The sequence below is a fragment of the Amia ocellicauda genome, chromosome 9 (assembly GCF_036373705.1).
Source record: "Amia ocellicauda isolate fAmiCal2 chromosome 9, fAmiCal2.hap1, whole genome shotgun sequence".
Lineage (NCBI taxonomy): Eukaryota > Metazoa > Chordata > Actinopteri > Amiiformes > Amiidae > Amia > Amia ocellicauda.
In genome coordinates this window covers 19,383,232-19,455,320 of record NC_089858.1, presented here as the reverse complement: position 1 = coordinate 19,455,320, position 72,089 = coordinate 19,383,232, and the positions used below count along the sequence as shown (strand labels likewise).

The 72,089-nt window shown below is 37.0% G+C and overlaps 3 protein-coding genes across 6 annotated transcripts; 2 read left to right on the top strand and 1 right to left on the bottom strand.

Moving 5' to 3' along the window:
• Positions 1-27,783: 27,783 nt before the first annotated feature.
• znf507 (zinc finger protein 507) lies at positions 27,784-38,289 on the top strand. Its single transcript, XM_066713672.1, has 7 exons — positions 27,784-27,898; positions 29,574-31,735; positions 32,077-32,197; positions 32,429-32,540; positions 33,503-33,607; positions 33,856-33,990; positions 34,337-38,289. Exons 2-7 carry the CDS (start codon positions 29,576-29,578, stop codon positions 34,713-34,715), a joined length of 3,012 nt encoding a protein of 1,003 aa, XP_066569769.1. The 5' UTR covers positions 27,784-27,898; positions 29,574-29,575; the 3' UTR covers positions 34,716-38,289.
• A 166-nt stretch (positions 38,290-38,455) lies between these two features.
• Positions 38,456-43,583, bottom strand: LOC136758917 (uncharacterized). The gene is made up of 7 exons (XM_066713677.1): positions 43,453-43,583; positions 42,849-43,028; positions 41,586-41,784; positions 40,871-40,949; positions 40,479-40,561; positions 39,506-39,556; positions 38,456-39,183 (listed from the first exon to the last, which is right to left on the bottom strand). The coding sequence occupies exons 1-7, from the start codon at positions 43,544-43,546 to the stop codon at positions 38,943-38,945; spliced, it is 927 nt and encodes a 308-aa protein (XP_066569774.1). The 5' UTR covers positions 43,547-43,583; the 3' UTR covers positions 38,456-38,942.
• On the top strand, positions 43,567-70,637 carry dpy19l3 (dpy-19 like C-mannosyltransferase 3). 4 transcript variants are annotated; one of them, XM_066713674.1, is made up of 19 exons: positions 43,567-43,654; positions 45,775-45,892; positions 46,071-46,195; positions 49,026-49,116; positions 49,652-49,773; positions 50,049-50,194; positions 50,394-50,517; positions 51,008-51,142; positions 57,014-57,145; positions 58,207-58,308; positions 58,570-58,643; positions 59,236-59,394; positions 59,692-59,814; positions 59,899-60,010; positions 60,545-60,601; positions 61,179-61,261; positions 64,939-65,071; positions 65,971-66,129; positions 68,453-70,637. In XM_066713674.1, exons 2-19 carry the CDS (start codon positions 45,790-45,792, stop codon positions 68,651-68,653), a joined length of 2,181 nt encoding a protein of 726 aa, XP_066569771.1. In that variant the 5' UTR covers positions 43,567-43,654; positions 45,775-45,789; the 3' UTR covers positions 68,654-70,637. The 4 variants fall into 4 exon arrangements, with proteins under 4 accessions (XP_066569771.1, XP_066569772.1, XP_066569770.1 ...); XM_066713675.1 differs by lacking the exon at positions 43,567-43,654 and adding an exon at positions 43,868-43,896; XM_066713673.1 differs by lacking the exon at positions 43,567-43,654 and adding an exon at positions 44,562-44,674.
• The last annotated feature ends 1,452 nt before the right edge of the window (positions 70,638-72,089 follow it).

The window sequence follows — 72,089 nt, the reverse complement described above, 5'->3', positions numbered from 1 at the left end:
TTAGTAAGGCACAAAAATTAAAAAATTGCCCTTGGGCTATAGGATTTTACAGTAATGATTAAAAACAGGAAATTGTGATACACGAGCTATTTGACAATGGCGTAATCAAATTCATTAATATTGTTCAATCTTTCAGTGACATATTTTTTAAAGTGAAATAAACCATATGCAAGAACAAAAGCTCTTCGTGTGCATAGGAATTAATGGACTTTTCTGCTTTTCTCCCTTAAAAACAGGCACTGGTTACATTTGCATTTTATTGCAGAAAAAACAGATATTGTGGTTAATTGTGGAGGTGATTGAATAATCTATATTCTGCATTTACCATTCTTTCGTGCCTTTTTTCTTAGCACTTTATGGAAATGTAATATTAAAGTAGTGCAGGATCAGGTTTGAAATTATTTTTTATGAAGATGGACAGGAACAAACAGAAGAAATCCACCATGACCTTTGTTGCATAAACAAATCTGCCATTTAGTAATAGCATGGAAAGCCCACTACACACACACACACACACACACACACACGCACACACGCACACACACACACACATTTGGACTGCATCAGTTTATGAATAAAAAGGAAGGGGGGGGGAGCCCTTGAAACGGATGAAAAATTAGAAATAGAAATGACCACAATCAATTCTGAAACACTGCACAAAATTAATTACAGTTTTGCATCAGAAGCATGGATGTAGATTTCGGCAGTCAGCACCATTTATCTCAAGCCCTGCGATATACAACACGATTAAAAACCCAAATCTGTTCTCACCCACAAGTCTTAGGCCTATCAGGGGCCGTGAAGTACAAATGATTAACTCCAAATTATTCAAATGATCTTACAACAGCTTCAACATGAAGGAAATTTGCAGCAACTCACAGCAGTTACAGGGGGGCAGATTTACAGCTATTTATCAAAATCAGCGCTGATGGGTGATGACAGACTGCACATAAGATCCACAGCAATAACACAGCAACAATGGGACCAAGCTCCAAAGCAAACTCAGCCTTTTTGTTTTTCTTATTGTTCAGTTTTCTTCTGTTTGTTTGTTTGTTTATATGCTTCTTTTCATTGTTTTAACATTTTCTAATTTGGTGTCTTTATTTGCATTAATGTAGGATTAGCAGGGGGAGAAAATTTTTATTTCTGCAGGCCACTTCAATAAATTGCGACCCAAGACTAAACAGCCGTCGGCCCCCGACAGCCTTTTTGTAAATTTCAAATTACAAAAGGATTGTTTGTTGAATAAAATGCAGCATTTTACAGTCAGGCAATGAGAAAATAAAGGAAAATAAATAAATATGCAATTATATATAAAACATACACGTATTTATACAAATGAAATTACTCGTTCAGTTTATACAGCACAGAAAACAGAAGAAAGGTTGCTTAAAAACCTGGTAGGTTTTATAATCTAAATCACCTTTACTTTATGTATCTGAGAAGTAAAAGATAATAACTAAGGTATGGATACATTTACATGAAGATGTATGCATATAATATCTCACTCAGATAAACTTGACAGTCGGGTTCCACTGGGTTGACACATGGTCAGAAACAGATCCCCTTGCTCGATATAAAGCCCTCATGACGAGATGTGTACGACAGGTGGATGTTTCCATATAATGTGGCCTTTAGACGTTCATTTTTATAGCATAATTCCCACAACAGAAGTGGCCTATAGCATCATCGAGACCCAATACATAAAAAAGAGAGAGGGATTTACATATTTGTTGTCCATGACAAACTCTCAATACAATCTGTAATGTAACTTCCTGGAGAAGAATACTGTTGAATAGTTATAATATTATTATTATTATTATTATTATTATTATTATTGTTTATTTCTTAGCAGACGCCCTTGACCAGGGTGACTTACAAAATAAAAGAGCAATACAAAGTGTATATAACTATAAGTAGACATTCTCCTGAAGCTCCTTTTGGTTGCAAGAACACTAATGTGAATGCAGGCCAGCCAACCCAAAGAAAAGCACACCACTAAAAGGCCTTCTCTTGGTGAAAAAGACTGTCTCTAAAATCCAACCTTAAAACAAACTCAGAAGTCATTCACTACTAAATAAGAGTGATAGACTGATAACTGATAGAACATATTTAAAACTTTTTTTTTTCACATCTTGTGTGGTTCTGGTTGACATGAAATCCACCCTCCCCATTATCTGTTGATAACGTAACCTGAAACCACAGAGTATGTCTGTCATGGCCTTCATGGTGATGAATGTACAGAAACCGCAAGAACCTCTGACATTCTGTCTTCACATGAAATGAAGGAAAAGCAAAGGAGAAACAAATTAAGTTTCAAAAGGATGTTGAACTGAAAACCATGCAAACTAAAGTTCAGTCCCTCCGTTGCTAGCCTTCATGCTCTGGTTTCTCTGCCGTTGAGAGCAGGTTTGAGCTTACATATGGGGAAGGTGTCTTGGAGGGAGGCACGTTCTAAGGATGAGTCTGACAGCCATGCCTTTTGACCTATGATGATTCTCACCCAACTGTGAGCCAAAGACCAACTACATGAGTAATCTCCAACTTGTCTTCAACTTGCTGCCAGTCGCTTCGAAACTGAGAAACTTTTCTGTAATTTCTGTAACGCAGTAGATTTGAGGAGCCATTTTTATTTTTCTGACACTTCTCTTCTTACACAGCAATTCCTTTAGCCATTTTTGTGTGCTCGCAGTGACCCCACGTTGCATGACAAATGAGCATCCTGGACATTTCCAGCCCTTCGCCACATCACAGTTCTGCAGTTTATCATCGAGGATTGGGCTTCTCCAGGAGAGCTTAGCTTCTTGGTATTCTCAATTAATGCGTTCACCTCATGCAGGTTATCTTTCTTCACGGTGTTCTTATGAATATGCAAACTGAATTCATCTAAAGTGCAGCTTAAGATGCCAGTTACAGGGCTAAACTCGGATCATTAAAATTCAGAAAGTTAAAAGGGTTTTTATTTGAATCATTTTCAGCTATTGAATATATGTGGCTCACACCTGATTGATGCCTCCGTATGATTTACGTTATCTCCCAGTTCAGTAAGTGTTGGTGAGGAATGTCTTAAGAGCATGTACACATCCAATATTAATTTAGTTGGATCTCTGGGGGTCACCAGAAGAATCATTATTTTATTGTTAATATTTAGGAGCCCCCGCATGAGGGTGATTAGATATTTAAATATACATATTCATCTGCATTTCCCTTTCGATCATTCTTTATTAATATTCTTTATAGAACCTTAAAACTATTTTTTAAATCCTAACAAACAATACAAATACGTGCAGCAAAACAATATAATGCAATGACACAAGGAACATGTCAGAAATAGCTATTTTTGCTGACATGTAGAATGTGTCGGATGTATTAACTTAGAACTCACAGGGACCTGACTTTCACAGTCACTATAGCACTTGATTAGCCATAGATTCAACCTGAAATGACTGGTAGGTTATCATGTATAATGATTCAAGCTTTTCAGGTGTTACAATTCTCTGTCACTGTCACCTTTCCAAAATGAAGAAATAGCATATGCTGCTGGCATACTGTCAGTCACCTGTTGCTTTCAAACTCACTTAGACTGATCAGTAGCTGTCATCTTGGCCAACTGCAGTTCCTTATAGATATATCATACAGCAGTCTGTTGTGACTAGGATTCAGTATCTGCCTATATATTTCACATCTGATTGATGCAATTCAACATAATGTGGCAAGTATGGAAAACAAGGTTAGGAATTTTCATTTAAAAGGTTCAGGAGAGGAGAATCTAGGCTTCCAGCTTTGCCTATCTACCACAGCACTGAAAACTAACACTTCGGGTGTCTGTTATCATTTGATACCATTGTTTCCTTTACTTTACTTTAAGAAACTACAGACTATGTTTACACAGAAGAAAAAAAATCTAAAAATCCCCCCATTCCCCACCAGCCTACCCACTGTTTACACAGGCATGATGGAGACAGATTGAACCGAATACAAGATATTACAGGCAAATTTCAGTGTGCAACTTAAAGCTGATTTGTGACATACAAGGGGACATTGGGAAAGGAATGTGAAAATGTACTAAACCAGTTATTTATTAAGTAACACTATTTTCTACAAGAGCCTTACTGCAGGTAATGGGAGCTCTGGAAGTAATACAGAACATTGCACGAAGGGGATGTAATCTGCATAATATAATAGAAAAATGTAAGAAAGCAAAAACACTAAAAAATAAACATTTTATGATCCCCTTTAAGGTGTCTAGGGTATTGCTGAATTACACATTCAGCAGCACAATATTTTCAGTATGTGCAAAGGAATGATGCAGAAAATCACTAACTTCGCTGATACTTTACCCACGACAAAATGAAGCAGATATTCTGTACTAATTCATATACTACAAAAATACATGTATAAGATAAATATACCAAAGCTTATTTTGTTTAAAAAATGAATTTAGATTATTTAAAGATTGAAGTTGCAGGAGTTACACTACTACTACTACTACTACTACTACTACTACTACTACTACTACTACTACTACTACTGATAATAATAATAATAATAATAATAATAATAATAATAATAATAATATATTTAACTATATAATTACTATTATACCCATTTGGAATGCAGTTCATGAATGAGTAGGTTTAATGTTAATGTAATTACTGTGAATATACTGCCACAGCATGGACAGAAACACAACCAGTGTTTGGCAGATAAAATTCAGAAGTATCTTTCTGTAAATCGAAAAATTAGACACTGATCAAAGTGATAAATATCTGTCCTTTTCAAAACATGTCCATATTGCTGGAAAAGACTTACCAGCATCCTGTTGAATACATTTAGTAGAATGGCTTGGTGTAACAGCATTGGTTTTTAAAGCTTTTTTCTTGCTGTTGTTGTTTTTATAACAAACAGACACAAATAGAAAATAACAAGAATAACACATTATTCTTCAATAAAAGCTGTTTTGAAACTTGCAGGCTCAAGAGGCATCTGCTTGAAGATCTACATTATAGATACATAAGTCCAGCACTTAGTGACAATTAGCAAACCTATGAATACTAAGGATCTCTGTTCTATATTTTTCTATATATTATTATTATTATTATTATTATTATTATTATTATTATTATTATTATTAACCAATGCAATACATTCCAGTGGACCCAGGGCCTGTAATTTGATTATGGCAGTTTTGCAGTGAGAACAAATGTCATCATCTAAAAAATCACATCACACTGTGTGAGTAACAGCTACTGGCATCACACATTGTAGCTTTGAAATCCAGACTCCGAGGAGTGTATTTACTATTCAAATGCTAGCGAGCATGTACCGCACTGAAACTTCACTCCCCCCAATAATTTTCTGACATTTTCTCGTCACCCACCCATCTCAAGCAAACAGCAACTGAATGATTACCCCAAAGTGTGCCTGATGAACTGGAAAAAGTCTATTCAAACAAAGCTCATTAGTTCTGATACCTCCGGGGCGATGACAAATTAAGAGGCTGGTAAATATGCTTAGAGACAAAAGGATGATGCAAAAACTGCGCTCCTCTATATGCTGCCACAACAGAATGCATTAGGAAGAAGGTAAGGGAAGGGATAAAAGATGATCGACAGGGAGGCCTGAATTAGAATTCCAAATAGATAATGCATGAGACTTTAACCATTTATCATCCCCCAAGACATCAAGGCAAACCTTTATTGACAGCAAAAATGCAGCATGTCAAATGTTTACCATAGCTTTCAAGTGCAGCATCTGAAGACTTCTTTTTTTTTTCTCTCTCTTTTAGCCAACCTTTTTTTTTCCCTCAGCTACGTTGGCCCCATATCCTTCAATCTAGCCATGGTTACATTATGACACGTGTCACCGATATACCAGGATTACTACTGCTTAAACAACAACAGAATTAATCTCTGTAAGCAGACATTTCAATTGATCCTGAGTGTATTTTCTGACTGTAAGTATACATTGTAATAAACTAGTTTCTTTACATATTGTACAATGTATATATTCATAATAACAGGTTGCTAATTTCTAAGCCAAAGCTCAGTGTGTAGGCGATAAGCTAGCCATTTTGCTCATAGCTCTACTTTATATATGTTATTTAGAGTGTTAAGAGGATGTTTAGTGTAAAGAACACATGCCAATGTTGCCTATCTATACACTTCAGTATATCAACCTTCCTTTCATGATTGGATCAAATATCCATGTATGATTTAATCAAAGCAGCCTATGACACAGAAGAAGGCGCATTCTATAAATTCAGTTATGCTTTGTGAACCTTGTTTTCTATACTATATAACATTTTGTTGTTAAAGAATATTATTCTTAGAATTTCCAAAATGGCACAATGAGATAAAGTGAGACTAATTCTATAGAGTGCAAGGAAGTGATTATTATTATTATTATTATTATTATTATTATTATTATTATTATTAACTATTGATTTGTATTGGTTTGTTCAGTTGGATCAAATCCATTAAAGATTTTGCAAGTTATTTTCTGTTGTATTTTATTCTTTGAAAACTAAAAAAATCCTAAGGTCCATGTTATTTTCAAGTCCACTGTGTATGACTGATAATTGTTTGTAATGTGTTTCACTTATGGGTAATGGGGACCTCTGTAGGTGAAAAGAAGTAAAAGACTATGAAATATAGAATTCTACCATAACATTGGGTTACATTATGAAAGGAAAAAAGGTATATTTATGTACAAAGCAAACTGCTGTTAATATACATTTGCGGTATATATTAGGTGAAGACAAGAGGAATTCCTGAGCACTTACTGATCCGGCAGTGTGTTTGTAAGATTACAGCAGGTCCTACAGGACCTCGGAGGATGAACGGATCAAGATTTGATCTGAAGAGATGTTTGTTGGCGTTTCCCTCTATAGCTGATGTTTATACATTTTTCAGCTAAAGTTACAGTTGTTTACAGAGTGTTTTTAGAGAGTCTCTCAAGCAAAAGCTTTTGAGCCTCTCTTACAAGCACCACATCGTAAACGTTCACATAAACATAAATCTCGGCTGCACCAGGCATACCCCACGGTTGCGTGCCTCTTTCCCTGTGTAGAATGATGCCACAAATGCCCACTGCACTGAAACTAGGTGTGTGAAATCCCAAACCCATATAGATCACTCTGATATATCATCCAGTGTAGTTATCTGGTTCAGTAAATTTTTTCTTATACAATTCCATTATATACCAGTTAAACAGAAATGTTGCAATGGAATAGATTGTAAGGAATGGTATCAATCAATTAATGAATTAATTGAATCAAGTATTGGCCTGGAAAGTTACTATTCATTCCAGGTATTTAGTCCTTGGTAATTTAGAGATGGCAAACAAATAATTAAACATTCTTGATCTCCAGGAACATATTTGGTCACCCCTGTTTTGGTGATGGCCAGCACTAGGGTCTCTCAATTTGCTCCCCCATGCAAGCTCTCTGTTACTCTACACTTCACTGAATAGGTTATTTGCACAATTAATTACAATTATCATTGTTTATCGGTATTTAATCACTGTAGGTATGAACAGTTCCAGAAGACTGTGGTTGTCAGTTGGTCCCCATTACCAAGTATCTCAATCCCTAGTCTTCTGGTTTTCATTTGAACTGATCTTTTGAATTGCTTAATGGAACCAATTATTGGTTTAATTAGTCAAGATGAAGGTGTTTAAGTCATTAGCCACTAATTGAAGATACATTTAAATTCTGAAGTGCATGAAAGCATAACTTGTTATACCAATCCTCAAGAGGTTTTTTATTTTTTTATCTGGTGCACTTATTGTTTTTGTTTATCATTACTATATATATATACACACATATACATACATATACAACTTTAAATATGTCTCAATGCAGAATTGCGTATTTTATGACATTTAAACCATTTCTGGTAGCTTGGTCAATGAAAACATGAAATCCTAGGACAAATCCACACTTAGCCATAGCTGAAATGAAATAAATACTAAAATGTTTATGATAATGTCATTACCTGTGAAAGGCAGCTGAAATACAATGTCCATTTATTAACAGCCAGTACTGTGGAAAAACTCCACAGGTGGGGTGGTTTTATTTTCTGCTTTAGCAGGCTGTGAATGTATTAGAAGCCTACAGAGTGCCTGTAATCACGAGTGAGCGGATAAACGAGGCCCGAGGTGATAATAATATTCATCGCCTTACATTGTTCAGGTGTGATGTAATTGAAGAAGCATATCTTGACTTTGTATTTTATAACCTTAAATTAGATTAGAAAAGGAGTGTCAGTGCTGTGTTAATGTAAAGCTCCTTTTCACAATTTCTTTCAGGTGTGATGCTAGCCTTTGATTTGTATTGTTTGCTTGTTTTTAATTTAACTGCTAAATACGTTAAACAAACATTACTAACACGTAACATGTATTTTTACAAAACACATGTGTATATATAAAAAATCAAGGTATTTCATGTATAAGCAGTGGCTTTTTTGACTGTTTTAAATAAATGATTGTGAATCTTCATTGTATTGATTAGATACAAATAATACAATTCGGCATGTACACCTTTTTTCATAACATAAACCATGTTTGATAACACTTTGAACTTGAAGTTGGCACTCATGTATGTATTTTATGTAAATGTAAAATTTGTCAGGCATGAACACAATCAGCACAAACTCAAATGGACTTTTTATTCTTATGCATGTCAATATTTTCATCCATGTTTTGCTGCCCCTGTTAACGTTTGTTTCAATATTAACGTCCTTCTCTTTAATAAGTGCTTTACAGCAGATATCAAGGAAGGCAGATTTGGGGACATATCAATAAAGCTGACACAAATGCCACTTTGCTGTGCAAGTGACGGGAGACAAGCTCCGATGTCATGTTCTCGGATCAGTAGCCCCAGGCAGGAAACGTCCCCCAGTGGTGACAGTGGTAAACTCAAGGCCTAAGCGGTGACTGGGCCTGCAATGTCAGCCTTCATTCTTGCAATCTTCCCCAGCCACGTCAAGAGTTCTCCTGACTCCGGTGACAGTTTTTGTCTCGTTCCCTTTAACTGTTTTGAAGGTTTCATCGTACTGATAGACCATGAAGACGTTTAACAACACAACAACGACGACACAACAACAACAACAACAACAACAAGCAAATGTTTAGAGAATCATAAGGTGACATTTTCTGTTGTCATTAAAAATGGCAAGCGGAAATTTCAGATAATAAATTATGATATGGGTCCCTGATTGTGTGTTGCTGGTCAGGCAGCTGGGAAAACCTAACATGGTTAATGGGTAAACCCTAGCGTCAGCAACACAGTGCAAATTCAATATCAATGAAATCCCCATAATGGTTAATGGCCTTTCAGCTCACCCCAATTAAAACAAAGGTTTAGCTGCCCTTTAAAATTCCCTTTCTCATGACAAATTAAATATTACCAAAAAAAAAAGTTTTTGATTTAAGTCAGCAATAATCCAAAACTAATTACAAGTAAAGCAGATTTACCATACTGATTTGCTCCAGCCAATTAATTTATATTTTTAAGATGGCATACAGTACCTTTTAATTCTTATCTTTTCACGCAAGTTTTGCGAGTGCACAAAATGCATGCAGTTTAAAGAAATGTATATCATTTAATCAACTAGTACAAACTTTTACCTTCAAAAAGATTTTAAAACACAACCTTTACACACAAACAGCTGGTATGTATCCTCTGAGCTTTGCAGTGACTCAGATTTTCAATGTCAGTACATGTTCACTATTTTTAATAGTGGGTTAAATTAATTAATACACTGGCATCTGCTTCTATATCCTGGACTCACTTATTTGTGTTTAATATATGTAAGCATAAATATTACACCATTGAGTTTAGCAGTGCTGTAATACTGGCAAAAGCTGACTGCTAATTGCTTAATCTTTTAATAATACTTAACAAAGGGTAATAACACACGCCCACTGTAATTAAACACTAATTAAACTTAAACCCATAGCTAAATCGTGACCTATATATAGTAGCTCCTGAAGTGTCATTTTAAGCTGCTGGTTTGAGACAGTCACAGTCATTCCAGGCATATCTTTAAAGAAATGGAAACATTAAACTAAACAATGGCAACTTGTCTTGAAAAGTCAGTAATGCAAGGAATCAGTTGTGGTGTATGTCTTGTTTTTCCACTCAGTTTTCTCCTAATGTGCATAGCCAGTCCTTCTCAGCTGATGCCAAAAACTGTGTTGATCATCTGTATTTTCTTTTTTCAGCATTTTATAAAAAGATTTAGAATAGGCTTGGTGTCTCAATTGCTGCTAATTACCGCTGATCCTAAAATGTTACGCAGGTTAGTACCAATTGCAATTAACTTAACTGCAACAGCTTGTCCTCAGGTGGGTATTAAAATATTCTCAGCTGCCACAAAACATTTTTTTTTTCCTTCTGGAAAGTATAATGTAAATATACTTTCAAATGAAAATGTAAGGGTGAGGTAATGTTTATTCTGTCTATGCACCCATTACTGTGTGTATACTCGATTTCCTTTCTTGTTTGAAAAGTTTATTTAGTGTGATGCATAATGGATCCTTGTTGATTTTGCACTAAACATTGATCAATCAGTCCAACCTGGAATCATTTTACTGTTATGTAATTTTTTTGTATTGAGCCTTTCTTTTAAGGAACCTAAAAAAAACATGGTAAGAATAGTCCCTTCTATGAAAATATTTATAAAGAAAGTGAGTGGCACCATTTTTAAATTAATTAAGACATTAAGTGTGACTTGAGTGAACAGAATGGGTGCCTTTCTTTAAGGAGTTGTGAGTATTGATGTAATGACAGGAATTTGTTTTGCTTTTTCAAAAACCAAAAGACATTACTGCAAGGGGGGGGGCGGGGGACTGCAGAAATGGATTGTTTTTCTCTGCCAGTGGATAAAAGAATTACAATGTGACAAACCTGAAACTCAACTTAACACCTAAGGGTGAGTTAATTGCGTTAATTTTTCTTGACAACCCTCGTAAGAGGCTTCAGAAAAAAAAAAACACAATGCTTTGTGTTCTGTGCAGAAATACCTCTGTCATTTTTCAGCAATGATGAAATTAGTACAAAGTGTTCTCTGTAGCTATAATCAATCATTACTTTTATTTGGTGCCACAAAATATTGCTGAAACTATATTTTTCTTACTTGAGGACAAATATTTCTTGATTGTATACTGCACTTGTCTATAAATATATCTCAGTAGGCTCCCTAAAGTATTAAGTTCAGTTTTCTAGAATAAACATCTGTTTTTGCTCGCCCTGAGATAGACAAACTGCTATTTTTCCTGACCTAAAAACAACAAAAGAGGTTTAGAAACAGAAGCTTCAGGCTCACACAGAATTCTAGTTGAAAGTCCAGAAATGATACATATATGGAATATAAAAATAACACAGTGGTAAACTCAAGGCCTGTAGTGACTGACTAAATTATGTGACTCTTATATGCAGAGAAAACATGCAAATATGGTATCAAGTAAGTATGTATGTTAGTGCAACATGAACTTATATGTAAATCTATGTGCAAGCTGAATATGTGTTTGTATGAAAACCCACAAAGTCATAGGGACTTGATGAGTTCTCAATATATCCCTTAACCCCCTGCTCACCTAAAATAAATGAGTTTGAATTTCCATCACTGCTGTGGCTTATTCCAAGGGCAGCGTATGTTGAATACTACAGACCAAACAGAAATTAAATATTAATATTATTACATTAACCCTGCAAAGCCTACATCCTCCCCCACCCTGCTTTATTTGAACAATACACACTATAACTGTATTATATAGCCCAGGTGTAAGATCACTAATTGAGAACAGCGCAGAGGGACTAAGAAATATCTGACTGCTAAAGACTTTGAGTAATTTTTGGACATCACATCCCTCCTCCCATCCTTGCTCAGATGTGAGAATTTACTAATACACTTGAAGAGTTGTGCTTAATCTTATTGTGCCGTATCAACAAAAGCAATAAAACTCCTTAGTGGTCTGCTATCCATCTGTTCTCGTCACTTTTTGAAAGATTCACTTAAAAAATAGGTGACTTTCTAACAAATCACATACAGTCAGCCTGTTTAGCTTCTGCCCTCCTTTATGTAAATGTTTTTTTTGTTGTTTTTTTACCTGCATTTGACTGACCAGAGCAAACAATTCCTGAAATGATCCTCTACAGTTTGTATAGATTTGCACAGAATGATTTCAAAGGCTATTTCCTCTGGTTCAGACGTTATAATGCAAACTACAAGAGAAAAGTTTTGATTTTCTAATTGGTAACGCATCTGAATTTTTATTGAATTGGAGCTGGGAGACATTTATCTTCCTGTTAGTACAAAGGCTATGGTCTGGAATGTGTGTGTGTGTGTGTGTGTGTGTGTGTGTGTGTGTGTGTGTGTGTGTGTGGAGTATGGAAAAATAATGCTTGCTAATCAGGATTTATATTGTTTCAGGCAACATTCTACCAGCTTGGAAGGACTTTAATAAATTAATCCTGCAATTTACCTAATTATACACCGGATCATGTGCTAGGCAAGGCTGTGTACCTTTACTATAAGCACGAGGACATAGAAAACAGGACAAATGTTTTCTGAATCTAATTGCAAGATGCACAGTTTAAATTATGCATATTGTTCAGGCAATATTTTAAATTAACTAATATATATGCATTATTTTTTTTATGTTGTTGTTGTTACTGTCATTGTTTTTAATGTGAACATAATTACGTAGCCTGTAGATTCAATTTGTTTTAAAAGCAACAATCAACATCTTTCGAACAGTGGTTTTAAGTACCATTTTATATTGTATACAGTTCATGCACAATACTTTTATTAGAGACAAGTAGTGACATTTTCTGGCATGTTAGACATGTAGGGTTTTTCACCAACAAAAAAATAAGTCTAAATAAGCAAGCATGAGCGCTCTTACAAACATATTTATCATAGAATATCATTCCCTAAAACAAATAACAGCAAGCTTATTGATTAATACATACATTACAGGATTTTCTAATGGGTTGTGGTATTTCATTTATTGTGTAATTGAAGTTATAAACTGTTTTAAATTAAACAAGCAAAGCATGCAAAGTACATGGCGTATGCTCTTATCATCTGGGGGGTTTCTGGTGACATAAAAAGCTTGTGTACCACACATCTGAAAGAGGGAGAGGTCAGAAGTCAGTCATACCTTCTACTATCCCCGTTCACAGCAAGAAACAGCACTTGTTCAGTTTGAGGTGTTTAAAACAAGCAAACAAGAAAAAACTTGCACTCGCACTCCTAATCATTTAGTTTTAGTTTTCTTTTATTAGAGCATTTTCCTTCAGTGTGCAAGCCGGGATCTAGATCAGGATGTCCAAAATGCGGTACAGGGTGAGCGTGAATGTGCAGACCTTTATTTATGAGTTTCATGAGCCTCAGCACATCAGCTAACCAACACTGCTGAACAGGTATCTATCTGGGTCAATAGAAATAGGTGAATGCTTTGAGGACTTGAAATCTAGGCCCATGCCTCTGACTTCTTGCACAACAAGTGGAGACTGCTGCTGAGTAAGTTGAGAGGCTGTTTGGTTGCAGCCAGCTGATTGGTCTCTGAGCTGTAACAGATGATAACACTTTAAAAGTGTTGTCCTGAGCTTTTGTTTTAAAAGGTACACAAGCAATTTACACTAAATTAGTGCTGATGAAAAAGCAAGCCATTTAAAATGACAATTTATCATACCTTATTTAGCACAAAAGGCCTGCCGTTGGGATGTCCTGTAACTATAATAACCGCAACTTTAAAGGCAAATTTATAGCAGTAAATATTTTGACTCCATGACTTCAGTGATAATTTCTGCTTTACGGGGTAATATTCTTTCAAATTTATCCATACATTAGGTAAATATAGCACTTAAAAGTGTACCATTGAATTCTTTTCACCAGTCCAATAAACATGTTTTATTGCATCCATAAATCACAAAAACAAAAACATACCATGAGCTGTTAATCTTAAACATTTTATCATAAACTGTAATATATAAAAATATGTTTTATACGAAAATGTGCACCACTAAATACTTTAAGTAAATGTAATAAATGTGGTTTACATCACATATAAATCTTAATTGGTGCTTGCTGTTAATTTTATACATTAGGCAATAATTTGCTATAAATAACTGTTTATTAGCTTGAGGCTTCTGTCTTGAACGTTAATGATACCTATTTAAGTACATCTTGGGAAAGCTTTAAATTAGGACAGCTGATATTTAAAGATGAGCATAAAATAAAAGGCTTACTTTGTTCAGATGTTTTTTGGATGGATACATTACAAGCATTTTCTCTCAGATAAATGCAATGTGTTCAACACAATAATTCCAGAATTTTTGTTTGTTTGTTTGTTAATTTGTCTATTTTGTCTCGTTGTTTTAACTTGTGTGCTCGTTTTCTTTATTAAGGAGGTAGGACGTAGAACCTGTAAAATCCAGGCAACACAGAAAACAACACAAAATGAAGTATGTATGGTTGTAACCCAAGGGCACAGTATTTTAAAATGAGACTTTTGTCTCCTATTTTTATTTACTGCCACACTCATAAACCCCAAGCCAAATATCTGAGACTTGAGATGTGTACTGATAGGTTTCTTACACTGCCATGCTGTCTTCACAGAAGTTTTCTAACCCCAAAATAATTGTTATAATAACCCAGACCTACATAATAAATGTTGTATAAACATATATGAGTAGGTGACTGGTGTAACTATGTAGATTACATTGTTTTATATGTAAGACAATGCTTGCTCTTGTTGCCAGGTTCCATATAAATACAAGAATGTGTTACTCATAATTTAATTAATCAAATAATATCAAAAAATGAATGTTCTTCTGCATTATATTCAGAGCATTAAGGTTTGCTACACACACAGGTATTTTTAATGTTTATTTTTTGTATCTAACTATTCACTAATCAATAAGCAATTTATTTTACAGGCTACAGGAGAATAGTTTCATGGTTGAGCAATCAAAAAAGAGACTGTTCCTGTAATTTGTAACTTTTTTTTTTCTTTAACGGTTTGAATATAGCACAAAACAAAAAGTATAGCAAGAATCTCTCTTCAATCCAATGACATCATTAAAGGTAATCTCAGAAGAAAGTAGTGGGATATGGAGTAATTCCTTAACACTCACAGATCAATTAACATTAGTATTTTAAAGATATCTGTGGTAAATCAGACTGGATAAAATGTAATACCATAAAAAAAAACATATTTTAATAGCTATATTTAGTTCTGTATGATATATTTGTTATATAGCACTTGCATATTTATTTGTACTCTCCAATTGGTTGCACACAGTTTATAACTTGTTTTATTTCAATCTGGGATTTCCTGAAGGTCAACTGTTTTAATGATCAATTCAGTAATTGGACAGGCTGAGGTATTGACCTGATACAACCACAGAAATCCTACATGGCTGTGTGGTATGAACAAACTTGATATACAGCTCTGGTTTATTAGCTGTGTTCTGACGCTGTGAAGCAAATTGCACTGTTTATCCAAATAAGTCTCCATTAAGAAGTCTGCCTGCTCAAAAAAGGAAACTATCCTTCCTCTAAAATGAAGCATACATTACAATTGTACCTAGCAATATCTGAGAAAACGATCGCTGATGACCTCTGTATACACCCGTAATGCAATAAGAATGATGAGGAATCCATTCATTTTGATTCTGCTGCATGAAGGAGCACATCTTGACTGGTACACAAGATGGCAACTGCTGGGGAAAAAAGAGCAAATAGCAATGTCTGTATTGTTAAGAAATTAGTGGATGTTATGGGAGAGAAAATAACAACCATGTGCTTTGGGGTTTAGCTCTTTGATGTGCAAATGTACTATACTATATATATAAAAATATACTTTTTTTATTTCAGCAATGGTATGAAATTAAATGCATGTTCTAAATGTCTTGCATGCAATTAATTAAATTATACATCATGTTTAATAGTATTAGCGTACAAGTATGGTAGGCTGTTTATGTATCTGAGGTTAGTAAAATGATTAATACATCCTTCACAAAAGTGATGGACAATGATCAGTAAAGATATAATTTTCTATGTAGAAGAAAATGTCTACTTCTGACATCTTGTATTTTCCTGTTATTCTCAATGATGCAGGGTAATTCAAGCTCCAGTATTACCAGCTAGGTTTCAAAACCAAATATCCGATAATAACTAGATATGCATTTACACTCTGAGGGATATGTTAAAACATCTGAGGTGAGTTGTAGAAATAATAATTTAAATAAATACTTTTTAAATTCAGCATCTATACAAAAGCAGAAGACAGCCACATAGAAGAAAATGTTGTTATATATATATATATATATATATATATATATATATATATATATATATATATATATATATATATATATAAGGAGAAGCAGATTCCTTTCCACAGAAGGGAGATCCAAAAGAAAAAAAAATAAACAGGAACCAAGATTTTATTTATTTTTCATGGCAAATAGGAAACATACTTCCCCCCTATTGCCTAAAGACCTAAAATGCAATACCAGTCCCTTAGTGGCCACATTGGTAGAGCTGCAGAAATCACACTGCCAGATGAAGCACATAAATTTCCCATAAGAACAATTGTTTTCATTTTCCTCTCGTGCCACCAGATATTATATAAGTGGGGAGTAAAACACAGCTAAATACGTTCATTCGACTCTTGTAAGCTGTGATAAATGAAAGGCTTTCGTGCCTGACAAAGGTCAGCACTGCCGGCCACCTTATAATCTTCAGAGTGAGCACATAGGCCTACACTGCCGTCTGCAGGCAGTTATCATAACGGCACCAAGCTTTGGATACTGAGATCTGGCAGTTTGACAGTGGGAGTTTGGTTTCTAGTGAAAATTCTACCATCTCACCTTCAGTTATATATTTATTATTATAAATATATATAATTTATCCATTCCATTTATTAAAAATAGTAATAATTCACGGGACTGAAAGCAAGTACACTTTTTCTATTGTACAGTTTTCACACTCAGTAGGTTTTATACCCTTACAGTCCATTTCTAGAAACCTCATCTGCTTTGACTGATGCTTCAATATTGTATATATTTGTACTTTAAACAAAATGGAGACTGGTTTAAACAACTGTTGGAATAAAATTAAATAACACATTATGTAATTAAATAAACACAAACATAGTAATAAAATGCCTTGATATTGTTTTGCACTGTTTTGAGTCAGCTCTAATTAAAGGTGCACTGAATTGAGCAGCTCTTTTATTGCCAAGTGGTACATCACACAGTGACCAGAGACTATCAGAGACATTTTTCTTTGGCATGTTATCCTTCACATACCCTCCAGTTTTGGCAGAAAGGCCGCAGATATGTTTGTACAATTCATGAATCACCCCGTGTGCTCGTGAACACATCAACACACTGAAATATGTCCTTGTTAATTATTGCCTCTTTATATAATAAATAAAAATTACAAATTACACCTTCATAAATGTGGTCCTTTTATTCTCCATGTCCCCTACAGCAGGCTCTCCATAATTTGATATTGTGAATGAGCTAACAACTGAGCCATCAGCGCACCCATGAACAGCAGCAAAGCAGCTCGGAGTTAAAAAGTAATGTCAAGTTTTATATGAGTGAGCTCTGATTTGCTACAAAGTGACATCATCAGACATCGTTTGGATCAGCATCTCCTTTGGGGCTTCTCTCTTTTGTCTTTCAGATTCCGATTGTCACAGCAATTATAGAAACCGTGGTCTGTATTCTATGCCAATCAAACTAACAAGAGTTCAAACATATCTTGAAGACTTAAGAGGCATAACACACACACACACACTGATCTACACAATTTCATCTTTCACTGAAATCTCAGTTCTGACTATTGCCTATGCATTGCATCTTGTTGGTTTCTTTTTTTAAATGACAATAATTAATCAAGGAAACATGGGTTCCAAACCCATCATTGTAGATTATACTTTTCCTGAATTAAAACGACACATGAGCCTTTTGGGATACTGAGGGGGTTGTGCAATAGGCTGATGTACAAAATGTCCCAACAATACAAGGGTAACTAATTCTGGGGCTTTTGGACTTTTGGTGCCTTTTGTTTATCTGCCAGATGAGTGCTTTATTCCCTAAACAAACTGGTCATTAGCCTAATTAGACCAATTTAATACTTTCCCAAAGTCTTAAGCAAATTATGTAAACATCCTCTATGTATAACTTGCTGGATTACCGACCTCCAGGAATGGAACTGGTCAACTTTACAGCGCAACACTGGTTCCACAAGACAAGATCAATAGGGATATCTGTAAAACATGGTTCGCTATTGGAATGGTTCGATTCACAATTAAATTCAAGTCATTATCAGTTAATCAACTAAGAAAATGACTGGCTGTGCTATGATTGTGTAAAGGCATGGATTGGAAGATTTCATAGTTGGGAACCCCTGGTATGTGTTTACAGTTGGGAGGACTCCAACATAAATGGGAATTAATCAATTATACTACCTGCCAAGGAAGACCGTAGACCACTGTAATGCTTTTAAGACACAGATAAGGTGGAATCTTTACAGGACTCCACTGATGTTCTGGCCATTCTGCCCAACTGGCTTGTTTGGTTGCTAGTGTTTATTTTGGATCCATAAAGTCAAGCAGCTGATGCCTGAAAAACCCACAAGGCCCCACAAGTTTTTCTTCTCTTTCTCTTTCTTCTGCACATGGAGAAGCATGTAGGAGTGCTCTAGCAGTAATCCTCTCACTGCTTTCCATTCAATGAACTCCTATTACCTGCCTACAAGGTTAGGAATCACTCTTCAGTGATTATTAACAGGCCAGGATCATTGTTCACCATGTGAAACTCTCACTCTTATGCCAGTTCAGCCTCAACAATTGGCTAATTTGAGTAGTCTGAATATGTTCAATACTAACACTCAAACACACAATGGAATTCATCTTTGAGAAAATAGCTCCCTGTGAAAAAGGACTTTGTAGGAATGGGATTAAGTTCATCTCTAATGATGCACTAGTCTACATGACAACATGCTGGATGTCTAAAGAGAAACAGAAGAAGAGAACAAAACGTTTTTTGTTTTCTTGAAATGCTGCCATTGACATTTAGCAGTGATAAAAACAGACATTAGCAAAGTTCTCTGCAGCACTTTTAGATGTATCATTCCCCAGCTAATCTTATTGTATAGCATGTGTGACCCATAGGAATTATGAAAAATCTTTTTTTTTTTTCGCTATGCTTTTCAGTGTAGCCTGTGTACTCTTATTAGGCTATTGAAATTAATAGCGTAATAAAAGAAAAACAGCTAAGAGAGGTAAAGAACACTGCCATAACACTCCATTATCGTGTAAATATACAAGAAGTTTGTCTGTAAAATATTCACTCAGTGAGATTCCCTTGGTGATGATTTTGCGGTTGTGTGTGTGTGTGTGTGTGTGTGTGGCGGGGGGTTCATTCCTGGGAGATCCACAACACATTTGGATATGCCACATGTCAACGCATGAATCAAACACTTAATGTTTGCACTTTTTAGAAGTATGAATGTGCTCCCAATAGATTGCACTATTGAAAAAAAAAATGTTGAAAGTCTGCAGCTTTGGGCTGATGGGCGTAATTTAATGCCTAGCATCCAATATCCTGTCTTATGGATAAAATACTGTTTCTTACATTTATTAACCATATATCAGCAAAACAGTATGCACATTTATTTTTCAAAGGTTCCTGTGCACAAAGAACAGGTGAAATATTTTAAAATGTGCATTCTCTCAATCCATGATGCAAGACGTTCAAGACATGAACATATATCTTTATATGTAAAATCACAGTTCCATTTATATTTCCTCCAGCGAACAGAGAATCAAACATACAGACGACGGCTCCTTTTCTATGTTACACTTTATTGCAGTCGTGTCCTTCTTCATCTGGTGATGCATCATTTTTTACAGGGGTCTCAAAGTACCAAAAGCCAGTCCATAAACACTAGTGATCTCCGGTCATTTTACAGGTATATCTTAATATGTTATATCAGTGTTTTCCCGAGAAAGCAAAGCATAAACGTATGTAATGGTGAGTAGTGGTTGAAAATGATGTCCTTTGAGAGTGATGGTATATAGATAAATAGACAGACAGACAGACAGGTAGGTACATAGATATTTGTGAAAATCTTAATTGGAAAAACAAATAGTAAAAATTCAATATCCCCATAGGTTCCAAATGTACGCTAACAGAGATCCTTGCAATTCAATACCAACTACCCCTTCCTCAAAAAAAAAAAGAAACACTGAAATAATACCTTAAACTGAAGTATTACTTTAATACTTCAATAAAAATAACCTAATTCAAACATTTTCAAAGAAACAGGCTCCTTGCTCTAGGCTACTGTGTAATGGCTGAAAGAAAGTATATAGCTTGTCACTTCAGATTAGAGAACTGTGCCTCTGCGCTTTGAATGAAAGGCATGTCTGGTAATAGGAAGTGTAGATATTAGAGTTAATAAAATAATGTGGAATAAGATATATATGCAACTTGACCAAGTATAGCATGGAAAGGAACACACATTTGCCTGCTCACTCACCTACTGGAGCCTAACCCTTAATGACACTCTCACCCACAGCAGGATTGATATAAATACTGCATATAATACATCATATATATGTATGTGTGGCCACACTTGGTATATAAAAGTCATTTTCTTAGGAACCCATGGTATAACTTTTATTTATTTAGTCTTATCTCTTTTTCCATGTCTTAAAAAAAGAATAAAATACTACTTAACACAGACATTCCACTCTTTTACCATTCTTATTATTTAATCATATTTGGTATTTAAGACAATCACTATATTTTATCGCAGTGCTATCTATTTCCAAGAGAGGGTGGAAAATAAAAAATGACTGTGACAAAATGAAAGCATTATCACTGCTTAGAAATTGTCTACCTTTCAGTGTGCTTCACTGATCATCAAACACGTCGATGAAATGATTTCCGTGCCGCAATGCCTTTGTAATTTGGGGGAGTTATACAATAGTCTAAAAAGACTAAGTGTGCTCCTGTTGTAATATAGGCCCACTACTAACTGTTGTCAGTTTTTCGCCAGTTATTAAGAACTTTGACAGATGCAGCATTAAGGCCGCATTCAAACAACAGATTTAAAAATTGCTGCACTGTGCACAAAATACCATAAACTGTTTATGATGAACTGCCAGCTGCTTAATTAAAACAATAAATCCAGGAACAATATTACTGTAGCCTCTCGCATGACCTTTGCCTCCTGCTATCCAGCACAGGAGCGGCTGTACCAGAGCTCTCACTACCCCTCTAGTGGACTCTAGAAAAGCACTAAAGATAAAATAGGAGCACATGTGCCATAACTCCCCACATTTACAATTAATTCCTCTCATTTTTTACTGCATGGTTATAGAGTAAAATGTTTCTTTCTTTCAGATTCACATGATACATTAAACTCCCTTTAGACTATAGACGGTATAAAAATATGTGTGTGTACAGTATATATAAAGATACTTATTTAATCATAGTTCAATACTGATAAATTGTCCTACAGAGTAGCCTGTATTTTGTTGTCTGAGCACTAAATGTTGAAGGTTTATGGTTTTAATCACACACGTCAAGCAACTGTGCTCTTATTTTAATTTGTGTTAATATGAACACTAAGCCACTTATTATAAGTAAGACTGTAAATTATGTACACCATCTAGTGTCAAAAACAAGTTATACACCTCTGTTTTATAGCAAATCCTATTTTGTAGAAGCCATTCTTGTTTTTTTCCCTTTGTTCTGTGGCTGTGTTTTCCGTACCATTATTAAGTGAATTGTAAAGCACAACCATCTGTTTATTAAAGCCCATTTCCTTGCTAGAGTATGTGAATGTGCCCTCCCATGTAATAGAAGTATTTAGTCATATTTGCTCTGAGAAAATGGTAAACAATGGCATATATATATATATATATATATATATATATAATATTAACATAATTTCTAATTACATAAAAAAAACGTTGTTCTGATTAATTCTAAAATATTTCCAGGGTATTATGTTCCTCTTCAACTTTATTGGGAAATCATCTCTGCATCTATAGTGCGCGGGTATTAAAATAGCTTTGTAACCATCTCCTTTTATCCCCTAGGAATATAGCTTGCTGTATGTTTCGCACATCTGCACCAGTCTGGCTCAGGCTTTCCTTCCGCATTAATGTGTTAATATGCACATTTGACACAAACCATCACCCTCTTCAAAAAGCAAGCTGTTGAGGAACATCTGGAATATTCTACAGTCCCCTTGCCACGCACATCATTGTTTCAATCAGGAAGTGTCACAGCCCAGAGTGCCCTACCAAAGCTGTCTTTCGTTACAGGTCATTGTAAAAGCATGGAATTGTTCAAAAGCCATAAGGCCAATGTGGAATACTTACAATACATTTATTTAGTCTGTTCATGTATTCCTTTAATAAAAAGTCAGTTATCCAGCTAGGCCACCCTTTGATTTTAATTTTCATTTTATATTTCAATTTCCTCTTTTAAACGATACAAAGTCCCCCTTTCATATTTGTAAATGTGTAAGGGCAAATGATCTGCACCTTAATTTTAAGATACTTTCCACAACTAGACACTGAAATACATATCAACATACTGTATATGCATGCACACAAATAAATCATATTTTCAAAAGTATGATTAATAATGAAATTAGCTAATTGAAGTAACCTATTCCATTAGCCACTACTTTGACACAACTAGGTTTGTGAAGACAGACTAGCTGCCTAACCCTTATTATAAAAGAACAAAATGGAAGCAAATTCGAGCAAGATGGGATATTAGGATATCCACAGATAACATTTTGCAGAATACAATACCGTACCATTTTACAGCAGTCAGCATTTGTCAGTGACATTTTGAAGGTGATTAAATAGAGGAACTAGGTGATGGACTGAGACCAGTTAGGAGGCCAGTTCCTCTTTCTGAATGATATCTAGGACTTCTGTTGTTGGAAAGCAGAGCCATTGTGAAGAAAAAAACATCACATATTCATGCAATATAATTAATTAATAAAATGCAAAGTCTATTTTGCATTTCAGTTACCCACATGATAAAAGGGTCAAGCTTCTACCTTGTAAAATCACATCACCAATACCATATAAATACGTTGACTTGAAAAATATTGATTTTACAAAGTGAAAAAAAGAAGAAAAGAAGCATCCTGCACCTGAATATGAACTGCATAAATACAATGTTCCTTTAATAAGATCTACTGCTGGACACTGAAAGGCATATGTTTAAAAAATACTGTGTGGTGGTTGGTTGTTTAAATCAGACAGACAGAGCCATCCACCCGACTACCATTATGGAATCACTGTTTCACGGCTGGGATCAGACTTAAAGGGGAAAAAGATGTACACTCATTTGGAAACTCAGCTTACGCTCATTATTGACAGAGATGGATATGTGCAGGCAGCAGTTTCCATATTCTGTGTGACATTTTTTTTTCTTTTAACTGTTGAAAACCCCCAGCCAAAGACCACTGGGGCTTATTAGGGAACAGGAAAGCAGATGTTTCCTTTGAAATGCTGCGAGTGCACTGGGGAGACTGGACACCTGCACTTGTTCACAGTCATCACACAGCCAAGAGGAGGCTTAAATTATACTCGCTCAAATCCGCTATCACAGGAGGTATATTATTAAATCATCAGAGCCACACAGAACGTGATTTATTCCGAGCAGAGTCTTCAGACTCTATCAAGGACAGTAGGCTCAAAGCTGATAGGCTCAGCACAACTCTTTATGCTGCAAATTCAAAAACTTTTCCTCAACTGAGCACTTCAGTGAAATGCGGGGCCTTTTCTTTAACAATGCCTTTCTACCTGCTCTCGATGTTTGATTGTAATCCTGCAGCACAACGCTCCTCTCATGTACAAATGCACTTCCAGTTGGGTTCCCCAGCATTCACAGAGAGACCAATATGCAGTCTGAAACCTATACACTGTGTGATATAAGGACTACCACCTCCTAACTGAGGTTAAATATACCGATTTAGGAATCGTATGATGTAGAAAACTGATTCAACAAGGCAGGTATATCCAAACTTAAAATCTGAATAAGCCAAGACTTTTTAGTTTATGTGCAAGAAGTAATCTTGTGCAAGAAAGTAATTAAAAACTAAAACCTGGTCCTTTACCCTTAGTAGAAAATCTGAATTTGCAGCAGACTGTTTACCAGGAAATTCCAACCCTAATTACGGAGAGCTACAGGGTCTTTGATTGTTTTCTAGTCAAGCTATGTGTTAATAATATGAAACAATTACTTTACTTCAAGATGGTGGTGCTCTTTACACACTGATTGAAGACATCTACTACATCTTAAGGACCTTCAGAACAATTGGCTGGGGGGGGGGGGGTTTGAAAATCTGACACAACACGTCTGAGCAGCTTCATTCTTCACCAGCAGAGGGTGCTATTTTAATCAACATTTGTTGTTAATCTTTATACTCATTGTTCCCTATTGAAGAATACTTAAGTAATACTGGCAAAAAGTATTGACACAGTAATGACTATTACAATAATAATACACCCATTCTACACAACACATAACTCACTAATACAGTAGAAGTCTCTAACAAATGATGCCCTTCTGTATACACATTATATAGAATAAATATGTAGCTGACTGAGCTGTTTTGCTCAAGATTGTATTACTGTTCTGTCCCTTGCGTTTAATAAACTGTAGATTTAATATAATCCCATTTTTCCCTTCAGCTTGATTATTGTTACGCCCATTATAATGTGTGGGAAATGCCATTCATCGTATCTCACTTGCTTTAGACAGATCCTCTTGAAACAAACAGCAAACCAAAGATCTAGACATCTAAGCCTCAACACTGAAAAATACCCCTGCACCAGTGAAATGAGTAAACTCATTTTTAAGGGGCGAAAAGGGTGGGTTTCAGATCACTCCCTACCCTTCATATAGTGCCACATGCAAGGAGGAAAGGAGGGAGAATAAGGACAAATAAACTCCAGAGAGGCTTGGTAAAAAGGCCAACAACATGCCTACATAGCACAGGAAACACATCTGATTGAAGGCAGGAGAGTCTTTCAGTAATACAATAATGCATCACAGACTGAGAGCGGGTCAGACTGAGGGAATAAATGACTGCTGTTGCATCCCTGTCTGATGCCACTATCAATAACCTGCCCCAGTGGAGATGCACATGGCACAAATTGAATTGTTCTTCTCAGAGCTAATCAGGACAGGTCGTGCTTTGGTTCAACCCGTGACCTGCACAAGCACCATGCAGTCAACATATTTAGCATGTATTTCAGCTTTAATGAAATTACTGTCATTTTTCAACCTCTTCGGCAATAAGGCACAAATTGACAGTCTTCCAGAGGGCAGCCGCAGCCTGCTGTAATAATGTGCGATACCTCTCGATGATGTTCTTGCTGCAGAAAGCCTCTTATTACATCTTACGCAAGGTCATTTTTTAAAATTATTTTGTTAATCTCTCAGTTCACATAATGGGATGGATGCATTAATATGCCGCTGAACCACTGTGGTTATTTGCACAGTGTTTCGTTTGGTAACCCTTCTGGAACTTGTCTGTCAATGCCAACTTTCAATAAAAAAAAGTACTTAAAATACACCAGGATATTTAAAAAAAATACTCACTCACTAAATATGCAGCTTGTGCACTTTCACAGGGAAGGGATAATATTGTCAAGTATCTAATGATATCAATTCAAGTTTTTTTACCAGCATCTGCATATTTCGCTGGTTTATCTGATTATAGCAGATTATAATCTGTAGATTATAATACAAATATAAACTATAATTGCCGTATATTCCAGTATCTTCTGTTGAAACAGCTGATGCATCATAAACTTAAAATACAAGTTTTAAGTGTTGCTCTTATCACTTTTTATTTCCCTAATATTAACACGAGATGGCGCCATTTAACAACAAAAACAGTTGTCTCTCCTTCAAGCGATTCCTGCTCATACAGTGTCCATATTAGACTATTGCATTCGCTTAAAGTATATCAAACGCGTATTTACATATTAATGACATGAACTTGGTAACAGAAAAACGCAAACATGAAATATACCACTAAGACTATGATCACAGAATATCCTCGCAGCCTATTGTGACGCGCACGTAAAAATGCGGGAGGATCGACGCGTCTTTAGATGTGGTACCAACTATTATGATTATTACTAATATCAAAAATATTACAATAGTATAATAATAGTGTAAAATAGTACTAAACACAGTAAAGCGCATACAGTAGGGGTACAAACTCGGTAAAATAATGTGGTATAAACCAGTGTGGTGCATATGGTGAGCATCTGCCATGAGTCCAATTTCAGGACAGCGTGATCTTGTTTGCGGGACAATGAGGGACACCGATAAAACCGAGATCGCACTATATTTTCAACCCGGCCAAAAAGCAGCAACTGTCCAACAATCCTGCATTCACCGAGACGCCGTCTCCCATGTCGTGTTGTAACCTTTTTGTTTTGATTTCTGGAGATCCGTTTTATTTACCTGCAGCTTCGAGGCCACATCGCCTGCAGTGAGCTACTGTACATCTGCGCAGTACCTGCAGACGAGCTTCGCGCAGCTGGCGTCGCCCCTGAGTACCCGCCTTCTCCCCACAGAAGAGCGCATGTGGTCAGCTTATAATATTAAGCATAGTGTTATAATTACACCTCGGGGGGGTGCGGGGACGGCCCGGGCCTGTCGGAGGGGGTCCCGCACGGCTGCGCACGCCTGGGGTGTCGAGCGTAGGGAGCGCCGCTGATTGGCTGCGAGCATGGAACGTCTGTCTGAGTGTTCCAGCGTCGCTTCCGGGGTGTGTGCGTGTTATTACTGGATTCGACATCGATCATTATTGATTATCGTGATTATTATTGGCGTGTTACAGCTGGTATGTGACAGCTAAGCCCCAGACTAAGCCATCACAATATGTCAACGAGGAGAGGAACCTCACCCCACCAGCACTACGTCTCCCCACACCTGCTCGGACCCAAATCTCAAGGCACCCACCACTGACACAGGCTCATACAAAACAAACACGTTACTATATACAGTACCATTACTGCCATACAGGGCACAGTCTGTGTAATTCAATACGTATACGGGGGAAAGTGACCAAAACAAACAAAAACTTGATACAGATGATACCTCTAGAATAAAACGCAATCCGGAGGGAGCCCCACTGATCAGACAGCACTATAGGGATGGATCCCCAGTCAGGCACTGGCAGAGCTACAGCCAAAATGCATGCATACAATGACATAGTTGTAGCAAGTTTCTGTAAAATAAGTATTTACCAAAATAATTTGTATATGATATTGAAGTCATTTGTACTGTTAGATAAGACTATATGCCCTATACTGTACAGTACACTGTAACACACTAGTATGACACTATTACTTCGCAAATACGGCTGCACTCATACATCGCAAACTCACATGATTATTGTTTAAGGAAATGTGTGTGCAGCTACGTGTTTCTGTCATTAATATTATTATTAATGTCCGGTGTGTTCTCTGACTCGCAGGACATCCCACGTCGGAACAAGGCGCCTATACTACACTTTACTGCACTTCACCGCGGTGCGGGATGATGGCGCATTTGACAGCTTTGCGAGCGGCACCGGCTGGTATTTTATCCGGTTACGGACCTGGTGAAATCGAGGCTCTGGCAATAAAGCATTCCTTTCTGATCACCTGACCGTGCCGAGATGCGATCACGTGATTCCTGCTCCATCCTCGCCATTTTAAGTGCAGTGTGTGAGAGAGGGATCAGTTTTTACTGCAAAGAGAACAGATCAAAGTCTCTTATTTACTGAGGCCAAAGATCATTGAGAATTGCTTTACTGGATCAGTAAGTACTAACTTTCCGCATGAACATCTTGTGATCCTGGGACACTTATTAAGCGGGGAAGCGGTTTCTCTCTCTCTCTCTCTCTCTCTCTCTCTCTGGTAGTGTGGGAATCGGACTCGTGTGTGTGTGTGTGTGTGTGCGGGCCAGACAGTCCAGTTGTCATGATCGTGTCCTGCCCCCTTTTCCACACTGGCATTTTTTGGGCCCCATGCTCTTACACCGATGATCAGACTCGATCCGATAGACTTGTGTAGTCGAGCCACGATGGACCGCCTCCGTCATTGTGTCGTGTGCGCCGTGACACGTTTTCGGGATGCGTTTATCCGTGCAGGTCACCGGCGGCGCTTTCGTCCTGCAACGTGTGCTTACCTGCCGTGTGCAACGTGTGTGTCTCAGACCTCTCTCATCTGGAGCCGATTACATACTTCCAGGTTCCATACTGATCATAGATTCACATGCCTTTTTTTTTTTTTTTTGGCAAACCTTAAAAAAAAAAAAAAAAGTTAAATAACCTACTAGCTTACTGCACTGTTGCTGTATATTATTTAATGACAACAAATAAAACAAAGTTTGGCAAATGTGTATTGTTGGTCAATATCATATTCTGGATAGCGAACCTGTTTCGGATGTTCTGGAACGTGGCTTTTGTTGAGGAAACAAGGTTTTGTTTCGGTCATATTCGCTTCAATGAACAATAGTATCGAGTCCAGCTCTCTCTCCTAGAACAACTGAAACTTACTGCTTCTTTTACCATGTATGATTTTGTCTGAAATTATTTGAGGTATTGGCTTTTAAAAACAATATTTGTATATAGACTTTGAAATGCACACAAAGGTTATTTATTCTGTGTTATTCACACACTTTTAGCCACAGATTATGTACATTACATGAGCTGGGAGGTCACAGTAGAAGCCAAAATCACAGTTTAAATTAAAACTACTATAGTAGAGCAGATACTATTATTCCTATGTGGTGTGGGGTGCTCTAATGTTACTAGAACCTCTGAGACATTTTAATATTGTCTTTGAGTTTTAAATGGGGTGAAGGCTCCAAAATTACCACTGGCCAGGCACAGTCTTTGGTCATTAATAGCAGTGGGTATTAATGTGTAGAGCTGGTGGAAGGAAATGGCAACCACATGTTAGGTTATATATAGTACTGTGGATTTCTGTTTACTTTCATAATTGGGTATGATGTAAACATACAGACTTGCACAGATCCAAAAGAAGGGCTGATTCATTGATTTATCAATGCAGTTTGTTTTTTTACACCGACCAAATGAGTTAAGTAAAGAAAAACAAGTATTTTCGCATATGCAATATTTATATTTGTTGCATCAATATAGATGTACATTTTCATATACATAAAGTAAGCAATTTATTGTATTCTAAATGCTCTTGTAGAGTTAGTACTGTACTGATAAGGGAGAAAAGCATAATTCTAATAGTATTATAACTTCACACATCTATGCAAATGGAATCAATTTAAGGTAGCATGCTTGAAATTTAGTGTTTATTGCCTTTGACAAAAGCCTTGCTAGTCATAACACTTGAATTGGAACAAATATTACTGAATAATAGTGTGTGTGTGAGACGGAGAGAGACAGACAGACAGACAGACAGACATCATTTGGTTTATGATAGATAACATCTATAGTTTCAATCTTTCATTTCAGGTATGGAGGAGAGCAGCAGTATTGCAGTTCTCGTTCCTCACAGCAGAGGGCAGGAGGCTGTGCTCATCCCTGAGAGGGTAGCGAGTGCTAGGTTGCAGGGCTCCGATGGGAAGCAGAAGCAAAAGGCCACCGACTCTCTGATCCAGGTCATAGAGAAACTGAGCAAAATCGTGGAAAACAAAAGACCCAGGCGGTGTACGCTTTCAGGAAAAAAGCGACCCCACTTAACGTGTCCATCTGTGGGTGTGGAAAGCAAGGAGAATTTTGAAGCCCCCTCTAAAATACCAAAAGATTCTGAAGCACAACGGTGTAGCGTGGATGTGCAAGAGGAATACTGTTTATCGCAGGATGTGCAGGACAGCTGTGGCAAAACGGTCACCTGCTATCAGTGCAGTCTCTGCAAGTTCATCTCTCCAACGCTGACCTCACTCAAAGATCATATAAAGGAGCACGACCAGCAGAATGAGGTGATACTGGTGTGTTCTGAATGCTGCTTTACCTCCAATCAGCAGGAGGAGTTTAAGGCCCATTTGAGGATTCATATAGAAAACAAAGAGCCACTCAAGAGCTTAGCCACAAATCACACGCAGGAGCTGCAGTCTCTCTCGACAGCCATGGGAAAAGAACTTGTGTACACTGGGGAGATTGGGGGCTTGCCATTGGCTTTGGAAGGAGAAGAGGCCAGAGTGTACAATTCGGAGGGAGAGCCTGTGAAAAAGAAATGGTACACCTATGAGCAGTATGGCATGTATAGATGTTTGATCTGCAGCTACACCTGTGGCCAGCAGCGCATGCTCAAAACCCATGCCTGGAAGCATGCAGGCTTAGTCGACTGCTCCTACCCCATATTTGAGGATGAGTTGGAGACCTCTTTAGTGCTGGACTCAGCAGCTGTCCCTCCGTCTGATGAGGCGGTTGTGGTTCTGACTCCTGTGAGTAAACCAGAAACGCTGCACAGTGTCCCTTCCTTCCAATTTAAGCTCTGTGCCTCCAGCACGGACTCAGAGGAGACCTCAGCAGCAGCCCCGGCTGCAGAAGAGACTTCAGAGGAAGTGTACCATGCTAAAGTCCAGGTAACGGAAGAGGAGGTTGTGGAAGAGCAAATGATTTCCGATTCGGAGCCTGATCCCGGCACGGCAGACAGCCTCCTCTCCTCTGCCCAGAAGATCATAAGCTGCAGCCCAAACAGAGCAGGGCATGTGAACGTCATAGTGGAGCGTCTTCCAGGAGCAGAGGAAACAGTTGCCACCAAGCCCTTCTTGGTCAACCCGGATATTGAGGTGGAGAAGAGGCTGCTGACTGAGGAGTCTCCGATATATTACGAGGAGGACCCTGAGGATTTCCCGACGAGCAAAGGCAGCATTGCCGTAGAGGAGGTGGTCATCGGGTGGTGCAACAGCGACAAGCAGAGCGAAGACGAAGCGTCCAAGGATTCGTCCGTAGCGGCTGATGAAAACGTCCCCCCGATTCGGAGGCGGACACATTCGGAGTCCCTGAGGCTGCACTCCCTGGCCGCTGAAGCTCTTGTCGCCATGCCCACTAGAACACCAGAGGTGATGAAGGCCAGCATAAAGAGCATCGTTGAGCTGAGCACCCAGAACCCAGACACTGGCCAGAGGTACCTCGACCTTGCAACTACCTCCCCACACAAAGTGACGCCTGCTGTTCGAACCTCTGCAGAAGACTTGACCAACATAAAGGAATCTGGCACAGCACTGGTTGACTTGGAATTGCAGCCCAAATCCAAAGAGGGACTGCCTGAGGGTCCTGTGAAAATGGGCATCAGCATGTCCCTATTGACTGTGATCGAAAAGCTCAGAGAGAGGACTGACCAGAATGCCTCTGATGAAGACATTTTGAAGGAACTGCAGGATAATGCCCAAAGCCAACCTAACAGCGACATCAGTCTGCCAGAGGGGAACCTGGTGGAATATATTCCCGACACCGAGCGGCCATATCGCTGCCGCCTCTGCCGTTACACTAGTGGCAACAAGGGGTACATCAAACAGCATCTCCGGGTGCACCGCCAGAGGCAGCCCTACCAGTGCCCTATCTGTGATCACATCGCCGAGGACAGCAAAGACCTGGAGAACCACATGATCAATCACTGCAAAACCAGGACGTACCATTGCAAGCAATGCAACGAAACATTCTACTATAAAGTAAGAAGTGCTAATGGGAGGCTGTAGCATATTGCAAAATGATCAGATAAGAAAATTGTTTACCACTGCTTAGCAGGAAATTAGAATTTCATCATATACAAGTGTGATCTGAGTTATTTCAGTAGATCAGGGCCATAACAGGATCAGGTTAAATTAGGTCAAATCAATCAATTCACCATAACAAAAGTTTTAAGATCGATATTCAACAAGCTGATTTTGTGTGGATATACCACAAACCATAAAATCCACAGCTTAGAAATGTTCTTTGCTGTTGCAAGATTGCTCAGAATACTTTTAATGTTATGCAATATTTTTCACTGTTTTTAAACTTAACACTACAGAGTCAACTGAGGAATCATGAGCGAGAGCAACATGGCCTGCCAGACACCCTGACTGCACTGCCTTCTGTCACTGAGACCACTGCCACTGTGGAGGAGTCTGAAGACAAGACTGCAGATGAAGGTAAGTTACCTGATTTTGCTGTCCGTTAGCAGGAACAGGCAAACATTAAAGTAGTAAAGATGCAAGCATAGGAGAGGGATTTTTACTACTCCAGGGTAGGTTTTGCTTTAGATTTAATTGGCAGTTTATTTAAATCTGTTTGGAAGATGTGCTATTCTTTTTTCTCCTGTTTGTCCAGAAGCTTAAAAAACATACAAATTGAAATATCTGCCTTCAATCTTGTTATTGCAGATCTGACCAGTATTCAAAAAATCTACAAATGTGACGTGTGTGATTACACCAGCGCAACCTATGTCGGCGTACGGAACCATAGAAGAATTCACAATTCAGACAAGCCATACAGGTGTGTAACGGGCCTTTAGTTAGCAGATCCTGCTGCTGATTTGCTGTTGTTTTTGATGTATGCCTTAGAAAGGCCATTGACATGAGGGAGATTGTGTTGTAAAATGTACAGGACACTCATTGTGTATGTATTCATTGGTGCTTTATTCTGTGCTTTTCAGAAAATGCAGATAAGGTAGATGGAGGTTTCAAGGGTGCATTAAAGGTTTTCACAAAGTGGCGATGTGCACAGCTTTTTTGAAGAAGAAGAAAATGTATAACAATTCATTTATATTGTACAGGTTCAATACATACTCTAATAAGAGAAAATGTGTTAAACAATCGGACTAGGAATAATCTAGAGCAAACTTTGTATTTAAACTACATTGCTGTGTTTTTGTGTAAATAAGGTCTCTGATGACTGGTACACAGAAGACTGCTTCAGGCCATGTGCTTTGTTGAAGCCAAATAATTCATAATTCAATAACTACTGATGTACTTTTTACTGTGAAGCATGAGCTCTGAAGTACAAAGACATGAAGAGTTGACATGCTTATTTTTATTTTTTATTTTCCCCCAAACAACAATTTCTATGTAGTGTTTTGTTTTGTAACTGTAATCTTAAATTTAAGATTCATACCAAGCATAAAGCCGACGCCAAAATAATTATAGATGTTTCATTTGCCCAAGAATGTCATTTGCCGTTTTCTGATTTGTATTCTGTGTTTGTGTTTTCTAAAGACTTTGAGGTCCTGCTTTCTTAAAACAAATTAACCTCAATAGCCTTGAAATCATTAGTCATTAGTTTTTCCAAACTGAAACGCAGTGAAACAAATATGTTAAGGAGCACTCTTCTTGGAATGAGGTTTCGATCTTTCCACAGATACAAGTGTGGTTTGAGAGCTTAAGTTCTCAAAGGATAGGGATGTTGTATTTGTGCTCCCTCACCACAGTAATACAGAGCCTTGTTTGAAATGCCTGCAGGTGTTGCAGCTGTGACTTTGCAACAACAAACATGAACAGTCTGAAGAGCCACATGAGGAGACACCCGCAGGAGCACCAGGCCGTGCAGCTGATGGAACAATACAGGTATGGTCTCGGGAGGTGGTAAAAATGACTATCTGTAGGCCTAGGCTGCAACTTTATATGAGGCCCTAAAATCTAAAAGCTGCTAGTTTGAATCTGGGCCATGATGAACATTTAAATCAAAAAGCTGAATATATTCTCTGTTCAATCTCCCTCCAGGATAGACATAAAATCATATAATGCAGGAGCAGTTCTTGTATATATGTCAATACATATTTTATGTTTCTGAAAACTATATTCCCTCCTTCCAGATGTTCTCTGTGTGGGTATGTTTGCAGCCACCCGCCATCTCTAAAGTCTCATATGTGGAAGCATGCTGGTGACCAAAATTATAACTATGAACAAGTCAACAAAGCTATTAATGAAGCCATTTCACAAAGCAGTCGGTAAGTACAGGTTTTTCTGTAGTTTGTGTGAAAGGAAATTGAGCTTTGGAAGAGAATAATTGCATGGGGGGGGGGGGGGGGTTGGAGAATGGGGGGGGGGGGGGGTTTGGAGAATCTATTGTTTTGTTTCTAGAGTGGCTAGAACGCAAATACAGTCGCTAGTACTGCCAAGCTCAAGAGAGGGGTGAAAAAGGGTTGAATGCAAAACACTCTTAGAATTGACATTCACGTTGACATGTTTTAGTCAGTGAACACAGATTAATTTACAGATTCTGTTACCGTATTGCATTTCGCTTCGTGCACACGCCTTATATCTTTTGTCATGTTGGTTCATGTCTGGCTCTAGGTCTCCATGTTTAGCTCCCACAAGAACTGCTGCTGTTGAATCTGTTGTTGAGAGGCCCGGCGTTGGAGCTGGTGGAGCAGACAAGGTGGTGCTTGATCAGAATCCTTCTGCGTGTGCCTCCAAGGACAGTGCTGGGAGGTCGGAGCCCACGCGGGGCCCCAGCCCGGCCACCAAAGTCGCCAGTGTCCCCGAGAAACCAGGCAGTCACACCAGGGCCGGGATGGAGTACTGCATGCTGCTGTTCTGCTGCTGCATTTGCGGCTTCGAATCCACCAGCAAAGAACGGCTGATGGACCACATGAAGGAGCATGAAGGCGAGATCATTAATATAATTTTGAACAAGGAACAGAGCCCTCAGGCAGCTCAAAATAATACATAATAGATCCCAGGATAGATCCGGAGAGATTGTGTAAAGCTCTCCCAAGTCCCCTGTGAGAGAACAGAGTCCCCCACGTCCCTGTCCCCTCGCCAATGATCCTGTCAGATCCTGTTTTTTTTTTTTTTGGGGGGGTGGAGGGCGTGCTGTCTCTTTACAAGGCTAGCTTTGCAGTTGCTTTTTTTTTTTTTTTTTCTCTCCAATATTTATTTTTATAACATTGTCTGCTGTTTTAAGTAATAATTGCCACCTTCAATCATCTTTACTTTCTTTCACAGTGTAAATATGCTGGATTTCCACTTTTTGTTTGTGAAATTCACATTTCTGGGGGGGAGGGGGGTTCCTTTAAAGATAACCGTATCTTGTGTATCTGGATTTATGGAAGAAGAAAAAAAATGCATACCTCATTAAACCAGCTTCTCTTTTTGTAAAAATAATACAAAAAAAAATAGTACAGAATTTAGCCCATTTCAACGGGTTATATTTTTTAAGTGTGATTTAAGGCAGCTTTTATTCAAATCACTGTAATACTGTATAAACTATAGGTGTAAACTGTAATTAGACAGACCATGTGTATAGTCTGTATATGGACAGAACATATCTACACTAGGCTATGTATGTATGTATGTATGTATGTCTGTCTGTCTGTGTGTATATATAGTCTGATAAGTCAGGTAGGATGCACCCATTTTCAACACAGCTGTAAAATAAGATTCTTGCCATGCTTAATGTGTATTTCACGTAGTTTGTATTTACCTTAATATTTATTAATTTATATTTATGCATGTACTCTTCCGTTATTGCCACGTAACAAAAATAACTCTGTCTGTCGCACGGCCCATATGGTGCTACTCAACTGCTTCTCTTAACCCTTAGGAAATGTCAGTTCTCCCTTAAGGACATAGGAAATCAGGGTAGTCCTAGCCATCGGAGGAATGTACCTTTGATTTGCAACGATTGTGCTAAATTGTAGACGTTGAAATACTTGAGTTTGTTTTGTTTTGAGTATGTTGTGAAGGCGACATTGTAACTTGATAAGAGTTTAGTAATGATCACCTGTTCTTCAGTCCAATATTCAATTAGACTTTCAAAGGTGCGTTTTTGGTTGATCTTACAGTAACTTTTTTTTTTCCCCGTGATGCAGAAAGAAATCTTATGTCACAAAAAATAGCAAACCCTATACTTATAATTTCTCTGAATGTCATAGTACATATATTTTTTTTATTTATTGAGGAAAAGAGACTTGAAAACTTAAGATTAAGGGTTTACATTGTAACAGCTGTTTTGTACATTTATCTGTACCATAATTCACATTGGCCACTTTTCATCCAGAATGATCAAATCACGCCTTTAAAGCTTTGCTGTATTATAAGTGTATTTAGTACATTATTTTGTATTTATGTGTCATAACCAATATTTAATTATCTTTAAGAAAATTTACCTCATTTTTATTTTGTATCTTTTTTTTTTTTATGAGGGTGTTTTTTTTTTTTTTTAATTCTATACACTTAATTTATCTTCACCATTTAGAATTTGCACACAATTTAAATTGACTGACAGACTTTTCTGTTTTCTTAAGTTTAAGTTATGAATTCACAGAAAATCACCCCAAGGTGTCATGACTGTCATGGGTTAAGGTACAAAGATTTCCCAGCTGACAGAAATACATTACTCAGAATCCCTGAAAAACACCGTATCTAATGACTAATTTATTAGGGAATGTTGTTCTCATTACCTTAGTTATAGTTTGTATTAGAATTTGGTTTCAGCTTGTTTAGGTTTTGTGTGTGATAATTGTGTCTTGTCTGTATTAAGACATACATTTGTATGTTTGTGACATAAATGCCAAGTTGTTTGACTGACACTTGAATATCTGACCCAGCTACTTCCAAAGGATTTCTTCATGTATTTTGCAAGAAAAGGAAATGACCGCTTTCTGGTAGATATGATAAACGTAATTCTAGGGAAGTGTGTTAATATTAAATCAGTCTGTTCTGAGTGCTGCAGTGTTAAACGGCACTTATATTCTCACATCGTTAAGGAAACAATATCGTACCTCAAATTTATTTACATGCAAAAGTTAAAGATGGAGAAGTGACCAATAAATGGTTAATCAATCTGCATTTCAAAAAGCTACAATGCTTATTTTCTGCCCTTTCTTGTTTAATGTAGATACATATTTGTGACTTCTGTTGCTTTTAAGAGTACTTGTTTATAGACTGAGCATTTAAATTTCCATTCAGAATGTTTTTTGAGTCAAAAACATGAAGTGGCTGTAGTTAAATAATGTTTGCTTTTTAACAAATGGCAAATAAATGTTGTCCAGAGATGTGAATATGTCTATGCAATTTACCCACAAGCAATGGATGTATTCAATAATTTGTAACAAGCACTTATTTTTCACCGGTTTCATTTAAATTAATTTTGAATCCGAAGTCATCAGTAATATCTCCTTGGTTTAATACAGTGGCAACTGTACATTCAGGCATGCAATTCAGACTTTTTTTATTTAAAAAAATTAAACTGAACAGTTTGGGCTTTGAGGGGTTAAAATGTTGCATTTCCATTTTATGTTTTGCTTTTTCTTCCCCAAATATATAGTTGCAAAAGCTGAGAAATGAACTTGTACATGTAATATCTTGTGTACATTAACATGAGATGGTTTACAATAGTTTGTCAGTTTAAGGCCAGGTTTGCATTTTATTACTCAAATATCTGTGAAGTATTTTTTGTAAATACTTTTTTATATATATAAAAATAATTTTGTAATATCCCTGAGCACAACTTAAAATAGATACTAAATGACTCTGGTCTTATATTGTGTTTTTCAAAAATATTTGTAATACTAAATGTAGAAAAGGGCCTGTTATTTGAACATGCTTTTGTACAGAGGTAACATCCATGTTGGCCTACCACATTTCCACTAGAAAATCTAAAAAAAAAAAAAAAGGTTGGGTAAATTACATTAAATGCACACAATCTGATTGTGTGACTTAAAGGGAGTAAACTTGTTTGAGCTCCCATTTGAAATAAGAGTAGTGCAATCGTTTTCCTGTGTGCCTTCCATTTCACAATGAACTTCATATTTTTACTACCCCTCTGAAGAATTGTACATTGGACCCATTGTTGATTCTGTGGTATAAATGAAAACACATGCTACTGTATGAATGGATACAGAAATCTGATGTATATTACTACAACTTGACATTTTTTTTAAAGAATATATTTTTTAAATGTCTTGTAAAACACTAAAAGAAAATGCATTTTTAGCCATTGTAGAAAACCTGCAAGGCTGTCTTCAAAATAAGGTTGGGTATCTGTCACTATACGTAGTTGAGGAAAGGTTTGTATTTGTAACTTAATTCAGCACATTAAGCTGCATGCCTTAATGCCAAAAAAAGAGTTGACCCTTGAGCTGATCTTGCTTTTCATTGTTAACAAAGCAAAGGTTTTAGTACATATTGTAACTACTTTCAGAAATCCTCAGTAATGGTAGAGTAATTTATTTTGCTTTAGAGACTGTCTTCTGTTATTACTTTGCCATTGTATTTTGGTAATAAAGACCTTTAAAAGAAAACCTGTTTTAGATTTCTGCATGCCCCTTGACCTGAATTAAATTGCTGAAATGAGAATTTAATATGGCTTTTCCACATGATTGACTTGATCCAGGACCTTCAAAGTAACTCCCTACTTAACTGTCTTCTCTTACTCAATGCTCCAAGAGATGTGTTAAAACGCACATGCAAAATCACAAAGGTTTATTTCAACCAACTTATTTCAAAAAGCATTTGTAATAAACATGTATAATGGACTCTTCATTGTTGGTTACATTGCATATTTTTTCCTCGATTTAACACCAAGCATTTAGAATATTTAGGGTATGGCTTTTTTCTTACATCCTGAATATTTTAGTTTTGGTAACTCCTGCAATAGGTTGGAATTTAAGCAGATTAATTTTACTGTCCAAAACAAAGTAATTCTACACTTTTGTTAGAAGTCTACAAAGTATTTCAGCTGTGTGAACTTCATTTAAAAAAAAAAACTTTTTTTTTAAAGTTAATTCCAAAACAATTTTAATGTGATGGCTTCAAAGAAAGAAAACCAAAGAAAAACTATTTTCACTCAAACTGGAATACAGTGCATCGTCAAAGCAGAATTCAGTGCGTCTCACTTTTAGTTTTCTTCAAAAAAACTTAAAAAATGAAAGGTTGGGGGAGATTTAGAAGCTAGTTATCCTTGATTAGACACTTTTGATTCTTGTGTTTTATCGTGAAAATCTGTTCTTCCCTTGTTTCTTTTTGCAGTGCTCTTGCTTTGATCCATGTATGCCATGCATGCCAGCTTCATAGAACGTTGTAGAGCACGATGGTGAGACAAATTCTGATCCAGGTGCATTCTAGAGCACTCTCTCTCTCTTCGTGTGGATCTTGATCTCACAGGCCCATCCTCGCTGGGCTTCTTGGCTTCTTTTCTGAAGGGGATGGAAAACATTTATAAAGTTGTTTTAGGTTTCATGTAACCCCTGCCTTTTATTTTTCTTTAAAGCACATATTTAATTGTTTTTTTAAGTTCCATTCGTTTTGAGTGGTTACACTTTTGTAGATCTATATATGTGTGTGTGTGTGTGTGTGTGTGTGTGTGTTATATTCATATAGTATTATATATGTCATAAAATATTTAGAATTCGACTGCCAGTTGGAGCAGTCTTCCAGTTCTGGTGCATGCTTTTGTGGGGGTGGGAATACAATTAAAGTGGTCTTGCATTCAATTTAATTTTCACATAAAAGCTTTACCTGTTTCCACTGTGATTACTTGTGCTGGGTAAAAGGGGACCTTGCAGGAAGCTGAAATATGAAACAAAATATATATATATATATATATATGTATCGAAAGGGAATTAATTCAAGTATTTTTATCAATGCTTTGGTGCATATGGCATTAAAGCCTGATTTCTCCACAGCCAATGTAGAATGTTGTAAATGACATAAAGATCATAAAATGGAGGCTTAACATTGTGATTCTCTTGTTAGATATGGTGGCCTAACTTAATTGGCACCTTGTAGTTTCTGGCTTTCATGTGCATAATTTGTAACACCCAGTTTACATACAGTTTACTTAAGATTAAAACTGCAGCAATCTACTTTGTGCTTATTGGGGAAAACAGTAAATCAAATTGGCTATTTCCAAGAAATTTCATAAAACATTAATTCTGCAGTCCTCATATTATCAGACTGTCACAAGCACACTGCCATTTTATTTATGTTTTAATCTCTTTGATGAACTTTAGCTCTCATGTCTGCTCTGGTGTTTTCTACTAAAAGCCCATAGCTTCTTCCCCCCCAAGTCCTGGTTACCAATAATATTATAGTAAGAATTCCAATAGGTTTTTATTTAAATTAGATGACACACAATCTACCATCTGCTTTTGTACAGTTACACTTTTAATTTCCTTGTGACAATTTCTACTTTCTAATATATGGATAACTGGTTATAATAAATAATGGATTGTTCACATTATAAATATATATTAATTAATTCATTCTTGGGAATTCATTATACATCAGCATAATATCTGTCTCAGATATTGGCAGAAAACCTGTGATTGAAAGATTAAATGCATGTTTTAGATAGTTGCAAATAATTCTGAATGTGTTGAAAAGCTCTTATGGCTACAATCCTATCCAAGGAGACAGCCTTCAAAATGTAATTGTTCTTTAAGTCTGTACAGAAAAGGAGAAAGAGTAAAGCAACTTTTTCACTACTCACTTGTCCATTTTCCAAGAAATCTCAGGGTCAACAATTTGAGAAGCTGTCTGTCTAGTCTTGTAGATGTGGTGGACAACTGTTGGCTAACACAAAAACTATATTTAATATGTTGATTCTTTTATGCTTTTAAACATCAGCAGTCACAAACGAGAACACATTTTGACTGAAAGAATAGTGTTGAATCAGTTTTTTAAAAGGTGTGAATGCAAACAAATTGAAAAGATTAATCTGGTATGCGCATACCCACTTTGGTAAATTTACCACGGTGGGGATTACATTTTTAACACGGTTTTATTGTGTTACCTCAACATCTTACCCCACTGTACAATATGCTGCATACATAACCAACACAGGACTTAGGACAACAATGAGAGAATCAGATTTTGACCTACCTGTTCAAGAAGGTAGTCTATTGCATATGTATCTGAATAAGGGTGTAAGCTGTTCCAGACAAATGGCTGATATTGCTTTCTACAGGGATAAAGAAATTTTCAATTAGTATGATTAGAAGATAAATTACATATTTTATATGCAAAGTTTATAACATCATGAGTGTAACTGCGTGGCTGTGTGTGCATTGTTACAAAGATTATGCAAGCTTTATTCTGTATATTTCCTTTGAAGTGCTTTGAACTGAAACAGGCTGTTGATGTTTTCCCACTGAGGCAATTGCTTAGACTCAGTGGTTTGTCTTTCGTTACAAATCAAAAGGTCAGCCACAATCTACATGTTTTACCCTGCATGAGACTAACCCCACCGAAAACAAGAGTGATACTTATATCAACACACAATACTAACCTAGAATAAGGAAACCACTACACTTCTATTTGGTGTAGGATTGCAAAGGTTATCAGCAATGCTACAAATATGATCAATTTTATATAATAAAATGTAGTCAAGAGAAAATTTAAAATTCTCTAGATGAAGACAAAAAACTAAACTTTATAGATTCAATACAATGAAAACTAATTAACAAAAAGTGGTTGCATTAGACAAATTAAACACAGATTTTTCACAATTAAGAATCACGTTTTAAAATAATTTTGTAAATTTGACCTCTCAGTTTTGTTATTCTTTAAATCAGCCACATGCTCTCTCTAAACTCACCGGTTTGGCCGTTTTGATGCATTTGCATGAAAGTTTTTTTTCATCTGTGTTTTTATGCGGTCCAGCTCCTCCTTTATCACTTGGTTGTGGTCTTTATACTTCACCTGAGTAGGGACTCTCTTGTCAGCCTTTGATGTCTCTGTCACAGGATTGTCCCGTGTCTCTTCCCTATCTTTTCCATGGCTTTGCTTTGAGTCACCTACATTGAAAATCAGAACCTGCATCAAAGGACAAGTTGGCAGCTTTCCTATGTGTTAGAGTTTCTTGCATGTACCTATTGAAAAGTCACCAACACGTAATGGTTGTGGAATTTTATGATTGGCATGTGGCTCAATCTATTTAAACCAGTTGGATTTTTATTTAAATTTCATATAAAGGTAAACACATGGAATAGGGAGGGAAAAAAAGGTTGACCGCAAGATTCGAAACACTGCCAAACATAACTATATAATCTGACTTTAATTTCCTCTTTTTTTGCAAAGCTGAAAACCACCAAAAAATATATAGGGAACCGAGACTTTTCTTATTCTGTATGACTTGAATGACACTAGCATGTATGTAAGACGCATCTCTTCCGACAGCACTTGTAATATTAGTCCTCTATCCCTGCTAGATAGCACTTCAGCTTATTCTTGATTGTTTTCCTCCTTGCTCCCTTTCCCGTAGCCCTCGTCTGTAACCCTACATCTTGACAGCACTTAGCTTTCACCGTCCAGGATGTCGGAAGTCTCTTAATGTACTTGTGTAAATTGTAAATTGGAATTTGTAAAATGTATTATTCTGAATTGCTGTTTTAGCTAAATTGAATTTGTAATGATTGATGCCTTGTACTTCTCTGTATTTTTGCACTTTGTTTGCACTTATGTTGTAAGTCGCCCTGGATAAGGGCGTCTGCCAAGAAATAAAAATAATAATAATAATAATGTATGTATTTTATCACTGGGTGCCCAGCTTCTTTATTTTTTCTTCAGTCTCCAAAATGTTTATTATGCATTATATATTTTTACCTTCAAATATAAGAACTATAAATGTTGTCCAAAGCTATATATGTCAGTCTCCTATAAGATACCAATGGAATTTTTTGTAGTTCATGTTACACTTTATTATTACTAGTTAGTAAGTGCTAGTAATTCAAACCATGAGCTCTATAACAATTTAGAAAGAAAGAAACGCTGAATTTGGCAAAATAAGAAAATAAAAGCCCCTATAAAACAGAATGGCTCTGTCTCAGTATTGTATAAGCAGGCATAATCTTTCACTTGCCAGTTGTTTCATTCCCTTGGCCTATGTTTGCTTTGTTGCTGTTTATTGTGGCCTTTCTTTCCTTATCTTTCAGACTGGAGTTTGGTGTCTCTTTGTCTTGCTTGGAGTTGCATTGTTTTGTATTAGGAGCCAAGTTGGTGTCAGGTTCAGAGCTTTGTGTTGCCCTGGCAGTGCCCTTATCTGAATGTGAAAAACACAGAAGAAATAATGAATGAGAAAATATTTTCCTCTGAACTTTCAATAACAGTAGAGAGAATACCTTTATGTGCTTTCTGGGAAAGTATTCATTCAGGATTGTATTATAAGCTAAAAAGTACAGAAAGACTTGCCAATTCCCTTGAATGCAGCTTGTTCTGATCATTTTAATTGTTAACCACCATGTTAATATTTAAGTCTTATGGTACAAATAACATTCTTTAACATTTTCAAACTTTAATAATTGGGGGGGGGGGGGGGGGGTGGAAAGCATTTAAAATGTATAATTTAATCCATTCTTTGTGCATAATACCTGTCTAATGTTTAAATGATACAAAGTTCATTTGATGCAGTCTGCCATGTAGTATTTTAAGCAGCCCCCCCCCCCCCTTCAATGTGAAAGTCTTGCCTTTTGATTTCTCCTTTGTCGCTGTATCTTCACAACTGGAACTACTTTTGCTGGAGGTGCTTCCTTTGCTTGACACAGAGCCAGTGTCAGACATGTTCGGGATCCTCTTAATTAAAGTGTGGGAGCTGCAGGATTTGCTCCACAGCCCTGCGGAGCTTGAAGTTGCGTTGTAATGATAGTTCCTCTGCCATGGCAACAGTAGGTAAGGTGGCTTGCTATTCTGCACACCCTCAGATACAGTAAAGCAAATTAAAATCTGCTACATTATGCAACTTGACACTATCTTGTCTACCTAAGGATATTTTTAAAAAGGGGAAGTGTGAAAGGACAAATGCATTTCTTGTCGTCGGTGTCATTTATTCATGTTATAATTATGTTGGTGTTGGGCACTGCTGTGCACACACATTGGTATGTCAAATACGCGTGACTGATATAATTGCGAAGGTAAATCAGACCAATGTTAACAATAATATAATGCAATTCAATTGTGGTTCTTGCACTACAGTTATATCGGAGTTTCAAAATACTGGGCATAAAGAGGTCCGGTGCCGTGCTCCATACCATACCGGACAAATGTCCATCACATCCCTAGGTACTATAGTAGTAACTAGAAACGATTGTGTGAACAATGCAAAATATACCATATGTTTCTGGGTCTGGACAGTGAAAAAGGTCCGATACGTGGTATTACTGGTAGTCTGATCTTTATTATTATGGGCTATCACATGCAACAACATTACGTTGCGTTGCTAGTACTATGTTTGTGAGTTAGCTGGGATTGTGCACTGTGAAAGAACTTTATTATATCGCCTTTTCACTTTTATCATTCTCAGTCTCTCGTTTTTGAACTTTACTTTTGGACAAATTGCCCAACGACAGTTTCAATGCCAATTTCTCGGTGAATCGTAAATGATTAACATGTAACTTTAAGATGGGCAGCGTGGCTAATTTCCCATGTATCCATCTGATCAGTTTAACAATGCCCTTGCACGATATGGAAACAATGTAACGATCACTTGCATACAGGTCTTTATTATGTATTTTTTTCCATTTAAAAAAGACCTAATATTAATATAACCGCCGAGAATCGCAGTGTCCGAAGGCAGTCCTCCTCTCCTCTCTTTTCGTCCAAGATTTATTCACACCGTGCATAGACACACACAGGCTCTGTTTGGGGGGGGACCAGTGGACACCCGATTAAAAAACTGCACTCTCCAGCGAAGTGAGTGGCCGTGTAATGAACGGGACTGTGTGTTTTTATTTGTATTGGTTACAATTCTCAGACTGAAATTTAATTTGTTGTCTACTGCTACTAAATAACCGGGTCTTCGGAGCAAACGAGATTAGCGAGTGATGCTATCTGAGATTTCCTGACATCCCGGCAGCTGCGTGTGTAGGAAACACCGCTGCAAAACAGGCCTAACAATTGCACGCTGTGAAACAATGCAGTGGTCCGGATGCATTTTGGATTTATATTATGTTGTTCTTTGAGTTGTGTGTTTTTTTGTTTGGTGGCTTTCTTTGCTGTGTTTAGTGTACAATTCGTGAATTTAGAAGGCGTTTTGGGAGGATGATCAATGAATGACCTAACGAACAATTTACAGCTGCTCGTTGTATTTGTGGCATTCATTGTATTCGTGTGAGTGGAAGAAAAACGAATATTTTTTATGGTTGTAGGCAATAGATAGGCGGGTGCAATTAATCATTGAATGCCGATATTGTGATTGCCACTAAAGCAAATCGATGCTGCGGTGCAACCACATTGTGAAGTAAAGGGAAGAACAACAAAAAGAGTCAATGAGTTCCTTTCCCTGTTTGCGCACATTGTTCATTCAGCTGATGTCGCTGTGCTGTAGCCCGCAATGCTATGTGCCCCACTTGCTTTGGGTCTCTCTCGGATGCTTTTGCGTTTGCTTCTTGTGCTCACAAGGCTACAATTACCGCAGAGGTTTTACATTATCAACAAGTAGTGTTGCTCGCCTGAGACGCGCAACTTCCTGCGGTCTTGTCGCAGATTAATGCGAATTTGGGGAAGAGCGCAGGTTGCAGCTCCAAATCCGGAAAAAAACATGTGCCAGCGATAATAACCATATTTCACAGCATCACAGCCTGCACGGTGATTGTATGACTGACATCTGATAAGGCTCCATAACCATGCTGCCATAAACGTGTAGACTGAACTGTGTCATGGTCAGGTGTGGGTTAAAGATCTACATTCTCCTCAGATGTGACAGTGGTCACTGGTTGAGACAATGTTTACTGAAAGGATGCTCAGCATTTCCCTCTCCCTCTCCCTCTCCCCCTCCCCCCTTCTTTTCTCAGATCTGGTTGGAAACCATGACTGCACTGAGACAGAGGAAGGGAAGCAGGGCTAAGGATTTCAGTCAGGAGAATCAGAGACCAGAGACCACCCAGGACACTAAAGAGAAGACCCCACCAAGTAAGAGAATCAACAGATGCTATGAGGAATTTACAGTGAAAGCAGTTACTATTTTATTTAAGCTGTCATGTGCTTTTTAGTTATTCTTTCTCAGTCGTTTATGTATGTATGTATGTATGTATGTGTGTACGTTATTGCTGACATCCATGTATTAAATACCTGTTAATGATTTCCCCAGGTGAATCAGTATGGTCCATTGTGTGGTCAGTTGCCGGAGCCCTTTTGGGAGTGTCCCTTGGTCTCCTCACTTGCATTTATGTAGCAACTTTACATGAGAACGACCTGTGGTTTTCCAATATCAAGGTAAGGTATATTTTTTAAAGGTTAGGCTGTTACACAAAGAGAGCCTCTTCTTCTTATTAAAATTGTACTTGCAAATCTTTGGCCACATTACTCCTACACCCAAAACGTCTGGAAGGATTCCTACAAACGTCTGCCATGGTGTCCCCAGGAAGATTGTGTATTATTCTTCTCATGGTAAAACTGAATATAGTCCTGAAAGAGCCCAGAAGAATACTTGCAAATTATATATATATTAAATCTACCCCATTATCTTAATAACAGCCTACCATATCTCAGCTTTATGCTAAAATCAGAACAAAAAGTGAACTTATTTATTTTAGGAAGGAATGCCCATCCTTTCTATTGTTTTATTTGTCCTTGAAATATTGTAAAAGTTAGTCTATGTATGAAGGGATGTATTAAATCACCCCCTTTCAACAGAAACCGGAAAATGGCAGTGAGTTTGAAATTACCCTTTCCACAGCAGTTTTATGATGTATCCTATACAGTATGTTTTACCCTTGTAATCATTTTGTTGTCTTTTCAAAGATTATAAAACGGAGAGAGAAACTGCATTTCAATATTTGTTTATGGTGACTTTTAACCTCCACTGTGCATTTGATCACATGAATAAATGTCTTGTAAAATGCACACAGAAGCAGTAGGTTGAGTTATATTCCAGATGATGTTTTTGATTTTGAAAAAAACACACTTTTTTTAATGTCAAGCCAGCTGTCCTTACTTCATAAGTACTGCAGAGTGAGGCCTGAAGTTTCCAGAGCTTTAGTAACCTTGTTTTTACTATGTGTAAGCCAAAAATATTACATCATGTTGAGTCTGGTCCACATTCTTTTTCAATGATCTAGTGTTTGAAGTAAATCCAACTTCAAATTGTATTCCTTTATTCATCCTAATATACCTAGGTTTTGAAATAGGGCATGCTATTTTTAAATTATGGTAGAAAATCTGTAACCATGTCTTGTCTTGTCTTGTCTTGTCTGCCAACAACAAAAACTGAAGTTTGCTCGGATGACATTTTTAAAAACACATTTTATGTTCTATTGATTGTCATGCTTTTGTTTTAACAGTGAATATGCATTGTTTATGTTAATGATATACAATTATCACTACAATATAAAATTATGTAATTATTTATACAGACTGATAACCTGCTAACTGTTATAAAAACCTGGGCTTTTGTGTTCTATTTTTAGTCTTTTTTTGTATGAGCTCTGTTTTATCTGGGAAAGCAGGCAGATGTTCTCATTTATAATAAATCCGGGTCAGTTTCTAGGTTTGGCTTGGATTCTGTGCATTCAATTAAATACATTTCTAGAACACAGTGTTTAACAGATTTCATTACAGTACATGGCAAAGTCAAACACCATTCTTCAGGGAGTCATCAGTGCAGTGCAATATTATTTCAGTCATATTTTTAAACCAGGTTTGTGGTTGAATGTTACATACTGCATTATCAGTAAAGTAGTGCAACCTGTTTTAGTGTCCATGCTGTGTTTGTTGCCAGGTTTCAATTGTAAAACTCAACAAACTTCTATATACTAAACATAACTCTTACTGAAATGAAACAAATCTGTTTTGTTTTTCTATGCACTGTATAAGAAGTAACCTTCTTTGTTTGCAGTTACAACCTTTGTGTCTCAAGTAGAGTACATATGTTTTTCTAACATACTTTTTATGTCCATTCTTGGAAAGCCATGTGTTGGAAATCAATATTTTTTTCCAAAAAAGTTTACATTCAAAGCAAGGCTGTGCAGTAAAATCCTTCACGTGTTGTCTGTGAGTTCTTCCCTTGCATCTGTTTCCAAGTATTCGTAGGGCAGTCATTGTTTGGTTGGAGACGGCTGTTCCTTTGCCAATTTCAGCATGTGTGAAATCACCATTCTGACATTTATAGCACCTTCCGGGTTTATTTTAGGGCAGAGCAGTTCTGGTGTTTAAATATATCAATGAACTAAAAACTAGCTTAACATTTTCCGAAACATGTTCCAGGCTGCTTTTATTAGTGTGACGGTAGGCCCCCCTTGTCCAGATTCTTTGTGTTTACCCCAGTAACTGTTTCAGACAGCAGTTTGAAACTCTAACTGGGAGGAACACGGATTTATACGCCTGTGATTTTTATCACAGCTCTGATTCTGACCCGATTCTGATCCAATTTTTTTTTAAGTACAGCTTTTATAAATGTTGTAGTATTTATTAATGACCTGTATTTGAGCTTCTCTGTCTAAATCAAATAATTATATCATCATTAGTGAACTTTAACTATACATTGTAACTCCTGAAGAAGACTTTGCTATCAGTTTTGTTAATAGTTAATATTTTTCTCCTAATACAGTGCATTAGCTAAATCCATAGTTATAGAAACAAATTTTAGAAGCTGGGCTAGAGGCACCAAATTAGTATGGGTTTGAGGAAGAGAAAAAGTAACTTGGAAAGTGATCTCAGACCTGTCCACAATATGAGTGCAGAGCATTCTGGGATAACAAAAGGTTTTAACAGTGTGACTAAAAACCTCCAGAAAGTTGTCTTTTCCATCGGATTCACAATGGCTACTTTAATTGGGTTCTTTCACTCCTGGTGTGTCTATTCTTTGCATGAAAATCTCCTGTGGTTTTCAAATCTAGAGGTAAGAAAGGCTTTAATAGTTTCAGCAAATATGTTTGGATTCAAGTGGTGTGTTTCATGAAAGAGGCTGTGTTTTTCATTAAATGCCTGTTTCATAACAAGATTGTTGCCTTTTAGATCAAAATAATTGATATTGGTAGTTTGTGTGTGTGGGTGTGCATATTTATTTCTGTGTGGGTTGACCATTTACATTTTGATTCCATTTCAGGAAGTTGAGCGTGAAATTTCGTTCCGAACTGAATGTGGGCTGTACTATTCCTACTACAAACAGCTGTTAAGGGCTCCATCTATTCAACAAGGTATCATTTATCTCTTTAAAATATTCCCTGGGCTTGTATTGTCTGTTTTGGATGAAGAAGTAGGTCAAGTGCATTCTTAGACAGAAATATGGATAGCAAGGAAGAAATTAACAATTGTAATATATTTAAATAACGGATTTCATTTAAAAAGAAACACAGCCATGGAAATGTTCCGCACTAAGGAATGTCCATCATGAGATGTCTGTTCTTTATGTGGCTAAATAATCAATGAATCCATGTTGCCATCCATGTTTATTTCACTTCTAAGAAACAAAAGTATGATGTCATATTCAAGTATGACTTCACCTGTGCAATATAACCTCTGAAACAAAAGCATTTTCAAAACCTAGTATTACATATTCCTGTATCTGTTGCTAATGCTGTAAACCACAGTTTTCCATCATGTCCTTTTAAATCCTGTTTAGCAAAGTCGTCTGTGGGAAAAGCATTTGTACAGGCTGTTGACTGTAACTGTAATCATGGTCTTTGAGAAATGTTTTCATTCTTATCTTGTGTCCTCTGTGTCTTCTGTTAGGATTTTTTGAACTAGTGAACGAAAACACCACAGAATCCAAAAGAACAATTAACCTCTTGCAGCGAATGAACATCTATCAAGAGGTGTTCCTCGGGGTTCTGTACAGAATCCTGCCCATTCAGGTACAATTACAAGTGCTGCGTAGATGTCTTTTTGCAATGCGTTACATTAATCCATTTTATTAACCTTTGATTAATTGTTTTAATCACAGGGTACTGTAATTGTGATGAAGTACACTGGAATAAATATAATTGGACAGATTAAATATTTCCAGTGTAAGAAACGGTTATCTATTAAAAACCGACAAACTAATAATTTTTGACCTTGCTGAATGACAGCTATAGATGTACTCCACACTACAATAATTTATCAGTGGAAACCTTTTTTTCTGTCCTAGGAGTACCTAGAGCCTGTGTATTTCTACATATACTCTGTATTTGGCCTACAAACTGTGTACGTCATCGCCCTATACGCCACCAGTTGGCTGCTCAGTGGAACATGGCTGGCCGGAGTTCTGGCGGCGGTGTGGTACATTCTCAACAGGTATTTCTGCTTTTACACCCCTGTGCCAGAATAGTGAAAATCTTCACTATTACGAATTTAGACAAGTGGATTTCCTGTTATATGACTGCGTTTTGCATTAAACAAAGATTTAAGGTTGAAAAGTATAACTGTGTCTTTTTGCTGCTTTGTAATAAAGATGCAAGTGTTTATTCCAGTGTTTTGTTTTGTTTTCCTGCAGAATAGATACCACCCGGGTAGAATTTACCATTCCTCTGAGGGAGAACTGGTCTCTTCCCTTTTTTGCCCTTCAAGTTGCTGCTATCACATATTACTTAAAGCCTCAACTGAAACCCCTACAACAGGTACGCTTTTAAGTTGAACCGTGTTTCTGATTATAAAGCTTTTGTTGTTTTTGTTCCTTTCTTGTTCTCTTTTTATTTTCTAATCTGGATTTGTAGTAAAAGCCATACTCAGATACTAAGAATGTTGTATATTATAATCTCATAAATAAAAAATCTGTTTAGTCTTACTTAGCGCTTTATAAGTGCAATTTTGAAACACATTTTAAATAAGAATAAAGGTGTTGCATTAGAGGTTCAAAGTCATTTAAATATTCTCCAGGAAAATTCCAAGAGATTATTCTACTAAATCCATTATTCTGGTGAGGGATGTTTTACTGAGATCTTTAATGTTAAGAGGATGGGCATTACATATAACATAACATTTTGCAAAATGCGTACATGTAAAGCTGTGCAGCATTGGTTGTAATGTAGTTGTATTAGAATTCTATTTGATATTATGAAAATGAAAAGTAATCCTATCTGTTTTTTTGTTTTTTTTCTTTTCCCACAGAAATTGGCATTGCTACTGATATTTATGTCAACACTAGCCTTTAGTCTGACCTGGCAATTTAATCAGTTTATACTGTTGATCCAGGCTCTGATCTTCTTTGCACTGGACTGTCTGGACTTGATTGCACCTGGACAGGTAACCCTGAATTAAGATACAGATGCAGTGTACTGTACATCATATAGAGAAATATGGTATATGTGTAGACGTCAGTACACAACCCTTCTCTGGTCTGCTTTTCTATACAGGCATATGATGATAACGTTCAGGAATATTTTACTAACCTCACAGTCTTTGCCTTATTGTTTTCTTCAATTTGTTACAAACAGCGTTCTATACTGCGACCAAAACACTCACATATGAGACCCTTTCATCTGACAGTGCAACACCTTATTGGTCGCAAGGATCCGAGTAGTATATTTGATAAGTTTGACTAGGGCTGTGACAGGACGATAGACGGTATACTGATTTTCTTTTTCTTTTTTCTTTTTCTATCGTCAATACCCTACCTAAAAAAAAAAAAAAAAAAAAAAAAATATATATATATATATATATATATATATATATATATATATACACACAGTACTGTTCAAAAGTTTGATGAAGAAAATATACATCAAATCAATATTTGGTGTGACCACCCTTTGCCTTCAAAACAGCATAAATTCTTCTAGGTACACCTGCACACAGTTTGTGAAGGAACTCGGCAGGTAGGTTGGCCCAAACATCTTGGAGAACTAACCACAGTTCTTCTGTGGATTTTGGCAGCCTCGGTTGCTTCTCTCTCTTCATGTAATCCCAGACAGACTCGATGATGTTGAGATCAGGGCTCTGTGGGGGCCATACCATCACTTCCAGGACTCCTTGTTCTTCTTTACGCTGAAGATAGTTCTTAATGACTTTCACTGTATGTTTGGGGTCATTGTCATGCTGCAGAATAAATTTGGGGCCAATCAGATGCCTCCCTGATGGTATTGCATGATGGATAAGTATCTGTCTGTACTTCTCAGCATTGAGGAGACCATTAATTCTGACCAAATCCCCAACACCATTTGCAGAAATGCAGCCCCAAACTTGCAAGGAACCTCCACCATGCTTCACTGTTGCCTGCAGACACTCATTCATGTACTGCTCTCCAAACTGCCTTCTGCTACAGCGAAATATTTCAAATTTTGACTCATCAGTCCAGAGCACCTGCTGCCATTTTTCTGCACCCCAGTTCCTGTGTTTTCATGCATAGTTGAGTAGCTTGGCCTTGTTGCCATGTCGGAGGTATGGCTTTTTGGCCACAAGTCTTCCATGAAGGCCACTTCTGACCAGACTTCTCCGGACAGTAGATGGGTGTACCAGCATCCCACTGTTTTCTGCCAATTCTGAGCTGATGGCACAGCTGGACATCTTCCGATTGTGAAGGGAAGTAAGCATGATGTGACTTTCATCTGCTGCAGTAAGTTTCCTTGGCTGACCAATGTGTCTATGGTCCTCAACGTTGCCCGTTTCTTTGTGCTTCTTTAAAAGAGCTTGGACAGCACATCTGGAAACCCCTGTCTGCCTTGAAATTTCTGCCTGGGAGAGACCTTGCTGATGCAGTATTACTACCTTTGAGTTTGGCTGTTCCTCACCCAGTTTTATTCCTCCTACACAGCTGTTTCCGTTTCAGTTTATGATTGTGTTTCAACCTACATATTGAATTGATGATCATTAGCAGCTGTTTGGTATAATTGTTTAATCATACACCTGACTATATGCCTACAAAATCCCTGACTGTGCAAGTGGACCTAGAAGAATTGATGCTGTTTTGAAGGCAAAGGGTGGTCACACCAAAAATGGATTTGATTAAGATTTTTCTTCTGTTCACTGACTTTGCATGAAGTTAATTGATATATAAATATAATCTTTTAACATGTCTATATTTGAAAGCATTCTTACTTGACAGCATTTTTTCACACCTGCCTAAAACTTTGGCACAGTATTGTGTGTGTGTATGTATGTGTATATATATATATATATATATATATATATATATATATATATATATATATATATTAGTGCTATGCTTAAAAACCTGCAGCTGCAATAGAATCTAAAACAATCTCTGGTGTGAGACAGGTGTCTGTCAGGTTGTTCACAACTGTAGCATCAACACATTTCCATTACATCTGTCTTTGAGTAGACCTGTTTGAAGACACTGGTGTGGCTGCAGTAACTCTAGAGCTTCAATTGCAGGGAGCAAAGAAGCTCCATCATCCACATTTTCTTCTTCTCATAGCAGAATCAATTCTCCTATGATTGTTGCATCTTGCTATTTTCTAAAACATCTAGTTGCCAACAGTTAAAAAAACTACATGTGGCTACTTATTCAACATATTGAAAATTATATCATATGTATAAGGGTAAAGCTTTTTCTGCCAAATAAACTAATTCAGATGTGTAATTACAGTTGCTCCATGAGAAGTACTGTGAGAATAAAGTGAGGAGTTTGACTTCTCATCACCTGTTAAACAGAAATATATTTGGGCATCTATTTTTTATCATTGTAGGCTTTTGTTTTGTTTAGTATTTAGTATTGTTAAGGTAGGACAGGGCACTTTTTTGGACTCGAACACTTTGATAATGTGATCGGGGTTTAGGGGTTTAGAATTGTTCATAAAATGAATAGTGAAACATTCCATCTCCGAAGCGATCAAGTCGATATCAACTTAAATATGTTTGTTTTTGGCACAGAACCTCCACACATAACATAACAAATCACGCTTTTAAAGTTGTGATTTTAAGTCAGCAACTTTATAACAGTAAATAATAATAAACTATAATAATAAAAATGTGTGTGTGTGTATATACACTCACCTAAAGGATTATTAGGAACACCATACTAATACTGTGTTTGACCCCCTTTCGCCTTCAGAACTGCCTTAATTCTACGTGGCATTGATTCAACAAGGTGCTGAAAGCATTCTTTAGAAATGTTGGCCCATATTGATAGGATAGCATCTTGCAGTTGATGGAGATTCGTGGGATGCACATCCAGGGCACGAAGCTCCCGTTCCACCACATCCCAAAGATGCTCTATTGGGTTGAGATCTGGTGACTGTGGGGGCCAGTTTAGTACAGTGAACTCATTGTCATGTTCAAGAAACCAATTTGAAATGATTCGACCTTTGTGACATGGTGCATTATCCTGCTGGAAGTAGCCATCAGAGGATGGTTACATGGTGGTCATAAAGGGATGGACATGGTCAGAAACAATGCTCAGGTAGGCCGTGGCATTTAAACGATGCCCAATTGGCACGAAGGGGCCTAAAGTGTGCCAGGAAAACATCCCCCACACCATTACACCACCACCACCAGCCTGCACAGTGGTAACAAGGCATGATGGATCCATGTTCTCATTCTGTTTACGCCAAATTCTGACTCTACCATCTGAATGTCTCAACAGAAATCGAGACTCATCAGACCAGGCAACATTTTTCCAGTCTTCAACTGTCCAATTTTGGTGAGCTTGTGCAAATTGTAGCCTCTTTTTCCTATTTGTAGTGGAGATGAGTGGTACCCGGTGGGGTCTTCTGCTGTTGTAGCCCATCCGCCTCAAGGTTGTACGTGTTGTGGCTTCACAAATGCTTTGCTGCATACCTCGGTTGTAACGAGTGGTTATTTCAGTCAAAGTTGCTCTTCTATCAGCTTGAATCAGTCGGCCCATTCTCCTCTGACCTCTAGCATCAACAAGGCATATACACTCACCTAAAGGATTATTAGGAACACCTGTTCAATTTCTCATTAATGCAATTATCTAACCAACCAATCACATGGCAGTTGCTTCAATGCATTTAGGGGTGTGGTCCTGGTCAAGACAATCTCCTGAACTCCAAACTGAATGTCTGAATGGGAAAGAAAGGTGATTTAAGCAATTTTGAGCGTGGCATGGTTGTTGGTGCCAGACGGGCCGGTCTGAGTGTTTCACAATCTGCTCAGTTACTGGGATTTTCACGCACAACCATTTCTAGGGTTTACAAAGAATGGTGTGAAAAGGGAAAAACATCCAGTATGCGGCAGTCCTGTGGGCGAAAATGCCTTGTTGATGCTAGAGGTCAGAGGAGAATGGGCCGACTGATTCAAGCTGATAGAAGAGCAACTTTGACTGAAATAACCACTCGTTACAACCGAGGTATGCAGCAAAGCATTTGTGAGGTGGAGGGGCTACAACAGCAGAAGACCCCACCGGATGTTTTCTTGGCACACTTTAGGCCCCTTAGTGCCAACTGGGCATCGTTTAAATGCCACAGCCTACCTGAGCATTGTTTCTGACCATGTCCATCCCTTTATGACCACCATGTACACATCCTCTGATGGCTACTTCCAGCAGGATAATGCACCATGTCACAAAGGTCGAATCATTTCAAATTGGTTTCTTGAACATGACAATGAGTTCACTGTACTAAACTGGCCCCCACAGTCACCAGATCTCAACCCAATAGAGCATCTTTGGGATGTGGTGGAACGGGAGCTTCGTGCCCTGGATGTGCATCCCACGAATCTCCATCAACTGCAAGATGCTATCCTATCAATATGGGCCAACATTTCTAAAGAATGCTTTCAGCACCTTGTTGAATCAATGCCACGTAGAATTAAGGCAGTTCTGAAGGTGAAAGGGGGTCAAACACAGTATTAGTATGGTGTTCCTAATAATCCTTTAGGTGAGTGTATATATATATATATATATAACATAAAAAATCTATTTGTTTCGTTGTTTGGCTTCCTTCTTATTCAATTTGATGGTGTTCTTGCTATGCATTTTGTTTTACTAACTCAACCAATTGCTGCTTACAATCTATTGCTTAATATTATTTATGCATAACATTTATTTTATATTACTAGTTAGAGTTCAGGAGAACAGCCATGTCAGCCCATCTCAAAAAGTAACACACCAGACTGTCACTTTGAAATACATTTTGCACTTTATTTTAACAGTCTCAGTCTATCCAAATCAATGTATAAAAGATGGCTAGTAATTATCCTGGTGCGACCAATTCAAAACATCTTAAAATGTCAGTAGCACCAGTACCACTATTGGAAAAAGTTAGTCTAGAATCCTGTATAAATAAACCCTGCCTTGAGGTTGGTGAAGTAGAGCACCCCGAGGTTTAAAAAAAAAAAAGTTTAAAAATTAAAAATAAAGTATAAAAACAACCCAGAGGTTTCTTCTCCATGCAAACTGCAAATGTATTTAATTTTCAAAACCTTTTTTTAAGGTTTTCATAAAAATAATTATAATAAATGATCTTGAATGACACTAAGGCACTATGAATTAAATAACTCCCCAAAGTGTTTTAGCTTCAGCTTTGTCTTACCCTAGTTGAGAATGTGGGAGCTGCGAACGCTCTTGGAAAACAGAGCAGAAGGTCTCTGAAGAATTTGCTCTGAGGGAGCTGTGAGAAAGAAGCCTAGAAGTAGAGTATATTTACCCACCAGATGTCCCTGTTACACCTTCTGTTTAATATTTTAGACTTTTCAGGGATATTCACATGTGCTAAATTTGCACTACTTCTGTTAGTTAAAATAAAATAATAAAAATAAGAATACAAGAAAAAGATGCATATTTTGTCATATCCAAACTTCTAAACTATATGCATATTTACTTGATGTGCATCCAATCCAATATGATAGTCATCTTTTTAATTTATTTTTTGTACATCTTCCATTAATTTGTTTTCATTGTAAAAATGTTGCAACCATATATCAATAAGTATTCTATTGTCAGGACTATAATAATAATAATAAAAATAAAAATAATTATAATAACAATAATAAGCAAAACCATCATATTTCTGTGAACCAGCATATCATAATGTTATAGTACAAGAAACATAAATAATGTTCATTTAGGTAATTAACTTTCTGACTGAATGTTTTATAGTGTTAGTGGAGGCTAAAGTAGTAAACATGATTTACAGTGTTCTGTAACATTTTCACATGGTTCTTAAGACTCTTCAATGGCTTTGTTTTCTGCTGCAGGTATCTTCCCTGTATCTAATCCAAGTTGCAAGCCTTTTGCTCGTCTGGTTACTTCAGTTTTGCAATTCCATGATTTTGGGATCCTTGGTACTATGCTTCATTGTTGCCGTATTCTTTGTGAAACATTTCCAGGTAAAATACTTTTTATCAGTAAGGGATGAAAAAGAAACATCTTACAGCCTCCTTTAGTTCTCTGCCTGCAAGGACTGTCTGGCTGCTTCTTGAGAAATGTTCATGTGAATGCAATGCAAAAAGGCAGCTTTCAACTCCTCAAGGTCTAGATTTGTCCACGAATTGAAGAAAAAGAATCCAAGTTGACCTCCAGGGCCCAGAGCTCATACAATCTGTATTATTCAGCTACATACAGAGCCCAGCATCGTGAATATTGCTGTAGATAAATCCACACAAAGCTCTGTATATTAAAGGTATGTTTCCACACCCCACCAGGCTGTACAAGACCAAGAGATGTTAAATCAAGCAGGACAATAAAATTGCAAGTTACCTTCAAATAATTTACCGATCTGAATAAGCAGGAGCAAGAAAATAGGGACACTAACCTGCCATTACCTTTGCATTGACTCCATATACATTTGATTCATCACATTTGACAACAGAACGCTCTGAAGGAAGACGTGAGTACACACTGAAACAGCAGCTTTCCAGGCTGATGACAATAACACGTCTGACTGTGATGGATCCAAAGTATATGAATTTAAGTAAAATGTATAGTTGCATTTTGAGTTCTCTCTGGTTCTTTCCCATGGGACACCCATGTGTGCCTGGGTTAGCAACTAATCCAATTTTATATTTATGCTCGATATTTCTCATTCAGTAATTCTGCTTTCGATTTGTCAAGGGGAAAGCGATTGTTTTCTACTGAAGACAAGCATCCCTTATGCCTTCTCTTTAAATCCTTTGTCTATCTTCAAAAAGTATAATCTTGAAACCTTTATCTTCCTCTAAACAGGATTTATACAATTGGGGGGACAACCTTCTCTGTCAATAATAAAATTAGAAAATAAAATCTCAAATGTTTTAGATGAAAGTAACATGGAAATGATTGTCATATCTTTAATTGTGTAAATATAAGCGAAATATTAGAAGCCCATATTTTATTTTTTTGAGTTTTTTTTTTCCCCTTAAACTTAAATAAATGTGTTCTGGTAATTTAATTGATCTTTTTTGTCTTACAGAAAAACCTGAAAACTGGCAGTGTCCTGGCAAGGGTTGTGAAACTGTTAATTCATTGCATTCTTGTTTTTGGCCTAACTTTCACTATAAATTATTTAACCAAGGTAAGCCTTGAAATTGTGTTAGGTTTTCTCTTTATTTTAAAATCCTTTTCCTGTGTTATTGAGAGTTACTTCTTAGTTACCTCACAAACTGGTAAAATATGAAGAGCTTTGATTGATTAAATGATTGCTGGTTTGATTGATTATTGTGTCATTAAGCCACTATTTCAATATCTTCATTCCTCAGTCCGAAGATGATGATGTCTTTGAGTACTTCCAATTTCTCCCCCCTTTTTAAAACAGATTTGTCTTGTTTTATTACAGAAAGTGTTGCTGCTTAAATCTGATGAACACATTTATAAGTTCATCAAGGCCAAGTTTGGACTTGGGTCAACTAGGTATGAATGGTTTAATGCTCTTAACTCTAGAACGCTTACTGAAAAAGATATACCTTATGGCAGGTGAATTAAATTGATCACTATAATATTAGATACGCTTACAATAATTAATGCATGGAATCATGGTCTCTGACTCATTACACCCTGATGAAGGCTTTTCGGTTGAAACGTTGGTGTGTTTTCTGCTTCATAAAATTAATTGAGTTTAATTGAGTGCTTTGAGATTGTGCAGCTTCTTTTTTTTCTTCTTCATTGTTTGAGGCCACGTTCTAATAGCTTGCACCTTTCCCATGTTTGGGGTGTGCTTCTTCTCCCACTTTTACATATTTATAGTTATCATAAACTATTTATAAATAGTGATGCAGTTATTTTATTTCCTAATTCTACTTTGGGATTGGACAACTTAGTTTGGTTTATATGTGTTGTAACCGATCAACTTTTTATTTGTTTTATTTAGTTACAAAGGTGTGGTACTCCTAAGTGTATTGAAAGACATCCAAGAATTGGATGTTACTCTGAAATGCATATTTTACTAAATCAGCATTTCTTTTTTTTTTTTTTTTGGCTTATCATCACATGCTTGTCCTGTCAGAGATTTTGATGCCAAACTATACCTGTGTGAGGAAGCTTTTGGGGTGATGCCACTGGACACCTTTGAACGGCTGGCTGGCACACTGGTGCTGTACCCTTACATATGTGCCCTAACTATCTTCATGATAATACTAATGGTAGTTGCTGCCGGCAATCTGAGGTATGTTGTTTTTTATTTTAACATTAGGTTTTTAGCATATGCATGTAGGCTGTTTGCTTATTTAAAATGTGGCAGGATTCAGCTATCGGGATAGGTATTGCTGTAAACAACACATCTTGCCCATTTTCCACTTAATTAGATCCTAATCTGTCATCTTTATAAAGACAACCCTCATTTCAATTACAGAAACTGATCTTCTTAATATATAATCACAAGTGCCACAAATACAGATCAGTGTAAGAAAAAAAAAAACCACAAAACCTTTCCTTTGTGTATTCATCTTTCTTTATTTTTCAGTGATTCAAGTACCATTCATTTGCTAAAAGGAAACGAAGAAAAAACAATGTCTATTAGACCAGACATTGCTTACAATCTGTTGCATACCGTCTTTTTTGGTCTCCTTGCATATAGCACTATGAGGTAATACAGGACCATATTTTCAAAATATACAATGAGTAAAATATCAGTTCAAGCCCTAACAAGACCTGTGTTACATTTTTGCAGAATGAAGTACATTTGGACAGGGCACATGTGTGCCTTTGCTGCCTATGGTGCCTGCAGCAGAGAATTGTGGGGACTCTATCTAAGAGTGATCCATTTCCACTCAAAAACAAAGGTATGACACTTTCCACACAGGATCTGCCCCGTTATATAATAATAACTAAGGTCTCTTGCAAGATAGTTTAGTTGAAATTAATTTGTTGTACCTGTCTAAAATAACCTTTTTCTCTTCATCCCATTTCAGTTTTTCAGTGTGTTGTCATGTATGTATTGAGAGATAACTAAGTAAATGCTAAAAGCTTGGAAAAGGAAACCAAATATCTATTTTAATGTTTTTTTTAATTGTCTCTAACACAGCTATTTTTTACTCACAACCATTAAATTAGGTCTGCAGACTCCACCTTCATATAGTTTGTATAAAGTTTGAATCCTCAAAAAATAAAATAATACATTAAATGTTATACCTATAGTCCAAGATGTTAGCATAATTAATAATTAATAATTTTAAAGAAGATAGTCACCACTAGATGGAGACATAGTAACAACAGACATCCATATGAAAACGTGGAGGTTTTGAAATTTTGTTTTGTTGTTAAAAGGCCTTGACATTTTTATAAAATACATGTGTTTTTTTTTTCTTTTTTCCTAGGAAAGACTTGTCCGATATACTGTCCCTCTGTTCATTATTGTTTTCCTTTATTACAAGGTGGGGATTTTTAATATTAACTTTGTTCTTATGCAATTTGTTAAATGTACTCCTCTTTCTTGAATTAATAATTTATGTGAGGCGGGAAACATTTGTAACCTCTTGTAAGCTGTCATTTATCTGTAACAAAAATAAACAATTATCTGTTTTTTGCTGTCGAAAGTGTGAATTTCTCCATGATATAGCAACATCTTTGTTTAATATGTTAATTTATTAAACTGATTAGACATGTTGGCTTAGCAGTTTCATTCTAATGCCCAAGGAACAAAAAATACGCTTAAAATGGTTGAATTTGAAGGAATGTTTAATTTCATTTTTTTCTAATATGCTGAAATGTCTTAACTTTTAAATGTCTACTGAGGAATGTGTGTTTGAATTTTATGTTTTTCTTGTAGGATGTAGCAGAGTGTATATTACAGTAGCCTGTAAAATGCAAGACTGGAATGAATGCTGTGGAATGCTCAGACCTTGGCAAAAGTGCCTTTTTCATTAAGAGCTTTTCAGCTTTCGCTCGCTGCTCTGAAAGGCACAGGCTTGCATAACACTTTCTTTCTTTTTCCTTTTGTCTTATGCACAGTTCTGGCCCAAACTGACAGAAGAAATGTCAGAACTGAGAGAATTTTATGACCCAGATACGGTGGAACTGATGAACTGGATTAGGTAAACCACTTTTTTTATTAATTTTTTTATATATCCTATAAAGAGGGAAAATTAGATTTGCTTCTTTTAAAGATCAAATTCTATGGTAATGCAAGCGACTGTGTACTTACATGAAATGTAGATTAGCATGTAGTGCATGAATAAGACATCTAGGCTTGGAAGTGGCCCAGCCACTGGCAGGGTTTCAGCCTCAAGTGGAATAATGCTTGAATAAGATTGGCCTTATGTGATTTAAGATTTAGAGGAATTGGCCAAATGTATTTTCCATTTTTGAGATACAGGGCTCTGGAAACTAGGGCACATAGGCCTCATGAAATTATATGAGGTTCCTGAAGAAATTGTATTCTGTGACGGATTTGGTGTGTCAGGTTACATTCACGCCTTTGCAGGATTCAACAGGATGTACATCTGAATTAATTCTTTCCCCACTGGTAATTAAATTTAGATGAAAGAGTTAAGCAAGGATCGTGTTTCCTGAAACCCATGGCTATGAAGGCATTATTTTTTTATTCGATATCTAGATTATCTATTTGGAAAGCAAGCTTTAAATCCTGTAAAAAATACTCTAAAAAAACATTTATTAACCACTATTCAGAAATAATTCAGTGTAATCTCACTAAATGTTTCATGTTTGAGCATGCTCTTTGCTTTTTTTTGCTTTTTATTTATTTTTGCAAACTAATGTTTATCATTAAAATTAAGATAATTCTAAGACATGGAAATGTTGCTTTCATCATTTTGGATATGTGTTACGTATCAGGTGCCTTTGCTATATATGATTTGAGAATTATAACCTTAGACTGTAATGAAGAAGACTAGTTGTGTAGGATCTGGTGTGGGTTTTGATTTTACATTATTTACAGCAGAATTCATAATTATTGTACATAAATAATTTAACCTGCACGCTTCTAAGTGCATTTGTTACCTTAGACTTGCTCTGAAAACACTTAGTAATAATTTCTGCCTAAGTAACTTGACAAATGTGATTCAAATACACTATTATGTTGTCTACTTCAAATCTGCCATTTTCCTGTCTGAATTAATTGCAGGATTTGTATACCCCCGGTTTCTTAGATTAACAGCTCGAATTGTTCCAAGGTTGTTAATAACTTGACTAGTGCTTGGTTATTTAATGCCCAAAATAATAGATGCACAATGTTGAAATAAATGGCGTGCTGACATTAATATTGGTCACTAATATAATGGATTACATCTATGCATCTATTAATTTAGTTCAGTGAATCACATTCTTATGTTTTTTTGTTGTTGTTTTTTTTAAAGCTTTCCTAGTTATTTTTTTCTTCTGCTTTAAGGGGAAGGGTTATTAGTCACAGTTTAATAGATGTCATAAATCATTATTGACTGATAGGATTGCTCCTACCTGTGTGCCCTGTGAGAGGCACCATGAGTAGCAACACAAGGGGGCTTAATGCACTGAATATGTATAATGTACCCAAAGCTACTTACATGGCTTTTATCACAAAATATAATTACTGTGTGGTAGTGTCCTCCTCAACACAAGGTACAATAAGGTCCCACAAATATTTGCATTATTGTGTGCTTGGGCTCGGTATTGCACTGGTCAGGGATATTTTTATCTCTGACACAGTTTCCACCCACAAAGCAGGCCACTGTGATTCATTGTATGTAGATAAACATCACTTTTCTTGTATTCATTTGATCAAGGTGTTCTTAAAGATACTTTCTATCCCCGCCCGCCCCCCCCCCCCCCCGTTAAGGACCCAACTGGTCCATGCTTTGTCAGTAATTGGCATTCTTGCTGTCATTTCGAGTCTCGTCCTCAAGCACATAAGGAGGCATCTTAGACAACGGCCAGTTAAATACATTATTGCTGTTAGCAGGTTCACATTACCGGAAAAGCAGAAGCATGTTGTTCTATTACGACCCGTCTCACTGCGCTGAAGACGGTCCGGTGAGATTTCTGTTCTGCATATGAGGCTGTTGAGGAGATATCAGCCCCCCTGGGTTCACAGGAATGAAGAACTAGCCTTCAAGTGTACTTGCTATTTTAAGACCTTGCAGGTATACTTGCCATGGTAGTTCAGATCTGAGGTCTAGCCACATATGCTGCAGGGCCGATGTGACTGGCTCAAATAGATTTACCCTGATCGTGCACTGAGTGTGCTGCAGAGCTTAGAGGAGGTCAGTATAATGGGGGATCACTGCGCCTGTGACACTGACAGCTATCCCTTGGGTTGTCAACACTGTATGGTTTCCTTCTTCCTTGGGGGACAGTCTTCTGGTGTGTGCTTTATTGGAGCATTGCAGCTAAGATGCTCGTAGGTGAGCTGGTGACAACCATTCAAATTCAGTATATTGTACACACACTTAAAAATCTATATGCGCAGCTATGATTTAAAGCATGCAGCTTCCACTCTTAAATATTAATGAGACTAATCAATTGATATAATGTCAGATTATGGCAAGTCAACACACTTTGACATTTACATTACATCATGTAAATCGTTTGGTCTGATAAAACCTCAGTTGGATATCCAGTATTAATTTATAATGGACACCCACCAATAGGGTTAAAGAGCCTGGTGTTCAAGTCTGACAGATGGTATTACCAGCTGCTTACTTCTGGGTCATAAGCACTGTAAAGTGGAGTCCTACAATTACCTTCAGTGCTGTACAGATGTGGGATGGTTTGTTTTTACATATTTTGTATTGTTTCTGTTTGCTTAGGGAAGGGAGTAAGAGAAAAGTGGTGCTGATGTACTGTGAAGATTCATTGTGTGTAGTGTTGTGTGCAGTCAGTTTGTGAAGATGACTCAAGTATGAATGTTTGTTTTTAATTGAATGAGAAAAATTTATTTAACTTTGTTAACTCTTAGTAGTTGAGGATTTCTTCACTGGCTTATTTGACTTGGCCTTCATTAATGTGTTTCATTTAAAAACAAAAACATATATATAAATTGTCTGAGGGAATGTTGTACCATAGCCATATAATTGGTATTTCACATTGATAAACATGCATGGTTATTACACTAACCAAAGACAAAGCATGTTTCTTATTGTTTCTCTCCGCAGTTTGATTAAGTTGTACATTCCAGCTTCTTAGCTCAAAGGGGAAGTCATCCTTGGTCAGACATCTTGATCAGTGTAACAGCCCATCAACCACTGAATTAATTAAAGGATTTTGTTCTGACTAAGATGATGATTCTGTGCGTTAAATTAAAGTCACTGGGAAACAGAAATCTGTAAATATGCCCTGCAGAGGCAAGCATAAAGCCAGTATTTAATGAAAGAATGCTTCGTCTACACAAAAATTTGCACATAGCATTCCAGTGAGGTCAGGGCTAACTCCCTTCTTAGGCTTATCGAGGCAGATTTTCAGAGTATTTACCAAGTCCAGGAATTTTCAAGCAGAATAGCATCATGCAGGATTTTAACTCGCTATTTGAAGACCGTTCTCTTGTTCTAAAATTCCAATACACAAAATCTACTGCTTAAGTACTAAGTTTCAGCCATTTTAATACCCTTTCTGAATAAGACAACCAAAAGTTGATTAAGAAAAGGCACTGACCCAAAATAACTGACATGCCAACAAGATTGAATAAAAGGAACTAAGCGTGTTTGGCAGATCATTGACTGAACTGTGTTGAAAAATAATATCGTGACTTGAACCCATCATGCTCATTTTTGTTTTTAAGCTCCAAGACTTCCAAAAAGGCTGTGTTTGCAGGAAGCATGCAGCTTTTAGCGGGAATCAAACTGTGTACCGGAAGAGTTTTAACAAATCATCCCCACTATGAGGACAAGGCTCTCAGAGAGAGAACCAAACAGGTAGGTCTGATTCACCTCTGATTGTGCATTTAATCAGAGAGACTCCTAAAGAAACTGTATGGAATATACTATTTACTTCACCATTTTAATCTCAAAATCAAAATCTTAGTCTTCCTCATACTTACCCTCCGTCTCAACCTTGTTCTTTCCTAACCCTAACAATAAGCAAACTGAGAATATGTAGCTGCCACTGCAATATGAGTCATTATTCACTTGCAAATGACCAACTGCTCAACTGACCTGCTTTTGTACTGATAAAAGGTTAATTTCTTCTCTACACTCGTGTTTACTCAAGCAGTGCTGTTTATAACTATAATCACAAACATTACATGTGAAGTTTATTCCTTATATAATTATTCTGTCACACTCAATTATTATCTCCGTCTACCCTTTTCCCTTTGTGTTATCTTGCAGTTGGAATAAGGTTCCTAAGAGCCAATAAATAATAAATAAATAAAGTGTTGCAATGAAAGTTTTTTTGTTGCATCAGTAATCTGATGCAAAATACTGTTTTACTTTGCATTCCTTAAATCGATTACTTAACAAAAATGGATAAAATGCACATATACATAAATATGCATTAAAAAGTTTTTATTTTATTTTGCAAAACGTGGTGTAAAATTTGGACCATGTATTAACACACAACCTCTGAGAGTATAGTGAATGCACGAAGAATAATACCTGCTCGGTCTTGGCAGGGGAATTATTATGAAGCACTCTGGAGCACATTTGATAAAAGGCATTGAATAAATGTATTGTGACATTTTCATCTAAAAAGAAGAAAACGCAAGTACCCAGACTTCTTAAAAATCAGCATGTAAGCCATCCCTTAACTACCCATCATATTGAAGCTGTTCAATGTCTGTCTTGTAAAGGTTTTGTGGTTAATTAATTCGCAGGTTTATCAGATCTATGCTCACCAGTCCCCCGAAGACGTACACAAAATCCTACGTTCTTTTGGGACAGACTACGTTGTCCTGGAGGACAGTATCTGTTATGAGAGGAGACACAGTCGAGGCTGTCGCCTGCGGGATCTTCTTGATGTAGCAAATGGCCATGTAAGTACCGTGCTGCTCCTCACCTCAGAACACCTACCAGCACGCAGCATCTGGGCTTCCTCTTGGTACCGGTGTGTGTGCGTGTCCTACAAATTACCTCAGACTGCTGTCAACATCTGTCACTCTGAAACACTTCAAAGGGGGAGAGCGTTGACGTCAGGACATGTGACAACAACCGCAATTAGAGGTGGAATGGGGCATTCTCTGATCTCACAAACAAAGCTAAAGAATTGAAGAAAGGGAGGAACCTTTTGTTTTCTTATTTTTGTACAGTAAACACATGGCACAAGCATGAATACAGCTTTACCATTTCTTATTTAATCTCAAGCCAACTTTTACCTCTAACACAGGGATGAAGGACTGTGTTTATGCCTATATATATATATATATATATATATATATATATATATATACCGACATCATCAAATTTGTTGGTACCCTTACAGCTCATTGAAATAATGCTTCATTCCTCATGACTAGTGATGAAATTAAAAGCTATTGCATCATGTATACTTGCATGCCTTTGGTATGTCATAGAATAAAGCAAAGAAGCTGTGAAAAGACATGAATTATTGCTCATTCTACAAAGATATTCTAAAATGGCCTGGACACATTTGTTGGTGCCACTTAGAAAAGATAATAAATAATTGGATTATAGTGATATTCCAAACTAATTTGTTTATTTAATTTGTATCACACGTCTTCAATCTTGTAATCAGTCATTCAGCCTATTTAAATGGGGGAAAGTAGTCACTGTGCCATTTAGTATCATTGTGTGCACCACACTGAACATGGACCGGAGAAAGCAAAGGAGATAGTTGTCTGAGGAGATCAGAAAGAAAATAATAGACAAGCATGGTAAAGGTAAAGGCTACAAGACCATCTCCAAGCAGCCTGATGTTCCTGTGACAACAGTTGCAAATATTATTAGGAAGTTCAAGATCCACGGAACTGTAGCCAACCTACCTGGGTGTAGCCGCAAGAGGAAAATCGACCCCAGATTGAACAGAAGGACAGTGCGAATGGCAGATAAAGAACCAAGGATAGCTGCCAAAGAGATACAATCTGAACTCCAAGGTGAAGGTACGTCAGTTTCTGATCGCACCATCCGTTGCTTTCTGAGGGAAGGTGGCCTCCATGGAAGAAGACCTAGGAGGACTCCACTTTTGAAAGAAAAATATAAAAAAGCCAGACTGGAATTGGCTAAAATGCATTTTGACAAGCCACAATCCTTCGGGGAGAATCTCCTTTGGACAGATTAGTTAAAACTGGAGCTTTTTGGCAAGTCACTCTATGTTTGCAGATGAAAAAATTAAGTTTTCAAAGAAAAGAACACCATACCTTCAGTGAAACATGGAGGAGGCTCGGTTATGTTTTGGGGCTGCTTTGCTGTGCCTGGCACAGGGTGCCTTGAATCTGTGCAGGGCACAATGAAATCCCAAGACTATCAAGGCATTCTGGAGCGAAACGTCCTGCCCAGTGTCAGAAAGCTCTGTCTCAGTCGCAGGTCATGGGTCCTCCAACAGGATAATGACCCGAAACACACAGCTAAAAGCACCCAAGAATGGATAAGAAATAAGTGGCCTTCTATGAGTCCTGATCTGAATCCTATCGAACATCTATGGAAAGAGAACTTGCAGTCTGGAGAAGGCACCCATCAAACCTGAGACAGCTGGAGCAGTTTGCTCAGGAAGAGTGGGCCAAACTACAGTGATGGTTGTGCAACAAAATATTAGGTTGAGGTTCCCAATGCCAATGTCCATGCCATTTTCATTTGTTTTATTATTTGCAGTATTATGTTGAAAAACAAAATCAAAGTCTGATTTCTATTTAGTAAGGAATAAACAATGGTGGATGCCAATTACTTTTGTCAGTTTCAAGTTATTTCAGAGGAAATTGTGCATTCTTCGTTTTTTGTGGAGGGGTACCAACAAATTTGAGCATGTCTGTATACACGTGTAATGACCAGTGTTCCCATTTTTTCTTTGTGTAGTGATTTCCTATCACCCTCTATCTGGTATTGTAAGGATCTGATAGTCATTACTTAAGCATTGTAAAGGATTGGTTTAGATGCCTCTCAGCTAATCAAGAGTTATTAACCCGGACAGATTTTTGTAATTGCCCTTAATTATTCCATTTAACCAGATCAATTAAGTATTAAAGGTGTTTGAAATTAACAAAGTGGTTGAATTGAACTGACTGCCCAGCGGTACATGTTGAGTTCTCTTACTAAAGCCTTTAGCAATCCTCAAGTGTTAACAGAGATGAGCTCTACACTGTAGTTACCACAGGGCTTTCAACGAGACGGCTGTTTGTTTTTTAGATCATGGACGGTCCTGGAGAGAACGACCCCGATCTGACCCCAGCCCAGCACCCCCGCTTCTGTGATGAAATCAAAACCGACGATCCCGCATACACCAAGTACTTCACCCGTGTGTTCAAGAACAAAACTTTTCACGTTTACAAACTGAAGAAGGGGAGGAAGAAAGTGAAGTCGGTCAAAGGGAGCAACGCAGATGTTTAGCCTCTTGTCCAGTCTAGCTCATATCATCGCCTCATTCCTATTTCACACCCTGCTGAACGAGAGATAGCAACACTGAGATCTAAGATATTCCACCTACCCCAGAATGATCTGCAATCATACCCTGTTATTATCTGGCTGATTGGATAGTAATTGTGATTAACTTGTGTAGAAAGGGAGCACATGAATACCAACTCAGGCTGAGTGTCACCAGCATCCAAGTCCACAGCACTACAACGAATGTTCACAGACTGGGGTCGCCTGATGGGTGTTTGTTTACTTCATTGTGCCAACCAAAAAATAGAGCAAGACGTTATATAATCAGCTGAAGAGCCTCCTCTGAATCTTGAGTAACACAAGCCCAAGTCTAAGTCATCACTGTGCCATTCTTCTTTTTAAAACATGTTCGAGCATCATATATATATGTGTGTCTGTTGTTGATGCCTTGGAGCCTCTCCTCCTGGGATGACTGAGTAAGAGCTGAAATATGTACGTTTGTATATTTTATTGGGGGTGGCTATGCATGCTTTCTTAAATGTCATTCATGCTCCCATTGATAGGAAATTACAATTGTTGAGTTATGTCATGTTAGAACAGCAGCTGTTTCAATGTAGGTAGTAAGCCACTGCAGACTATGGAGCGTTCTTGTTGTGTTTGTTTAATGTTATTTATTCCTTAGGAAACTATTTCTTACTTCGTAGCCTAATTCTTAAAAACAGTATTAGCTGTTGATGCCATAATGTTATTAACTTCTGTTCAATTGTTAAGAGTTTTTTTTTAGATGTTAACTGAACGTTCCTCTGCAACAATGGTTACATTTTTCATCCCGATTCCCGTCTTGTCTGCTTTACTCAGTGTCCTCCACTGGGAAGCTTATACATATTCAAATGCATGAACTCCGTTAGGTATGACTTTTTTTTTTTATTTAACTTTGGCCAGTTTTTTCTGCTTTTATTTCCCTTGGATTACACCATCACTGCTAGAAGTCTAAGAACTGTCTGGCCAAACTGAGTTTCTACTATGAACAATGTTATTGTACTAGATGTCCTGATTTTATTCTATTGTATGGATAGTACAGGGTTAGTCATAGTCTAATCTCAACATTTGTTTTCTGTGAAATTTCATTACAGCAGTTAATGCAATCATAAGTTGTCATAGAAAGTTATATATATAGTTTTTGATTTAGAAGGAAATGCTGGATATTTTTAGACATGTTTAAAGATTAAACAACTTGAGAGTATTTAAAGTGCCTTTAAATAGTTTGGTTTGGTTTGCTAAGCATCCCTGTACGAATATGTGTTTTTCTGTTTGAAGATGCAGCCGTAAGGAATCACAATTGTTGGTAGAATAGTTTTAAGAATGTTAATTGTCTGGCTGTGGGTCCTCTCCCATTGTTTCTCCTCTGTTGGTGCCATATCATGTTCACTGTTTGCAAATAGTGCCATAACATTTACATTTTTGTAAAATCGGTATAGATACATTTGTACAGTATTTGTTTGTGCATAACACATCACTAATGTTTACAGTAATTGTTTGTACCTGATGATATGCAGCATGTTTGGACACATTCTTTATTTCCTTTTCCTGAAATTTGAAGTTACCTACAGAGTGTAACCATTTTTTTGTAACACTGGACTCCAAACTCAGAATGTGAAGGCATTTGCTGTCTTCTGGTTTATATTCCCATCAAAGCATTTATTGACTGAGTCGATGTAGTCCTCTATTAATAATAACAATACTTACTTATTTAGCAGATCATTCTTCACAAACTCTAGAAAGTGACCAATGGAGACAACGTGGTGAATGACTAGGTGGCCAATGGTTTTCCTTTGGTCGAAGCACAAGGTGGTTCAGTATTTCACTAGTTTTCTCAGGGTATCAGTCAGTGGTGGAGTGAGGACTTGAACCAGGAACCACCTGATGATAAGACCCTTAGCTTTACCTCCAGGCCACCTGTCCATAACCAGTTATTTGCTTAAGAAGAACCTTCTATATATATATATATATATATATATATATATATATATATATATATATATATATATATATATATATATATATATATATATATATATATATATATATATATATATATATATATATATATATATATATATATTCCGAATCTCCAACTGTTTCAAAGAGCCAACAAGCAATTCAAATGATTACATAAGGAAATCTAATGCATCTGGAGCAACTTCAGTTAAGAAAGTGAGAGTGAAGTGGCAATGAATGTCCCCCCCCACCTCCCCTTGAGTTCTGTTATAGCTGATCTGTTGAAACATGAACATGAACCCAGTTACAGAACCAACAAAACATTTTTGTGAGCCCTGGAGAGAAATGTTAATTTTTTACTAAGTTAATTAATCCTATTTAGTAACAAAGACCTTGGGTGGAACACAATTGAGCTCACACTGTTCTCCTCAAGGAGCTGAGAGCTTGGTTTCTCTTCTTAAAGCTGCTTTCATGCAGGTAAGCAATCAAAGCAAAAATAAGAGATTAGCAATCCTTGGTGTCTTTCTAATTTATTTTAAGGTCGGTTGTATTTAATAGTTTCAATTAAGCTGTGCCTTAGTGTCTTAATTTCCCCAGATGCATTTCCTTACAAACTAAACAAAACACTGTTAATAATATAATATTGTCATATACTGGAAGTGTTCCTAAACACGTAAGTAATGCCATCCCAAAGTTACTGAAACCTGCTGCATACACCAGTCAATAAATTGCATTAGTACTGCTCGTGAAGTACTGAATGATAGTGTTGTCCTTCTTTTATTTTCTGTAGTGATTCATGTCACAAGTAAATACTCAAACAGTGTTATGGGTGCTGTTTTTCTGTCTATTTTCCTTAGTGTTTCTAATAAAATCTTGAATTCATACTTAGTTTTTTGTACTGAGACCATGTAGTCGGTTTTTGAGAGTCAGCGATATGAGACCATATACTCTTCCGGCAATTGTGCTAAGCAAACAAAACAATACATTTGAATTCCTTCAGACTGGACACACAGATTTGGATGTGCATTTGGATGTCTCTGGGTGAGTAAGAAATCAGGCTAAATTGCCAAAATAATGAAGTATCCCTGTAAGTAAATCCAAAGAGCTCCTGGAGGTCACTGGGAGCGCTGTGCTGTTGCTGTATTTTGTCAGTGCACATTGGTCTAAGGCTGTGTGTGGAATTGAGCTTTTCTCATGTGAGCAATTTGTGTGAGCAATTTGGTTCCATTGAGTACTGAGGATCAGAGTTATCATTATTTGAGATCAACAGTGGCTTGGCTTTAACCGCTATACAGTGTGTTGGAAACCACAACTACTTTCAGTTCTTTCTGTCACAGAGCAGATCTGATGGTGTGAAAAAGCTGAAACTGTAGGAAGGACATGTTTCTTACAAAAAGCATTCATGCAATTTAAATTATTTAGTATTTTAACTTAAGTTTTTTTC

Excerpts from the sequence above, each read along its gene's own strand:
- dpy19l3 (XM_066713674.1), top strand. The coding sequence starts at position 45,790 with ATGACTGCACTGAGACAGAGGAAGGGAAGCAGGGCTAAGGATTTCAGT. Across the intron at positions 46,196-49,025 it reads TGTGGTTTTCCAATATCAAG|GAAGTTGAGCGTGAAATTTC; the intron begins GTAAGGTATATT and ends ATTCCATTTCAG. Across the intron at positions 49,117-49,651 it reads GGCTCCATCTATTCAACAAG|GATTTTTTGAACTAGTGAAC; the intron begins GTATCATTTATC and ends GTCTTCTGTTAG.
- znf507 (XM_066713672.1), top strand. The coding sequence starts at position 29,576 with ATGGAGGAGAGCAGCAGTATTGCAGTTCTCGTTCCTCACAGCAGAGGG. Across the intron at positions 31,736-32,076 it reads ACGAAACATTCTACTATAAA|AGTCAACTGAGGAATCATGA; the intron begins GTAAGAAGTGCT and ends TTAACACTACAG. Across the intron at positions 32,198-32,428 it reads AGACAAGACTGCAGATGAAG|ATCTGACCAGTATTCAAAAA; the intron begins GTAAGTTACCTG and ends TTGTTATTGCAG.
- LOC136758917 (XM_066713677.1), bottom strand. The coding sequence starts at position 43,546 with ATGTCTGACACTGGCTCTGTGTCAAGCAAAGGAAGCACCTCCAGCAAA. Across the intron at positions 40,950-41,585 it reads GCATCAAAACGGCCAAACCG|AAAGCAATATCAGCCATTTG; the intron begins GTGAGTTTAGAG and ends TTATCCCTGTAG. Across the intron at positions 39,557-40,478 it reads ATTTCTTGGAAAATGGACAA|CTTCCTGCAAGGTCCCCTTT; the intron begins GTGAGTAGTGAA and ends TTCATATTTCAG.